The sequence below is a fragment of the Chlamydotis macqueenii genome, chromosome 3 (assembly GCF_036417535.1).
Source record: "Chlamydotis macqueenii isolate bChlMac1 chromosome 3, bChlMac1.mat, whole genome shotgun sequence".
Taxonomy (NCBI): domain Eukaryota; kingdom Metazoa; phylum Chordata; class Aves; order Otidiformes; family Otididae; genus Chlamydotis; species Chlamydotis macqueenii.
In genome coordinates, this window is record NC_141558.1 from 39498036 (window position 1) to 39570124 (window position 72089).

At 44.4% G+C, this 72089-nt stretch overlaps 1 protein-coding gene across 3 annotated transcripts; it reads right to left on the reverse strand.

Annotated features, from left to right (window-relative positions):
* Nucleotides 1-13843: 13843 nt before the first annotated feature.
* CNR1 (cannabinoid receptor 1) lies at nt 13844-32305 on the reverse strand. 3 transcript variants are annotated; one of them, XM_086745788.1, is made up of 3 exons: nt 32173-32277; nt 31297-31400; nt 13844-19333 (listed from the first exon to the last, which is right to left on the reverse strand). In XM_086745788.1, exon 3 carries the CDS (start codon nt 19270-19272, stop codon nt 17851-17853), a length of 1422 nt encoding a protein of 473 aa, XP_086601914.1. In that variant the 5' UTR covers nt 19273-19333; nt 31297-31400; nt 32173-32277; the 3' UTR covers nt 13844-17850. The 3 variants fall into 3 exon arrangements, with proteins under 3 accessions (XP_086601914.1, XP_086601913.1, XP_086601915.1); XM_086745787.1 differs by lacking the exon at nt 31297-31400 and having other exon boundaries at nt 32173-32305; XM_086745789.1 differs by lacking the exons at nt 31297-31400; nt 32173-32277 and adding an exon at nt 31877-31924.
* Nucleotides 32306-72089: the final 39784 nt, after the last annotated feature.

The following is a 72089-nucleotide window of genomic DNA, read 5'->3' on the forward strand; positions in this document are numbered from 1 at the left end:
TTTGTATTTTCCTTTTCACTCTTCTCTCTTTGTCACCAAAGATGGCTGTTCTCCAACAGGGCACATCAGCAGACCTTACGCAGGGTGTGTTTGATCTACGTGTCCAATATGCTCTGCAAGAGCAAGAAATCCTCTTTCTAGAGGCCAAAAATAAACCCCATCTTGCCATTGCACTTTGAGACCGATGGGCATAAGCACAGATGCTTTCCTGTGATGTGACTGAGCTCACTGGTATCATTTGCAGCTGCTGCCATCTCGGCAGAGGAGGAACCGCTGTCAGGATTTCGGCCACAGTTGTGTCCTTGCTGCACTTGCTATCCAGGGGCTGACAGCTGTCCATGGGCCAGGGAGCTCACTTCCCATCTCACAGTTGTTTCTCCATAAAGAAAGACCAGCAAAGTCAGAGGGATTCTGGCAAGGGACATGGTCGCCCCATGCAGGGCTCTTTGAAGGTCTGGAATTTACCGTTGCTTGGTTAAAATACAGGGTCCACAGATAGAAGTGTCTGCTGTCCTCACACATTTCTCTCATAGTCTGTGCTTTTTTGTGCTGACTCCTTCAATGACTTGAACTTGCACCATGTTTCCCATTCTTATTTTTTTTTTTATATGAGCCATTGTTTTTCTCGATGCTAAAAGGGCATCACCTGTTCTTTTAGTGTGGCCTGGCAAGCAGCACTGCAGAGAAGAAAACAAAACCATATTTTCATAACAGAGGGTCTTTTGTTAATTCTAGCCAGATACACTACTTCCCACTTAAAATATAAAACAAATTAAAGTAAATGGCTTGGTATAAGTGGAAATTATTTTCTAATAATGGGTAGATAGTTTTGTTTATTATTTATGTGCATATAACTCTGGTAGCAATTAGCATCTTAATGAAATCTTTATATAGAATCATTTTTTTAATGAAAACACAATTGTCACTATGATTTTCTGCTCCTAGCAAACCAAGCATGATTAGATCCAGTTTAATGATGTGCAAAACTATTAACATATGAAGAATGTACTCTAAAAACATTCCTGTGATGACACAGGGTCATCAGAAGGAGCTGAACTTACTTTTCTCAAGGTCCTGCAACACAGATGAGGCTGAGATGCTGTTGCAGTTGCATCATGCTGATCCCATTGGTGAGACACTCAGCTGTTTATTTGCAGAAAGCCTGTGCCCTGTCAACCTTTATTTGCCCTTTTCTTGCCAGAGGATTTTACTCCTTGAGCAAGGGATGAAACCTCTTTCAAGTTTAGGTTTCAGGAAACGCAAAACTCAATGAGAAATTAAGGTCTTGTTTGGTTTGGGGATTTTGCCATATTATATCCACTGGTGACAGCCTCTGATGGGGCTTTGTCAGCCTTGTCCCCAAGTGCATACAGGCAAAGCTGCTATTTGCACTAGAGGAGATTAGCTGGCCCCCAAACAGGAGTAAATTGCACAAATGCAAATGGCAGCTTGCCGTGCCTTGCTGACTTGCATAAAGGGTTTTGCCAGTGTCAATAAGTTGGCTCTGCAAGTGGAGCAGCTCTCCAGGGCAACTGAAGGCAAGTGGCTAGCAGGTATTTGGATGTGACACATCACACCTAAAGCAGAGCAGCGGAGAGGACAGGCAAGCCATGAAACGTGCTTCAGGGTGGGTTGATGCACACGTGGGCCAGGTGACTCACAGCCCAGCAGCTTCCCTTCCAGAGTACACACAAGCCTCTGCAAAACTTCTGATAAGCCCAAGATCTGAGCTTAGAGCAAAGCTTTCATGACTTCTGTACAGGTTTTTATTAGATTTTTTTTTTAAATGAAATAATCATCCTGTTCTGCTCAAATTCACACTGGCCAGACCAAGAAAGGACTGAGGTGAGAATCCTCTCTGGATGCCTTAAGAGCTTAGAGGCCATTCGAGGCACTTTGGCCAAAGTTAAATCCAGATGATCTTTCTCTTGCTGAGATCCATTTTGCCATGGCCTCACAATTACTTATACATCAGGACTCACATTTTCCAGTGTGTCTGTGTACAGCCGTTCCTACACACCTAATTAAGCCCAGAAATGCATGTTTAGTGTTCTAGCGATGACAGAACCACCCAATAATCTTTAGCACTTATGTACATATGAAATGGTGCATACAACATCAAAGCTGTGTACACACATTAAATAATTCATCCTTGTAATAACTGCCGGAGGCGGAGGGGAGAGGCATCAGCTAAATAGCTCATCCTCGTTCTCGCAGCCAGTCACTGGCGGCGTCAGGGTTAAGCACTGCGAGGGTTCAGTGCCGAACTCCGTGCCTCATCCATTAGCTCTCCCATCTCTGTGGTGGATGTATGTAGCAGCTCATATGTTATTTGGAACATTTCCTACTCCAAGACATTCTCCTGTGGGAAGCAGCGAGAAGTCCACATGAACAAATTATTCCATAAAAACAAACTAACGATGCCTGGGTTGGAGTGGCTGGTGCTGTTGAGGAGAGGCAAACAGATTAGTGATGCTGCTTGAGTCGCTTTCGGTACGAACACCCATGAATGTGTTGTGACACTGGGAGGCCACGCACCCACCTGCTCCAGCGGTGGGCACCTGGGTGCAGGAACATCAGGGAGTGCAGTGCGGAAGAGGGTTGGGTGCTGGGCAGTGGAGAAAAACCCAAACCAAGGTGAGCGTGGCAGCTGCGTCAGTGGCTTTCTGCTCTGCTGTGTTAATGACCAAAGAGTACAACCCTACTTTGTTTGCCCTCCTACTCACTGTCATGATCAAATTAAATCAGGTGTTACCAAAAACGACATTTAAAATGACCCAAAAATCCCTTTCAAAACATGAGGATTTTGAGATTAGTGAGGGGCTCCCTTACCCCCTGCCTCAGCCCCCAGCCGAAGTGAGCAAACGGAGCACTATGGGAAAACCCAATTTCTCGGTGGGCATCCTGTAGCTTTATGATCAGGATGCATCCTCTTGCACGGTATTATTCGCATGGTTCAGTTCTGTGTCACATGCGTTGGCTTTTGTTTGTCTATTCCCCTGAGCGGTGAGGTGTACGACACCTCTGAAAAAGCCCATCTGCAGAAGGCAGCTTTCCGAGGCTGCTAGAGACGTCATCCAATGCTCTGGGAAAGAGCCAGCTCGGATGCAATAATAATTTGATGTTTCACTTGCCGAGGATGGTAACTCCTGCTATTCTGCCGGCGATTTGCAGGGGTATAGTTCTCCACATCATGCGTTTCTGATAGACACAGCTATTTTTCTAAGAAGCCTTTGGACTTCAGACATGATAAATGTGTTGCTGGTTTATTTTAATCTAGGTTGGCATTTGCTGTAGTTATCTTTCTGCTCAATACAAGTTTACTTGTGAAGTTTATATTGCCCCTTTGGGATGTTAGCACTGAGTTCACATATTCTTTAAAAAGCCACTTTATCTTCAAAGATAACACCTTAAAATTCCTGTACATATTCCAGAGCTTTGCACAACATAGGAGAGGCTCTGGAGAGACCTCGATAACAAGACCCATTTTCTATCTAGATATGTTTGGACATTCCTCTATAGAGCATGTGGAAGTATATTCCATTTTCAAATAGCTACACCCTCCTCCTGTAACATGAGTCAAGAGGAGAAAGCCCACACAGTTGTTTTGGTTACTTAGGAACTTCCATGCCTGATTAATCAGTTTCTCTCCTCTGCTTCGAGGAACCTAATTGAAGTTGTCATTTTATTCCTCTGAAATGTACTCACAGATTCAAAAAAATTCTGGCATTTCTAGTATTTATTTTCCACACTGCAGTTGCCAAACGTACCTCCTTTGGGGATAACACAGATTGGCTTCCATATTAGCGAAGATCATCCTGTACATTTTTTGGTCCTCGCAAATGGGGAATGGAGCCTCTTCTGCTCTTTTGGTGCAGTTTGGCAGGAACTGAGCCCATTCCTATAGCATGAGGTCTTCAGTATCAGCAGTGCACCTCCTTCTTTTTCTCCCACCATATCTTTTCCCTCCAGCATCTTCCAATTACAGTATTCCTTCCATTACCATTAAATTTAATATAATCCATCACGTAGTCCCAGAGGGGATATCTTTCACTTTGGATTTATCTGCTAATAGACACATGGTAGCAGATGATCTTTCTCTCTCTCTCTTTTCTGGGAGATTATTAATTACTAACGCAATTTTATCGTGGAAACCTGACAGTCTCCAAACACAGTCTCGTATCTTCCCATTTCATTTTAATTTCTCCAGTGTAAATTACTGCCTGGCAGTCCTGGTTTCCATAGGTGCTCATTGCATTCCAGCATAATTCATAAAAACCAGAAATAAAATATTTCATGGCTATGTTTCTTCGTCCTTAGCTCCCCACCCATAGTTTGATTCTATTCTCTGTGGTGCATTTATACACTCATTTTTCACAGGTTTAGTAATGTTGTAGTGAGGGCCGTGGATCAAATTCTCAGCTATAGGCACAGGTCTCCCATCTAGATGAATAGCTTCTTAGGTTTAAGGCCAGAAAGAAACATTAGATCATCTGTTCTTACTTCCTGTATATCACAGGCCATTACATTTCACACAATTACCCATGTATTGAACCTAATAGCTTCTTTGGCTAAAGTACATCTTCTAGAAAGGCATCCAGCCATGATTTGAAACTCTCCTGAGATAAGAATCCACAGCTTCCCTTGAGGATTTGTTCCAGTGGTTAATTACTCTCACTCTTAAAATATATGCCTTATTTCCCATTTTAATTTGTCTGGCTTCAGCTTCCAGCCACTGGCTCTTGTTACGCATTTTTCTGCTGGTTAAAGAGCCTTTTAGTAGCTGGTATTTCCTCCCATGGAAGTACTTCACATGCTACAAGAGAGTAATCTTTCATTCTTCACTTTGATAAAAAAAAAAAACAAGTGTTACAAGCTAGGTCTCTCACTGAAAAAAATGGTTTCTCAAGCCATTAAATAATTTCTATGGCTTTTTTTTTTGGCACCATTTTCTGATTTTCCCTCACCAGAAATGACATTAATGTGTCTGGCTGTGATTTGCAGGAGGAAGCCCTGCTGCCTTCTCCTCTGTCTGTTTAGGATATAGTCCAGGTGCCATCGAGACATGATCACACATAAATGCAACACTTGGGCCCAGTCCTGGGAGGTGATGAGTTTTCTCCATCAGTTCAGCACAGCCTGAAAACTAAGTCTTATCCTTCCCAGGACAAGGAGGCTCAGGACAGTAGCACAGTCTTTATCCAGATGCGTATCCTCCCTCCTACTCTCCCAGCTCATCATGAGGTTGGCAAGAAGGGACATGGCACTGTGTGTTCCCTTCTCCAACCTGGCTGAAAAACCTGCTGCACCCGGCGGTGTGTTTCTCTAGGGTCGGGTATGCATCAGGAGACTCTCCTGGTGTCTTCTGCTCTTCTTCTGAAGCAAACCTCCCGCAACAGGGTACAAAGCATGGGGTGATTGGTGAACAACCACACTGTGGCATGGTAGATGGGTTTCCTGGGCGTGGTCCCTCAGGGATCCACCATGTAAAATGTATTTTGGTTTTTTGTGTCGTGCATTGCTCCTGTAAGGGTTGGCAACTTCTCTGTAAATCGCGGTACTTCCAGAGAAGAAGTTCTTGAGCAGGCATTCCTGTCTGGTGCTCAGACAAGGAAGAAGCAGCTATTGAACAAGTGCATGGATGCACCTAGCCTGTCCAGGCCTAATGTTTGTTTTTATTAGCAATAAGTAGCTGTGAGTGTCTCTGAAGGTGTCTTCCAAATAATGAAAGAAAAAATAAACAACAGATAGCTTTAAGGAAGTTTTATGACCAAATTGGGAAGCACTGTTGTTTTTGCAGCTTGCAGACCCCAAGGGGAAGCAAGGACTGGAAGCACTTTGCATCAGGCTCAGGCTGCCTCAGTTCCATCTGTGTTCAATTAAATCCTGGCCAGCTAGCGATACCCATCGTTGTGCCTGCTGCCGAACCTGGCACTGCTGCTGCAAGAGGTTAGATGTTGCTGGAGACGAAGGCAAAGGGTAGGCGACTGAGGCAACCAACCCTTGCCCATCTATTTAGGCTAGGACCAGGGTGCCACCCCAGAAGTGCATCTAAACCTTTATTCTCCAAAATGGAGGCGCTAATGGTGGTCGCTAAAGATTTTAAGTGCCTTTAGATATTAGATGCTGCCAATGCGTGCTGAATTAATGAGGCTTAGGGTGCCTGAAGCTGGCATATGGTGGGATTTAGATCTGCTTATGGCTGGTGGCAGTGCAGGAGAGGGAAGGCATCAAGCAGAGCTGCCTGTGTGGGGATGCATGGCCCCAGCCCTGTGCCTGTCCTTGCTGTGCGATGTCTCATGGAGTTGTCTTCTAGCGAGCATGCCGGGATGGTCACTGGTGCCAGGCAGCTTCCTTCCACCTGTGCCTGCCAGCATGAAGAAAGTACTTCGACTCCGCTCTCTGAGCTTCATCAGCAGGCTCCAAGCACGCATCCCTAGCCAGGAAATCAAAGGCAGTAAATACAGTCAGACTTTCAAAGCAGTTAGGTACTGTGAGGCACACTGGAAAAGATTGTGTTTGCAGGCTGCTGAAGGCAGCGGGGAAGGAAGAGGCAATGCTGAGTGCTCTGCGGGACCTGCCCCGGGCTGGCAAGCCATCAGCCTCGAGGTTTTTTTTTTTTTGTCCTGGAGATGCACCAGAGGGGTTGTAATGTGGTTTGCTGTGTCACTCACAAGTTCCTCTCTGGATCCCTGATCTTGTGGATATATTAGAGAAAATATCAATGGATAGTTCTTAGATCTTGGTCTTCTGCAAACCTCGTTTCCATGCTGTAAGGTTCTCTCTTTGGGCATTTGGAGAAGGGAAAGATGAGGCCGGAAATAAGCTTTCTTTGATGTTGAGACATATTCTTTTTCAGGGAGGGGGGATAGCTATTTATTTACTTTTGATTGAGCCAGGGCAAACCATTTGTTTGATGGATTAGGCAGTTAGTTTTAATTTGTCAGGTTGCCTAGGGTACAGGACAGGCAGGTTAGGTGGAGCAGTTGTCTCTGTACAAATGGAAAGAATAATGCCCAGAAAAGACAGCATGAAGGGAACCACTATCTCTTCTGCAGACCATTCCACAATACTTACCCTTTAAATCCCAGTCAAGTCTCTTGAGGAGATCTGAGTTAGCAGTTAGAGGTAAAGTCTTGTGTGGCCTTTTAGCTGCAGACTAAATACCACTCTAATAATGCAGCCTTTGACATACGCAATGCTGGTGTTTTTTCCCCTCATAGGAATGGTTTGATAAAGGCTGGGGTGTTTTTTTTTTTGTTTTGGGGTTTTTTTTGTGCTGTTGCTAGTACCTCAAGCCTCTATTATTATGAGCTGCCAGGTGTAACAGCAATAGATGTAAAAATAGGCCATTAACTCAGTGACTTGCAAAGGAGAATATTATGAGTCTACTCCTCTTTTGCCAGAGAACTTACACATTACTGGTAACGTCTGGCTCATTTGGTCCCACTTTAGGTTAGGATGGCTTAAGGGTGCATGAGGTACACACGTATGCCACTGTGAGGAGAGGTACAGTCTGGACTGCCAGGGGTGATGATGACTACCAGCTTCCCGTGTGCATTTTTGCACCACAGGGAAAATACGGGGTACTTTGCCCTCCTGTGAAAGGATATGGTTGCAATTAGTTTTGTGGAGTAAACAGAGCCACACTCAGCAGTGTGACTGACTGATGTATGACTGGCCTCTATCGCTCTGCTTGCTAATGTGGTAGAGCTCTCCTAATTTACAGCAGCTTCTCCTCCTGATGTATTTACCAACCCAGCCTCCAGAGAAGATTGATTTTTTTTTTTGATACAGAAATAGACAGTTTGTTTTTTTAACAATACAGGCCTGTAAAATCAAAGTTTCGCTCATTTTTTTCCTAAGACTGAACATTTCCCAAGTGCTCATGTTGTCATTGGTAAGGATTCAAATAAAATTTGAGGAGCAAAAAGGCACCGAGTGCTGATGCTGCTAAAGAGGTTGTAGTGGCTGTCCTGCCTCAGTGCTGCGGATGCCCCTGAGACGTAGTTTGCTTCCACAATTGCCCTCCAATTGTCAGCAGCTCCTTCTGCAGAGGATCTCTATGCCTCTCTGCAGTGATGAGAAACTAACTGCCTCAGTTCCCAGTAACTTGCCATTTTGATTTCCAGAGTAGTAACAATGCAGAAACAGCTACAGCAATACAGAGAGGGGCAACGTGAAGCAGGCAGTGAGAGGAGTTTGCCCCACAGGTGATGGGCACCTGTACCAAGGGGTGCTCACACTGCGATACGAGGGCTGCTGCAGCACCGAGCATGTCCTGCCTGCCCTAGGACTTTGTGTACCAGTGCAGAGAGGTGTCCATCGTGGCATGCCCAGTGAAAGGTGTGCCCACAGCAAGTCAGCCCTGTGGTGATAGGCAGAGGGATGACCTGCATGTTCTGCCCATCCACCTGAACATGGCCATTTCCAAAGATGCAACATGAGTGTAGGTATCTTTCAAGAGAAGGAAAAGACAAAGGGAATTTCCAACCCAACAGTTACTTTTGTTGTTAAAAAAAAAACCCTATGGATTCATGCCAGCAAAGTCTCTTGCACTGAGAATGGGGACAATTTTCTTAGCTCTGGTGAGGACCTCGCCTTTGAAGGACGTAGATGCCGCCTCTGCAGTTTTGCTGCCTCAACGGGCTCTGAAACTCAAGTTTCCCTCAGCGCTCCCTGTTTGGAAGTGCAGAACACTTTTAGACTGTTCTGATAATGAACAACATGACCCATTACAGGCTTGGCACAGCAGGAACCTGGTTTGATGGAGCTGTTGAGTTGCCCGGGTGACAAATCCTGCGCCAGTTCCCAGCTCTGAAACCCAGGTCACGCAGTCTGGAAATGATATGGCAGGCATAACATGTCCAAAAAGAAGAAAAAAAAAAGATTTTTTTTTTAACTTAATCAATTCAGATGGATCTGACTCACCAGGCAGCCATGCAAGTGCTTGTGTTGGCACTATGGAGGAGGCAGCGTAGAGAGGAGAAGGGGACCACAGAAAATGTACATCAGCCCATGTTCTCATGCTTTGCCATTGTTCACTTTCCTACAAGAAACACTTTCCTATTCATTCCCACCTCCGCACTCTGCTCTCTAGAAAGCAAGAGCCCTGCTCCTTTTCGAGACTTCAGTCTACACTTTTATAGTCAGCAGAAGGACTTAAGCCTCGGCAGGGTCCAGCTGACACAGCAGCTAAGATTAGATCCCAAACAACTGCTTAGAAACCTCATGTAATCAGCAAGAAAGGGCAGAGAGCAAAAGCATAAGAATAGAGCAGCACCAGGTTTGAAGGCCCCCTCTGTCCTTTCTTATGATAGCCAGTAGCTTCATCATGTCTGCAATAATAAAATAAAGCACCTGCAGGGCCCAGTGGTATTTTGAATCGGATTAAACATAAATGAAATGATGGACACCTTCATTTCAAATCAGCACTGAATGTCTGGAATTAGAACCCAAAAGGTCTCAGCTTAGATATCTGTTTAGCAGGTGAGCTGTCAGTCACCGTAGGAGTGGTCCTTTCCAGCACCAGATGCAATCACTGCCTGCATTGCCATCAAGTGAGAAAGCTCAGTCCTTTAACTAAGCTAAACTAGATCCTCAGCTTTCCCAGGGGAAAATGAGGTTAAATGGTTTACCTGCAGATATGTCTTGCATAGAAAACTATTTGGGCTAAATGCCCAATTTGTAGGTGCATAATATGGTCTTTTTTGAGTCTTTTATGACATTTTGTTGTTAAGCTGTTCTTCCTGTAATCTATCTTCAAGACCAGGTTGGACAGGGCTCTGAGCAACCTGATCTGGTTGGAGATGTCCCTGCTCCTTGCAGGGGGGGTTCAACTAGATGACCTGTAAAGGTCCCTTCCAATCCAAACTGTTCTATGATTGTAGACGTGTGGGGTTTTTATCATACACACATAGCCACATGTCGTAGTTCAGCCCCAACGGGGACCAGACTACACAGTCTCTCTCTCTCACTCCCCCCCCACTCTCCGAGAGAATAGGAGGAGATTTGACAAACAAAAGAAAACCAGGAAAAAAAAAAAAAACCAAACACACGGGTTGAGATTGAACAAAAAGTAAATTTAACAGTAATGACAGAAGAAAACAATAGAGTGATGGAACACAAATACAGTATAATAGCTCACAACAGATCTCCACATCCAGTCTCTTCCAACTAGGAGGGCCTCCCTTCAGCACCCTCCTCACTTATATACTGAGCATGATGTCAGATGGGATGGAATAGCCCTTTGGCTAATTTGGGTAAATTAACCCCAGCTGTTAGCTAATTAGTTAACTATCCCAGCCATAGGGGCTACCAGCTTCAGTTCTCCACCCAGCTCAGGTAAATATTAACTCTATCCTGGCCAGAACCAGGATTTTGGTCAGCTCCAGGTTCCTGAGTGAGGAACATCAAAGCTGAAAGTGGAAGCTTTTCTTAAAGAACAATTTGAGATAAAAGCAAACATTCCAGCTATGCAAAACCCACCCTCATGGCTCATGAAGCACAGGCAGGAAGAAACCAGCTCCCTTTGCAAGTGCCCACAATGAGCGCTAACCCCTGGGTGCAGCAATTTTTGCTGCGTCCCTGCCAAGGAGCCCACCATCCACTGCCAAAGTGGGAGCTGGGGGAGTTTGACCCGGCAGCTTTCCTTCCTCAGTGGCACCATCCACCCAGCACCTCCCAAGCTGTAAGGGGATGCAGGACGGGTCTGGGGAAGGAGCTGCGCCCCGGAAGGCTTTGCTCTTTATCTCATCTCCTACTAGGCTTGCCATGAATTGGCAAATCCTCTCTCTTCACCTCTTTGTCCAGATCAGCGTTTTACAGCACCCAGGCACCCCGGCCCCGCTTGCTGCAGGCGACTCAGCGACACCACCAGCCGCATGCAGAGAGATGGTCCTTCCCTCTGCCAGTGCTGTCAGGTTTGGCTAGTGCTATAAGAATAAATAAAAGCCCTCAAATAAATAGGAAAAGATAAGGAGGCAGATAATTGTAATTCTCATGACTGATAGTATTACTCAATTTAGACATTAACATTCTAGCTAAAGCTTTAAACCTTGGATTTACTGAGCATGCCTGTTATTAATTTTGCCTACTCAGACTGCATTGGTAGCACGTAGGTGTATAATTTAAAAATCACTTTGAATTAGGTTACAAGTTAAGCATGGCAGAGACAATGATTATATTTTTTTTTTCCCAGGCTGCTGATGAAAGGCCTTACAGGTTTTATTATTACCCTTGTGAAGGTCTGGGAGGAGTGTTTACTAGATGCATCCATAGCCTGTATAATTCCCCACGTTCCTCTATTAAAATGATACCCCTTGTTCAATAGCTAAGAAATTATGCATAGCAGGTCCCCACCTCTGCATCATTACCCTGCTATGTTTTAAATCCTTTATTTTCAGAGTTTCTATCAGAGAATGATCATTCTTCACCCTTCTTGATAAGGTTTCTGCTCTCGGCCAGGTTACAGCAACCGCCACTCCCTGCCCTGGAGGACAGGGACACAGTGAGGGGGTCCCCAGAGACCCTTGCAGCATTACACACGCAGCGGCTCCAGGAACAGCTGGCCACAAACAAGAACTGGGGAGTTTCCAGCTCTCTTCTCTTCTCCCTCTCTTCAGCTCAGTGCAAAGTGGGGTGTCCCTGTGGTGCTGAGCCCTGGAGGGAGTTCCAGTGAGATCCATGGGGAAAAAGAATAAGTGGGTCAGATAGCAATGGTAGGGCTTGATCCATCCAGATGGATGCTGTGAAGTTGTTTCACATTATTAATTGTTATTATTAATTTTACATGTAGAGATACTTCTTTATTTTGGGGCAGGATTTTTTAATATGTGTGTGGACCCCTTTTACCATGCACACACATAGATGCGTATATATGGAGAGAGGGGGAGAAAGCAGTATCAGAATGGCATCAGTGCACGTGGTCAGGAAGCGACTCTGTCAGCGTTACTGTGAGAGCAGTTTTGTTCATGATGTTCTCTCCCCCATCTGCACACATATGGATAAATAAATTGCTTCACTCCCATGACAAGTCCATTGAACTCCTGCCAGACTTTATGATTCTGCATTGACCCACCAGAATTCAAAATAGATTATCTTGGAGGTGAAAAAAACCAGCAACCCAATGAATATAGAAGCTGTTATTTATTCTGTCTCATCTTTGTTTTAATGTCAGTGAAAATGCAAATACAATGGAATATAAAATTGCACTTTCCAAATGCAAACTCATAGTTTGAAAATCTAGGGTAAGATATCATTTCTGCTGAAGCCAATAAAAAATTATTAGTGACTTTATTGAGATAGGATTACATACCTTAGTATGCTTTAACATTAAACTGAGTGCTGCTCTGAATATCAAAGCTGATTTATTGGAAAGCAATACCAAAGGACATGTCATGCCCAGTCATTAAGATTACCTTGAGATTATCACTCTTCCTGTTAACTGAATTTTAAAGATCAGTATTAGCTGGCCGTTCATATTAAGGAGCCCTGTTACAGGCAATCACGTGCTTCATACGTTGTGCTGCTATTTAAAGACAACTCTGTTGATACTCTTTGTATCCATCACCCAAAAAGACCAATGGACAAAGGCAGAGTGGAGGAAGTCACCTATTCTAGACTGTCAAATAAAACTCCTCACCCTAGGCTTTCTTCAGCACAGCCAAAATAATTTTTTTTCTTTTCTTTTATACTCTATTCCCAGATATTATTATTTAATTTTTAAATGAAGCCAAAGCTGGACTTTCTCTGAAGACAAAATGCATTGTTTTTAAAAAAAAAACAACAAAATGCAGATGTTTTATTGATGATGTGTGTGCATGAGGATATTGTGACTTCTTAAAACAACTGTCAGAAGAGTGGAAATAATAATGGATGTTAATGTGAAAGGCTGAAATGACACTGTATTTGCCTGCACACTTCCTGAGCTAGTATAGCGTGGGAAAGCAGTTGCTTCAAAAGTTGTCATTATTTCCTCTTGTGTTGTTTAGAATAGACTTAGGTGTTACCATCAAGAGGAACTGTCGGTTCGTGGCAGTAGAGACCTTATTTTCTAGTGAACATGCAAACACAGTGGGAATTGTCTCCTGGCTGCTTTGGAAGTGACAGCTTTCAGCAGAAATACTCAGACTTCTTCATTGAAATGTAGTATGCAGCTCAAGATTAAGAGCTAATCTTTCATTTCTGGTTGCTTTTGTTTTGCCAAGACTTTCTCAATTCATCAGTGACCTAATCTTTAAAAGGCAAGGACCGTGGCACAACCATGATCCAAGGCCCCAGGATATGCTCACTTCGTCCCCTCACGACCTCCACTATTTTCCAGCCACAAATGTGGAGAGGGAAAATTGCCCAAGTAAAAAGAATCTGTGATTAGGTCATATGAAAAACTGATCCTTTGAAATGGGCAGGGACCTTTCTACAGCACTTAGTGGGCTTCGGATCAGGCATGTGGGACCACAAACAGATTATAAGTGTTTTTTTTCAAATCTTTCAGTTGTGGATGAGCAGCGGTGGGAGCACTTTAGTGTGCCCCGTAGGCAGTGGCACGGCAGAGCTTGCTCACCCTGCCCAGCTTTTGCGCATCCCTTTTGGGACCACTTCATCATCCCCCCACCCCCCACACCCTTAACTCTGTCCCCACTGGCACTGGCCAAAATCAGAGTAACTTTTTGTTTGTCTCAAGTCTTTGATTACATTTATGACTACCAATAATTAATGTAGGTCGTTGTTGCTGTTGGCAGCACCGTTTTAGTTTGTATGCCTTTCTTCTGCTCTTTTGTGTTTTGTTTTTCTGAAGTATATGGGTTTGTCTTAATGTGACATCTATGTGCAAACATATGCATCTGAGGAAGGCAAAAGAGATTTATTGCATTTTGGCTAATACAGAGGAAAGGGGAAATTGCCTACATAACGAAAACAGGAGATTCAGTTTTAACTATGTCATTTCTCTCTTGTCTCCATAGTACTGAATACACAAATATAAAATATATAATCTACCTCCTCCTTCAAACATATCAACGTACAATTAAAACCCACAAGGCTTGACAACCTGTTGTCAAGTTGTTTAAGCAGTTGTTTCAGAATCTGACAGACAAACTTATAAACAAAACGTAGAGCACCAGATTGTGGGATGAGGCAGCATCATCACGTGGCTTCCTCGGTTATCTGAAAATTCGGAAAACAAAAAGAGTAGAGGAATACTTTTTCTCCTTGAATAAATAACAGTTTAATTACATTATAGAAATAAAATATGATATGGTAGGAATACACTGGAAACCTTACAGAAATACTATTCTGCTACTGGTAAGTAAATGGTCAAAGCTACTTTTCATGACAATCTGAACAGTACTTGTGTACAAACTATTATACAGGTTGCTAATGAAAAATATTGCAGCAGTTGCAAGGATGTTACCAGCTCAAACAAACATCTAATGATACAATATTCTTCTAAGAGGAAGTAATAATGTTAGATTTACAGACAATAAAGAGTTATGTTCTCCACTTTGAAACACTGGAAGTAAAAAGCTCAGGTAATCCAATTTCTTTACCTCATATTATCACAAGGAAAGATTTCCCTTTCACTATGAAACACAGCATCCCAAGAGACCCTGTAAACAGCTTATTCAAAGGTAGTATTTGAGATGTCACAGCAACGTCAACAATTGTCCTGGTCTACAATTACAGACTTTTTAGGCCACTGCTTGTACAGACGACTTTTTTTTTTTTTAAATTTTTCACGTATTTACATACATTCAGCCCAACAACAGCAGGTAAAATGCGCTGTCTGTCTCACAACAGACACACTAAAATTTTCATCGAAAGGCCAGTGCAAGAAGATGTGGATAGTGATTGCACAGCATCAAGGAGATTATACTATACAAATATACAATTAGACTGTTGAGAATCTAACTCTGCACACATGTGACATAGATGGTCTTCTCGGTAGATACGTGACACTTGGAGTCGGTACGTATACATAACTGCAACTATTGTTGGTTGGTTGATGATGACGGTGCGGGTGGCCGTGGAACACAGTGTTGTTTGGCTGTGCTATGACTAGGTGAAGGTAGGCAACTGCAAATTAGGCATACCTAAAGCTGAAGTTTAAGTACAGCTTATCTTGGAACGGCAGCAGGTTTTTCTAATGAAAAGAGTAGTTCTACTTAGTGCGCAATGTGTAGGGAAATTGTTGCCACCTCTTTAATAAATGGTTCTAAGTGAACCGACACAGTTCCCAGAGCTTTAGAAAAACTCATTATGCAAATGAAGATACTGATGATAGACGTTTCACAGGATGCGATTTCTTATTATATCAGTAAGCACCAAGTTAAGTGCCAAGACAGCCCCATTGTCCCATGATTTATCACGTAAAATTTAGAACTTGAATGCACAACACAAGTCCACGAAGTTTGCATTTAATTCACAAGAAGACAGTTTCAAAAATGGCTCTTAAAATACCTTTACACTTCAAATGAGCTTTCTCCCCCTCCCTGCTCCAAGAGGACTGCTCTACGATGGACTAGACCTAGCTATGAGAAAGATCTTTCAGAAAGAGGACTCGTCCCCTCCAGAGCCTGGTGCCCTGTCCTATCACCCAGGTAAGCTGCAGGTGAGGAAGGTGGAGGACAAAAGTACTCCAGACTCTTCCAGCTGCTGCTCAGCACCTCACATGATGAGATCTTTAAAATGTGCTGTCCCTCGCCAAGGGGGCCTCTTAATGCTTCCGCAGAGCCACTGGCTGAAATTGGCCAAGCCGTTTGCACTACTGGCTGCTCTGGCCTGCTCTGAGGTATGAGAAACAGCACAGGGACACCACAGCAGACAGAAACCCTGGGCTGCCATCCCCTTCTCTCTCCCTACCAAACCCCAAGGCGGCAGGGCAGCATGGACCTGGCTCTGCTCGGCCAGGGCCACCAAAGGAGTCACCTCTGTTGCGACAAACATCAGGCAGCTAACAGGCGAAGCCGCCTTTGCAGCTATTTTGGCAGAAATCAGCCAGAAGAAGGGTGAGGAAACGGTCCAAAAAACCAAGGCAGCAGAGAAGAGGACCCTGTACCGTCTGATTCAGAACAGAATTCCAGAAAATCCATGCCTCAAAGACTATCTGGTAATGTGCTCCTTATGAAAGTCCCAGGCTGCAGAAACCATCCCACCAGGGAACAGAGGTGTCATTTTCCTTCAGTATTCTTTCCTTCAATATTCTTCCTCAAAGCCGATAGTGTCAAACCATGTCATCTGTATCCTGGTTTCACAGTGAGCAATCAGATTTGAATACTGACGGTCTTAAAACAAGCTATCATATATTTCTGGCTTTCTCATTTTTCAGGAACACCATCGACCGCTGCAGTTGTCAGTGCGGGCTCATGCCACGCTCTACCTCTCGTTTCCCCTTATCCTCAAGTACAGCCGAAAGGTGGCTTTTCTCTAGCACATGGATACACCTCTCGAGTGGATCTGGATGTTCTTAATACGGTACTTTCATCAGTAATCAGTTGGAAGAACTCAATTTTAGAAACAGAATTCGTGTGCAAAGCGTGCAACAAGAAATACAGTTTACATTTGGTCATAGTGTCCTATCTTAGTTATGCTACCATGACTCACACAGATTAGTACGCTTACACACGCACACGCGCACACACACGTACGCACACAGAGATATTTATTTATATACACGCTCACACAATAAGAAAATGTCTAAGTCTGACAATATTTCCTCCTCTTTTAGTGAAGACGGGAGTTTGGCATCTCAGGCTCTGAATCTGCTTAAACCTGGGATACAGGAACGCGACACAGTTCAAGTATACATCGACTGCACAGTGATAACATCGCACATGGAGTCTGACACATGCTGTCTTCAGTGGTCCAGCACCAGCACGTGGCTTAAAACCAGCTGCCCATTAAAGGAGCCAATATCCGGGACCTTCGCTTTTCAGTGTTTGTATTCACGCCAACGCCCCAGAGCAGGGCGACAGTCTGTACAACTATAAACGTCCTTCTGGATAAACGCAGTGGTATTTAAAAGTCTGAACCAGTGCATTCCTCTCTTACACTCCTCCTCTATTCCTTTGTTGCTGTTACTCTCGTATGCATGTGAAAGTAAAAGGTAGTGGGGAAATAATTTTAGTAGAAGAACACAAAGCCTCTCCTCTAAGTCCACAGAAGACCACTAAAGTGTAAAATTTCCAAAATAGCTCATAGGAATTCTTCAAATACAGTAAGTGTTTTCAATGGGGTTTACATATCACGTTTCACATTATTTCCACGGAAGTCTACCTTATCACTTTGTTTAATCAGACAAATATCAATAACACATAATAAAACAGCGTACAAATCACAGGACACGACACGTTTTACAAAACCTCTAAAATTCAGCACTGCCGCTTTTGGAAAAAATCAAAAACTCCTATTACTTACAGACATGAAATACACTTCACATTTAAATGAACAGCATGATTACAAGGTTTTCTTTTTCTTATTTGATGGTACTGGTTTAGGATGCATTAGTTTTCAATTAGGTTTCACAATTTTTCTTCACACCCTTAAAAGGAACCATTGCTAACCTGCTATTTTCTCTGTGCTCTTTCAGGAAATTTAGTATTATTCAGTAAACACTTTCTGAGAAAAAAACTTTTGAAAATTTAGCTTGAATCCCTAATTGTAAAACCTGAAGAACTGGCTGATGGTAATGCTCTTAACACAATAATTGCTCAGCTTACAGTGACAAACCAAAAAAGTATTACAGGAGGGTACAAACACGTTAAGTCACGGGTTTGGTTTTCTGTTTTTTTTTTTTTATTTATTTTTTTTTTAAACTAACTCCTTCTCTCACAACGCTGAGAAGTCTCTGACTTACAACGCTTCAGCAGTCGTGTCTGTGGAGACAGACATGGTAACTTTGGCAATCTTAACTGTGCTCTTAATGCAGCTCTCGGCAGCCCTGTGCACGTTCCCCGCGTTGTTGGCGTGTTTGTGCTGGCAGTCAGACTCCATGCTGTTATCGAGGGGCTGCGCGGTTCCTTCGCAGGTGGGGAACATGCTGCGGAAGGCGTGTCGCAAGTCCTTGCTCCTCAGAGCGTAGATGATGGGATTCACTGTTGAATTGAGCAAACAGAGCATGCTACAGAAGGCAAAGATAGTCTTGATGAGCTTATTCATTTTTCCAAAGACATCATACACCATGATGGCGAGGAGAGGACCCCAGCATATGATTAAAACGACTAGGATTAGGACCAAGGTTTTGGCTAACCTGATATCCATACGAGTTTGATCAGGCCTAGTGATCTGTACCTTACCATCCTCCGTAGACTGAATGATTATGCTTTTCTGCGTGCCCCGCTGAATCATGCGAACAGCGTGGCTGTGAGCCTTCCACAGTATGTACATGTAGGCATAGACAATGAACAGCAAGAGGACGCTGGTGACCCCGATCCAGAACATCAGGTATGTCTCGTCGATGAGAGGGAATATGTCTGAACAGACAGAGTTGAGCTTTTTGCAGTTCCAGCCGAGCAGAGGCAGAACAGCTATTACAATAGCGATGGTCCACATGACACAAAACGCTACGACAGCCTTTGGTCGGGTAACAATCCTTTTGTAAGCTAACGGCCTGTGTATAGATATGTACCGGTCTATTGCCGTGAGGAAAAGGCTGCCTACAGAGGCGGTGAAGGAGGCTGTAACTCCACCCAGTTTGAACAAGAAGACATTGGGACTGTCCTTCCGGTGGAAAACATGGAAATCCACAAAACTGTAGACAAAAATTACGCTGCCCAGGAGGTCTGCCACAGCCAGGCTGCCGATGAAATGGTAAGAAGGTCTACACCGGAGGCTTCGGGAGTGGAGGATGACACACAGGACGAGGAGGTTCTCTAGGACTGTGAAGGTGCCCAGGGTGAGCGACAACACCGCGATGGCCAGCTGCTGGCTGGGGTTCAAGATCATAAAGCACTCCATATCCATGAAGTTCTCCCCACACTGTATGTTCTCCTCATTCTCCTTAAAAGTGGACAGAGACTTGTTGTAAAACTCTGTGATGTTGACCTGATCTGAGGGAATAATGCTCAACAGGGGATCATCTCCTGCAGTCATTTTTTCTTGGAAAGGATCACCCCTGAAGGAAGAGAGAGGGAACTTCTGGGGGTAGTATCCCAGCTTGGATGCCATGTCGCCTTTCATGTTTTCGTACTGGATATCATTGGAGCCCACAAAAAGGAGATCTGTTGTGATTGTTCTGAAAGTTGTATCTGCGAGGCCATCTAGGATTGACTTCATAACCCCAGGCTTGTTGGTTTCAGAGAAACTTGGGGGAGGGAAAAACGCATCGGAGGAAATCCTAGAAGGGGAAAAGATCAGACTTCATTAAGATAAACAGGGAGACAAACTCCATAAACAACTTAGTTGAACTGTGTCAAACAAAATTGACCTTTCTCTTGTGTTCAGTGCAGGTCTAGCCTTTGTCACCTGTGGGACTCAGGGTGAGTCTAGCACTTCGAAAGAAATCACCTAGATTTCACTAAAACTGAATTACACTAAGAAGTGACGAAAAACCAGAGGCGCAACAAATTGAGTGATCCACAGAAAAGTAATTTTAATTTCTCATCAAAACTTTCCAAGCTGCTCCACCAGAAAGATATTTCTCTTGAGATCTGAACTTGGTTTCTGATTGCAAAGCACCTTGCAGACCAATATTCCTCGGGCTTGCTTCATTTAGATAATACCAACTGCCACTGCAGGAGCAGCACTAAACTGAATCATCACCTTCATTGCTTTTCTTTCAAAAGGCACCGAGGGTTTTGAAAACCTGACAATAGAGAGGGAATGGGGAAAGAGCCATGCACTATACATTTCACAGTTTGCTCAGTATGCCTGTACATTCACATTACCCTGTTACAGCAATCTGAGGTCTACTAACATCCTGAATTTGTTATTAGCAAGGTTTTTCATCTACAAATGTAGGGATCTGGAAGTAGCTTCATTACTTTGTTCCTTCCTTCTGCTAAGCAAACCAAGGCAATTGGGATGTTTGGAGTCCAGGGGGGAGCTGGGTTGTTACCCAGCCCTGTCCACAGTTTCAGGAAAGGTGACCAGCACTTCTGAGTTAGTGAGTTCATCAGTGATCAGTGCATCTATGTAGATCAGAAGCCTCAATCAGGGCAGTTCACGCTTGCCTAGAAAAACATGGCACCAAGTTTGGGTCAGAGTGCAGCTCTGGCCAAAACTCCAGGCAGAAGGGACCAGGGAGCCACTGCTCCTGTAAGAAGCATGGAAATGTAACTTGTCCCACTAAGGACAAGTCAAAAACATTCTGTTCTCTCATAAATGGGAAGCCCAGCAGAAGGTCCCCAGGTAGCAAGTGGTGTCTGAGTTCTATTATGCCTTTGCTTTTGGATGGTGATTAATTGCAGAGTGTAACTCCTGGTCAGGATACCCTTGGGACAGCACCTCCATGAGCATCTTACATGCATCAACATGTAAGACAGGTCTTACAGCTCTTCTTATGCTGTGCTCCTTTACAGAACTTTGCCTGTATAACTTGCCTTGAACATGCACTGAATATCTGTTTTAGGGTCCCCTTCCACTACCAGAGTGGCTGAGAGTGATCTGAAAATGAACAAGAGCCAGAATCACAGCTTCGGTGTGCTACAGCTATTCCACATCTGCTACGGGACATCTCGATCATTACATCAGCAACAGGAGCAAAATTGAGCTTTTTCATGCATTTAGAATGGAGAAAATTGTTTGTGACACCCTAGAAATCCCAGATGCCATATATAGGCTTGTACCAACTTAACCTGTTCATGTTACACAACTGACAACAAACAGCCAGAAAGGCCACGAGACATGATCTGCCAAAACCCAGAGCATGGATCACCTCAACTCCTAAAGAGGCGACTTGTGCAGTAGATACCACAGCTCAGTTTTCCCATGAAAATGAAAAGAAAGAAGAAAAGGATTCCTTTCTGCAACAATACTAGCACTTAAAACCAGCACTTTCAAAAGCAGCAGAGATCACTTAGCTGGTATTTATACCACACTTACACATGGCATCTGAACACTCAAGACTTTTTCCACGGTTCAAAGTTTTCAGTTTGATTCAGCAGGTCTGAACGCCGAGTGTTAAAGGAAATATATGGACCCAGACCTCCAGAAGGCACTGCAACTTCAGTGCGGCAAACAAGGAGTATAAACAATCCTTACTGGGATAAGTTTAACTCACTTGCTGTGTCAGCTTTTACAGACATTGTTGCTCAGCAAATAACAGCATATTAGACAAACGATCTTAAAATACATTAATGAATTTAGAGAGTTTGAGCAGTGAGGTAGGGAAATGTCACTGAAGCACACATTAAAAATGAACAGCAATAATCTAATACATAAGGTACTTTTCTTCCAGAAGGTGCTTTACAGCTGTTCCTAGCAGAATTTGCAGATGTTAACACATTGCAAAGATGACCCTGTTGACAACTGACAAATCTGTTTTGGGTGAAGTGTGGCAACTTTAAACTTGGCATTGTATCATCAGTTTAAAACCAGAAGTGAAGAACGTGTTATTCATTTGAAAACTACCTCTCAAAAATTTAAATAAATCAAGTAGTTCTGTAAACATGTAAAGATGGCTGTGGTATTGTTATTCCAGCTTATTGCTGACAGAAGACAGACAACCACTTTAACAATTAAAGCCACAGCCCCATGTCAAGATGATTACATTTCAGGAAAGGTTCAAAAATCGTATGCAACTGAGCACTTCTGCTAGACAAGACAAACAAATTGTTACCAGGTAGCTAGTCCCTGCTGGAGTCACGTTAGACGTAGGCTTCCTCGGAATAAGGTGCAAGCCACCGTGCAACTCCTACCTTTGTTTGAAATACAAATGAAAGAACACGAAGTCCTGCGTGCTCCTTTGAAGGTGGCAGTGAGTTCTGCAACAATATCACTATGCATGCATGTGCTGTGCTAACAACATGGTTAATGGGATCAGGACAGGCAAGCCTTACTCTGAATTTCAATGATTTTTTTTTCCCTCTGTATTTTTACATTGAGATTATTACAGTAATTTCCACCTTATTGTCTCTGCAAAGAGAGTTTTCTTTGAGAGTACTTGGGAGTTCATTAGCAGTGTAGTTTAGGCTTTGGGGGATGCAGCTGACATTAATTTTGTTTTTGTTTGCTGCTGGGAATATCATAATTGGAAATTTCTAGCAGTATGTGTGCACGTACCTATTCAAGTAGCAGTTGATTTTTATTAAAGTTGCAGTAAAACAGCCATTTGCCTGATCTGGAATTGCACTTTACTGAAATTTTGTTTATTTTAATTTAGATACTAGCTTGCCCTGGCATAAGCTACAATACTGAAATGTGCTGAAAGTTTTCCATGGCTGCCTAGTGAAAACAAGACTGGACCATTGGCACTGAGGTTATCAGAAGAGTCCACAACACAGTCGGAAGTGTTGCATGATTTGACATCATCTGAAAAGCTGATGGCAGAAGCAGTGGTCTGGTTCCTGGTCTTTTCCTTTGGTCAGGTGGATGTGCCAGTGTCACATAAATTTTAGCCCTGAGCTCTTCTGGCTAGACCTGGAACAGTGAGGAGGCACTGCTCATAAGAACAGGATGCTGCTCTTTGCAGTTGGCTTCACCGCAACCCAAACCCATATTGCCTGAGACCCATTAATATCTCTACGTGAAATACTCTGGGAGTCTTCTCACAGCCTCTCTACTGGGCAAGGGTCCTCTGCACAGATCCCTCCTCTCCAGACGGGGCTGGGGTGATGGCAGTGTGCCACAGCAAGGTCCCCTCATGTGCAGGGTGGCACTGAGGGAGAGCATCCCTGTCCTGCCGAAAGCTGCTCTTCCAACGGAGCCTTTGAATCACCAAAGCTCTCAGCTTCATCCCTTCCTAAAATGAGTGAGCTCTACTACCTCAAACAGAACCGAAACATTGATTAAAGATGAGGAAGAGCCCGCATTGACACCAGCACTCAAAAGTTTTGGTGTATTTCCATGACTGCATGCAGCAATTCACAGTAAGTAATGAATTATGATTATGGATAAGGGTTAAACAACAGATAAAAATTTTCAGCATCTTTTATCTTGAAGACCAAAACCAGAAGACCCATAACAACACCATTTTAGACTTTTCTCCCATCAACTGTCAGTTGTTGATGGGCACTGGCCAGACCAGCCGTGCAAAGCAACTGCCACTAGATGGAGTGGCTTTTACAAACACACCGCTCAGCTGTCTGCAGAGCCCTGGCTTTAATTTCCTCCATCCCCTTTTTTTTCCCAGTCTGTTTTACCGGGGTTCAAACATATCAAGTGTTAATCAGTTGAAGTTGAAGACGCAGCTTCACATGGCTTTGCCCTCAAAGTGAAAGAATTAGTGAAAAGTTGAGGAGGCAAGTCTGCTCTCCACGGTGTGGTTACATATAGCCTTAGGAGAAGCTTGGATGCTATCAGAACATAAAGAGCCGTTAGGTAAAATATAAAATGTATAATATGTAAAAGGTAGGTAACTCATCTTGGACAACAGGGAGAATTATACCTCCTCTGGACTTCTCATTGGTCCATAGGACCAGTTCACTTGGGGAGCAAGAATGGGACTTCATTAAAATGCCATTACCTATCTTTTCCTGGTGTCCTAGGGGAGGAAGAGGGCTGGAAAGTTGTTATCATTGTCTAAAAAAAGGGCTGAATTTATTATAATTTTCAAACCAGGATGATTGATAGAGCAATTTTAATAGCCTGAATAGAAACAGTGAATATTTGCGTTCTTCCTTGGAAAGTAATTATGAGCAATACAATGATACTACTGATAACTGCAAAAATGTTGATGTGGCAAGAAAAGGAATCAAAAACAAGAAAGGGAAATCCACAATCAAACCTTCCCAGCTTCTATTTTAGAAAATATTTTGATCTCCATGTCTATACATTTCTTCTATGATACCCACAGCTAATTAAGAACAGGCTAAAGGACAAGTAGGTATAATTGAAACATAGTTTTTGAATGCACAAAAATATGGAAATGCATTCTCCTTGCTTACGCTTTGTAAGGCTTGTAAGCCCTTCAGAGGGCTTTATCCTCCAATAAGTTTGCATAGCATCCAGTACACTGGGACTCCTACCAAACCGGATCCAAAAGTACTACCACAAGAGAAACAGCAATAATTTATACGTGTGTGTAGTCAGCTGAAAAAGTGTGAGAAATGAGATCTACCATAGTAACTGTTGGCCTCCAGGAATTAGAACTGTCCTATAAAATGAAAATTTATATGGCTAATCATTACCTTATCCCATATAGCGATGAACAATACTGCTTCGAGGACAGAACAAGGTTTCTAAGCCTTGGAGAAAGAAATGCACAGTCTGAGGAATGGCACTCTAAGACTCAGTAACACCAAGAAAGAAAAAAAAAACATGTTGATGAGAATGTGAAAGCAATGTTACCCCTATCCTATTTACTGTTTTACTACTCCATCTCCAACACTGCTACTCCTAGGCTATAAATGGCAAATATGCTGTCATTCCTAATTCGAGAAAACTTGTATTCACTTCAGTGGGAATTTTCTCTGCGTGAGGGATGGGGAAGGAGCACTGAAGCCAGGAGAGGAACAAATGAGGGATGCTATCTTCTAGTTACAGCAAGGCACTATCAGCTATGGGGTAAACTAGGGCATGCATACTGAACCCGGTTTTGTTCTTAAGTAACATGATGATACCTGCTGCAAGTTGAACCTTAATTAGCAAGAAACCACAAGCTACATGGTTCTCTATGTTAATTAACATACTGTTTGCACACTAGCAGGCTTGGGGCTGGATTGTTCTAAGTTCGGGACAAACTGCCCCAACATGACACCCCTCAGTGTCCAGCAGCTGACAATCTGAATGACAAAAACAAAACACGGGGGGAAATGGAGCGTTAATCAGTGACTGACGATGTTTTGAAAAGAAATAACATTATTTCCTCCCTCCAAAGTTTTGTTGATGAGATGCGTGTACCAGTTTTAGCACAGGTGGCTTGCAGGCACAGGGAAAAAGCGGCTGTGCCATATCCCCCAAACAGCCAGGGCACACAGATGCATCTAAGATTAGAGAGTTTCAAAAGTGGAGTTGGAATCCTGCTCTGCCTGGTGCAGGCAAAGGACTCGAACTTTCCACACCTACGAGCCGGGTGAGCATGCTGGCAACCTCTCTGTTCTGCTGCCCGCCTCTAAACTGCTCGATTTGTTCCACGTCGTATCATCAGGAAATAAGAGGCAGTAACTGATATTCCAGCAGGCCGGGTGCACGCCTGGCAGGTGAGAGGCTTAGCTTGAAGCCCTTCCTCTGAATTCAGCAAACCAACAACGTGTCTCCCACATCCCACCCAGGCGCAGGGAGAAGAGCGGGGACAGCTGCCCCATCTGCCTCTGAAAAACCTCCAGAGCTCCTCAGGTCACCTGAAACCCCTCAGCTGGTGAAATACAGCCTCCTACACACACATTTCCCACCAAGTCGGAGACAAGGCGAAGTACTGAGGTCACCAACCTGCAAGGGGATCTTCAGGGTGACATTAATGGGAAACTACAGCTACCTGGTCCGCCTGGCTTTTGGGAGAAAGGAGGGAAGGCGGAGGTGCCTATCTTAACACAATGTGAGATTTTAAGACTTTACATATCTTAGTTTCACCTAAAGACAGAGTTTTGGGAAAGAATGAAGGGGCTTGCTGAAGAATGAAAGGCTCAGATGAGAGGGAAACAGTGAAGCAAGGGTGATCTGGTACTTGCTTAAAACCAGCTTCAGTTTAGGGACCCATCTCCCAGTAAAGCAGAATGAATAGGTGATACGAAGAGTTTGATACAATGCCGTGGTATTTACATTTTAAAGAAAATGGAAAAGAATTCATTAAGCTGCTCAGTTTTGAACTCCCAAACTACTTCTTTTTCACAGAAGGGTTTATCTTGGATTTCAATATTCCAACAGAAATTGCTTCATTTCCAGCCTCTTTTCTATCCATTCTCTAATGCCAAAAGGTGCAGGCACTTATTACCACTGAGCAGAATTGACATAAATGTTAAATGGAGACAGAGAAGCCCAGCCAGGTGCAAAAGAGACGGGGGCTGAACACTACCTAAAAAAGACAGCAGCTTCGCACACAACGTGTAGCTGGAGTTATCTGAAAGAGCAGAGGAGGACATAAAAGACCCAAGCTCCACTGGATGCTAAATGCTAAAGGTCTTCAGAAGAACGTAACATCTAGAGGATGAAACTGGGGAAAAATCGTATTTGTTAGGAAAAAAAAAAACATTACCACTCCAAGAAAACAGCTTCCATGTAATGGCCAGAGCAGAAAAAAAAAAAACCAAGAATTTGTTGCAGCAGAAAATATTACTGAACTTTATTAAAAGAATAAGGATTAGAGACAGAAAGATAGCAGAAACATCAGGCTCCAGGGAGAACTCTCATAAACCGCACAGGGTGCGTGCGTGCCTCCTCCTTCCCCTGCCACAAACTCCGGCAGTAACAAGTTTCAATCAAAGACTTTGTGAGATAGTGCGGAGATGCTGAGAGCAAAGGTAATGCAGGTCAAGTGATGGGCGTGAAGGGGACTGGGAGGAGGGATAACTACTGTCCTCATAGAGGGAAAAGGACGTCTCCAGGTGAGATGGGAGCAAACTAGGGAAAGGTAAAAGAAGATCCAAGTGGAAGGAGCCCGTGGGAGGCAAGGATGCAGATTTTAGGGGAAGAGAAGAATTGCCTTCATGATTAGCTTGGAGAAAGCAGATCTGGTGAAGGAGAAAACTCACGAGATAAAACCTCTCTCCTTTTCTGAGCTACGCGAACTTCAGAGACATCTCCATAAGCTGAAGGATATAGCTAGTGGGGTTTTCAGATCTCACCATAAAGAAAGAACAGATCCACTGCTCTGCAGGCAATGACTTGCTCTTTCTAAAGTCCATTTCTGATCTGTATTCAAACGGCAAAGGAAGACAGAAAGGGCTCTGAGAAGCCATCCTTGGTAAGGTCACAGAAAAGAACAGCACTGACACATGGGACCGAACTGGGGACACCCAGGAGAGATCAGTTGAGCAAACCTAGCCAGGGACTTTAATAAAAATCACACTGCTTAAGGAAAATGAAATACAGGATACGGACCTCAGAGGTGGAAAGGAAGAGAGAGCGCTCACATGGAGCCAGTGAGTGACCCATACAGCGGATGAACACATCGAAAGGGGAAAAGGGAAGAGGGGTTTACAGGCAATGGCAGAAAGTTAGTGCACAGAATGTCAGCGACACACTACAAATATCCCTTCTACCTCAGTCCCCAGGAGTCTGCTTCTCCCAAAAATGGTTACTACGCCACCAAGTATTGGCAGTGCTCAGAAGCTAGGACAGAAAGGCTTTTGTTAAATGTGATGTCCCACACCATCAGCATTAGCGAAGGATGAAAATATGCACTCCAATTAAAAAATGTAAAACATTCTTTCATTTCTGGAGCTGTCTGGCCTTTCATAAAATTTAAATAAGCTCAGATAACTCTCTTCATAGCTACATCCAGAATATAATGATATTCAAATATACTGCCTTCACACACACAAACAACTTGTGAAATTATTTGCCAGCATATTAAGCTACTACACCAGATTGCTTGGCAATGGCGCATGTCTTCGAAATATGCAGATGCTTTTCTTTTTTAAAAGAAGGAGAGAGGGAGAGAAGAGAAGTGCGAAAGGATTACAGTAGAATCTGATACCCAAGTAGCCAGAACAACAAATTGCCGAGAGACTCCAACCAATACTGCATCAGATTTGGAGAAATAGTTAAAAAGATACTGAGGGATGAGTTATGACTTTCTATTTGTGTATGTGTGTATATACATTTCTACGCATAAACTTACAGATAGACATAAACAAGACACATACACATGCCCAAAGGAACAACTAAAGTCTCACAAATGCTGCAGTAGTATCTGTCACACGTAAACTCAAATTCCCGGTGCCAGAGGACAAGCAGGCAGGCTAGAAATGTAGGTACAAAAAAATATAGACAAGATGAGTGCTAAGTATCTTTTTGAACTCCCCCATACACAGCCTTCCTGGGGAAAAACAAGAACTCAAAATAAGTACATCTATCACGGAGATCCTGTAAAAATTATTTTGCATGTATATATACATATAGGTACCTATATACACACTCCAAACCTATTCCACCTTATTTTCCAGGCACAGGCATAGTCTGGACTCCAGTATTGTACTGTTTTAAACAGAGGCAGAATTGGCTAAAACAATAATTTCTAAGAGCAGTTTTCATACATTCACCACAATAGGAGGGTGGGAGACCCCGAAGCACAAACTTTGGAAGGTTTCAGGGGGTAGATGCCCCATCCCTGGAAATATTCAAGGCCAGGTTGGATGGGGCTCTGAGCAACCTGATCTGGTTGGAGATGTCCCTGCTCCTTGCAGGGCGGTTGGACGAAGTGACCATTAAAGGTCCCTTCCAACCCAACCTATTCTATGATTCTATGATTCTGTTCCTAAAATGCAGCAATATGAAAATGATTCCAGTGAGGGCTGAAAAGGAACAGACAGTATTTCCTACAGAACTCAGTACTTTGTAGTGACTAAACACGCCTTTCTTAAGAAGAACGTACAACTGCCATAAAACAGGTTAACACAGGATGAGGTACAATTTGATCCCATCTAGCCTTCATCTACACAAACAAGACAGCATCTGAAACATATAAAACATACAGTTTCACCAACAGTCCAGCCAAAGTGTCAGGAGTGACGTTATATTAACACACACAGAGTAATGAAATATCTATTTCATCTGTGATTTGGATACTGGTAGCTTGATCAAAAAAGGATGTTCCTACCGAAGAGAGGCAGAACTGGGCTTGGTGTGTGCATCACCATAATGCCCTTGCATGAGGCACAAATGGCAGAATAAAATGTGCTCCAACCTTATGTTGCAAACCCAATCATTTTTCATGGGCAACAACAGCATCTTCGGGAAAAAGGAAAAAAAAAAAAAAGAAAAGTTCTTTCTAACGAGAAATTGATTTATAAGTCATTATAACCATTTCAAAAGGACAGGTTGTGGCTGGTTTCAGCGATCATTAACAAAGCCATGCACTTTCAAAGAGCCTGAGTTCTGGGGGTAAATCCTTATCCCTCCGTCAGCAATGGGATGTGCACTGCTTGCGGCAGTACGGCATCAGCCTAGAAATGGAGATGTAAAGAGCAGTACTGAGAAGACAGGTTGTCACATTTTTAACTTTGCATTAATAACAAATGCTGTTGCTGTCTATTCTGGCACATTTGCAAGCTTGCTTTTGAGTATAAGGGGCTGGCATGCATTTCCACTATAGATAGGAAAACAAGAGCAGCCTTGTTATGATTAAAAGGGTCTATTTCCCTCTGCCTTCTGTCTTCTGTGTCCATCTGCACAGCTGCTTTGAACTTGGCCAAACCCCAGCGTTAGGGTCGCCCGCAGTACATATTTTAAATCAGCAGCAGACTGTGTGAATTTGCTCCTACAGAAAATAAAAATCTCCAAATTCTCACTTAAGTGGTTGATGAGTGGTTTTGTAGAACATTCAGCGTTTTACATAGCCTAAACTATTAGGGAAATTCTAGTGAAACATCTAAAACCATTTACTGTTTCAGGAGAAGGCTCGGATAAAGCCAACATAGACATCTGCACAGAAATGAAGAGCAATCACCATCGAGAAAAATTAATTCTGCAGATGCCTAGGTAGCTGACTGCATGACTAGAGAGAGGTCACAAAGTTTGCATCGGAGAAGTTACGGTAATTTCTCTTACAACATGCAGAAGTGGAGAAAGTAAGTGAGTAGAAGGCAGTGCACGAGACCTGGAAAATCATGAATGGCAACGTATCTGTAAAAATCCTGGGCAATACTAAATGAATATATTGGTTTGTGTTCTCCCTTGCCTCTTAATCTCCTCATCTACCCTCTACTCAATAGAAATGGAAAGCCATCGCAGCTCTCCCTCTCTAGCGGGAGAGCACTGTCAGCACCAAAATTCCCAGCGGGATGACAGTCTGCAAGTATTTTGGGACATCCACATTAAAGGTTGAAAGTCAGAAATAACTTAAAAAGAAAAAATAGTTATTTCATTTCTAACCTTCTGTTGGCCAGTCAGAAACCTGTGAACAGAGAAAGGGAACAAGGCTTGCATGGGCTAAGACCTGCCATTCCTTCAGCAGAGCGTGAAAGCCCTTAATGGGCTCCTTTATGCAACCGAGCTGTCATAATTCACCAAAGAACAACAGCCAAGATCAAAGGCGCCCACCAGCTCATCCTCACGATACTATAACCTGCTTTCACCTGCACCTTAAGTTTTTTAGGTATTGTGATTTGATTACTGCGCATTTTGGTGGCAGCGAATGGTCCACCAGGTAAATTCACAGCAAACAGTCGATTTCTTTACCTAGCCAACTTTTCTTTCCCTCAGCAATAGATGCCTGCTGGCTCCGTCAAACAATTATTGCTTTTATCAATTTTGCTTTAAAATATTTTTATTGAAATGGTTCTGCCTCTCATTCCAACAACCAATAGATAATAAAGCAAAGCTGTTTCTCGTTGCTACACAACTAATTTTAACCCCAAGCAAATCAGTAATTACATATTCATCTTCTAAACTGTTTAAAGATGTTACTTTCATTTCTTTTACAGCTGATTTAATAAACTCTGCCTGCATAATAAATATTCCTACTACAGTCACAAGGTTTTCTTCCTTTCTTGAGAAAAGAAAACCCACGCTGGCAGTTGACAGGAGGTGTAATCCGAAAAGAATTAAGCACACCCAAGTAATTTTTGCAATGTTGCACATTTTGTTATTAAATATCATATTAAATATCAGTCTGATCCTTCCCATGATTTTGGTACATGTGAACAGCAATGCCACCCCCAGCAGAGAAGGCTATATTCCTTTAAGAAAAGGTGAACAATAACAATGAAAACAAGATGATACATCTAAGGAGAGAAAAAAAAAAGAAACATTACTACACCTTTAACAGGTTAAAAAAGCCACGCTAGGGTTTTTTTTTTAAAAAAAAACCAAACTTGTAGAGACTCAAGAAGGAGTATTTTGCTATCTGGCTCTATGTTATATATGTCCCTTTATCTTCTGAAAGAAGACAACATATGCCAAAACTGTTAATATGATCGTTTGCTGCTATACAGAAAACAACACGGATGATAATTTCAGAGAAAGAAGGAAAACTATGGAGTTCATCTTCTGACACCATTTTACTTAAAACTGAAATCACAGTAACACACAGCTCTCTCCTACCTCGTCCAGGGGTGTTCTCAATGGAGATGTGCAGGCGTCTTTGAGACAAAAAGATGCCCATTTAAAACAAGCCCATCTGGTTACCCAGAATTATTTCTCAACAGCTGAAGATTTCACATGACAAACACTGCGTGAAGTTCAAAAAGCTCACTCTTTTGGCTGCTCTTTCCCCCCCAGACCTGCGAATTTCAAGACAAAAAACAAACCCACCGACCGAAGAACCTACTGGGATACCGCAAAGATGCTGGATGCCGAAGTGACCCCCTTCAGCGGAACACCATCGCGCACAAAATCACGCACCGATTTTTCGCTTTACAGCCTCAACGGCAGAGTTTTTGGGAGGAAAAGCGCAAGGGGGAAGGCGGGCTGGACGCCACCCGCAGTCAAATTACCCGTGGGTTCGGGCGAGCGGAGACGCCTCCAGTGTCAGGCGAGGTCCTGCGGGAAGGCGCCGGCCCGGCGCACGGCAGCACCGACGCGTGTTCACCGTAACGCCCCCAGCCCCCGCACCTCCGCCCGCTGCCGGGCTCCCGTGTCCCCGCTCATCCTCCGGCCACGATCACGAAAGGAAAACACGCACCTAGGGGCACCAACTCTCCCCAGCCGCCCGAAACGACGCCGCGGGGCCGTGCCCGGGGCAGGGGCGAAACCCTCGCTGCCCCCGGCCCCCTCCGCAGCCCTGGATCGCAGCGAGGGACGCTCCCGCGGGCTGCCGGCTCCCCTCCGGCCGTTCCGCCGTCGGGGCAGGCGATGTCATCCCCCCTGGGACCCTCCTCCCCCCCCCCCGCCGCCAACAAACTTTGAGGGGGACGACGGTCGGGGGAGGGGGGACGGGACCCCCTGCAGCCTCCCGCCCCCGCCCCGCGCTGTCCTTACCCTCCGCACGGCACTGGCCGCGTCCCCCGCCTGCTCCGGCCGCGCCGACCCCCGGCAGGGAGCGGGAGCGCCGCCCCGCCCGGGCACCCCAGCACTGGGGAGCGCCGAGGAGGCGGTGCCGGCGAGGGGAAGGAGGAGGTGGGAGACTTCTCCCCCTACCCCTCCCCAGCCCCAGCTTCTTCCCTCCCCTCGGCGCCTCCTCTCCGACCACCGCCGCCTTCGCTCGCCCGGCTCAGGCGGCTCACCGGGCTCCGCCGCCCCGCTGCTGCCGCCGCCTCTCCATGTGCCACCCGCCCGACCGCCCACCCCAGGCCACCGCCCCCGGCCCTCCTCCTCCTCCGCCTCCTCCTCCGCTACCGCCACCACCGCCTCGTCGCGGGGAGGCAGCGCGGGAGCTGCCGGGCGCCCGGCCCGGCTCCGGCACACGCCGCCGCCGCGTCCCCCCCCACCATCCGCCCCTCTCCGGTTCCATTTATGAAGCCCGGCTCCCATCACGTGTCACCGTTGCCTTTTGTCCCGGCCTTGGCAGCGGCGGAGGCGCCCAGCACGGGGGAGACGGGCGGCGGTGACCGCCGCCAAACTTCGCCCCGGGGGAGGGGACATGGGGACACCGGGGGACACCGAAGGGGGCGGGCGGCGGAGAGCGGGCCCCGTCCAGCTCGAGCCGTGCCCCGCCACCCCCGCGATGGGGCCGTGGGCGATGGACGCTGACCGGTCCCGTCGTGCCGGCGCCCCGCCGGGCGCGGGGGAGCAGCGGCGGGGGCGGCGGCGGCTGCGGGGCCTCGAGCCAATGCGGGAGGCAGCGCCTCCTCCGGCCCGCGGGGGCGGACGGCGCCTCCCCGCCGCGGGGCCCGGCCCGGTTTCCCGTCCTCTCCGCCCCGCCAGGGCCTGAGGCGTGCGACTGGCGTGGCGTGGCGTGGGGACCGGGGGGACAGGCCCAACACTCGCCCCCTGGCTTCGGGGTTGGTGCCGCCCGGGGGGCCGGCTGGGTTGGCAGGCGTTGGGCCTTAGGCCGTGGCTGCGCACCTTCAAGGCCCAGCCCCTTCCCTGTGCCAGTATTTCCAGTGAAACACCGGAGTTGGTTGCCATCATTCATTTCCTTTTTTTTTTTTTTTTTTTCCCCCCCACTATCCTTGATTCCTGCCTTGGGCATTTTGGGGCATACACCAGAGCCGTCATGGTGGCCCTCAGAAGTACTGGGGAATCCCTCACCTCCCTGAGGGGCAGACAGGCAACAGGCAAAACTGGAAAGCTGGGCTTTGTTCAACAGCCGGTTTCTAAAGACAGTGATATCCATCCAGCTTTGCTCCACGTGCCTCTGCCTCTGCCGTGTCATAAATATGTATTTGCCTTCACATGTATTAATACAGGAACACGATAAATATTTATCATTTGACATAGTGTCTAAAGATGTTAACTGGTCCATCTACCACATCCACCTGTGGAGGAGGAAGATGCCCCATTCCTTTTTTCTCAAGAAAAAAAAAAGCACTCAGCTCTTCATGAGTGAGGGTTAAAGATTTTGGATGGCTGTATTTTTTAGGAGTGCCCAACCTGAGATGTGCCTGCTCTCTGAGAGTGAGTCTTCCTCTTGAAGGTTTCTTAAGGCCTGAGACACTCAAAATCTCAGGACTCCATCCAGGGAAATGCACCTGCTGAGGAGCGCAGACCCATTCTCACAATCCGGTGTTTTCCTTGCATCTAGTCACACAGCGAGTCTGTGAGATCATAATTACTGCCTGTATTTTTCCACCGCTGGCTCCTTACGATGGTAATCGTTAAATTAACAAGAAATGAGATAATTTCAAAAGGCATTCCTGTGAGAAAAGTGGAAAAGAAAAAAAAAAGACTAACTCATTTGTGCCCAGCTTGAGTTCCTGATACTAGTCAGTCGGTCTGTTTCGTCATTCGAAAGTAGTGGTGTGTAAAAAGAACTTTATTTAACGCTGCAGTAAATTAGATTTCTCTTTGGCTATGCATTTTGGAAAGTACTGACTTCTCCTTCTCAGAGGACTAAGACTTTTCATTTAATTATTTGAAAGAATTGCATGCTTTTGCTTTTAGTGTGAACCTACCAGGTTAAGCTGCTCTTCCACATTCACGAAGGGCCACATCCTCTCAGCAAAGGCAAGTCACATCCAGTGGACATCGCCGGACTAAAATCAGCCCACAGAGGGAATTTAAGGGCACACGTTACCGCTCATTCCACCTCCACATCCATGGCTTGCTGAAGATCCCCATCCTGAACTGGGAGTTAAGGATAATCCTTATTTCTGTCGCTTCTAAGCTCGGATGGTAGAGAGGGAAATTGCAGCATTGAGCATGTAGCCATGCCCACACACTGAGGGTTTTTTTTTTCCCCCTAAAATCCCCCACTGTTGCTACTGCCAGTTCAGCCCACAGGCGTAGCAGTTCCACAGGAGACAAGATGTATGGGTAGACAGAGGTGATTCAAGCACCAGGTTCTCAACCTTCTTCACAATGGGGCGTCCTGTGACCCCTCATGCCTTGCACACCCCAGTCGCTTTTCCAGGATCTCGTTTTTAATTTAGCAGTTTGGCAAAGGGAAGGTCGTTGCGATCCTGTGACACCTGTTCCTAGCGGAGCTGGTTGGAAAACCTCTGAAAGAACAGCTTTCCACTGGAAAATGCAGCCCTGTCAAGATTGAAACGCTTTGCAAACTTGTGTCGGTTGCGCTGAAAATGTCATTTAAAAAAGAGTAAGTGGTGGAGGGATGTTCCAACAGTGTGGGAACATCTCATTTTGACATTTCCAAGCTAAATGTTTCAGTTTCTTCCTTCAAAATGAGTTTTGGTTTCAAAATATTTCATTTTATATTATATCTTATAAAATAATACAAAATTTGAAAAGCTGAATCATGTACTTCCATTGATGTGAAATTAATGTTCTCCACTACTCTCTTGAGGTAAAGAATTCAGCTATTCTGAATTGAAGCAAAATTTCAAACCCTAAACACCTAAGGAAACTAGAATAGCAAATTTTGTTGGGCTCTCGGCCATATGATGGAATTCCAGAACACATTGACGGCCGCCTTTTAAAAGTGTATAATTATAAAATACTTCAAATAGTGAAGGGCTAGTTGCAGTCTTGTCTTTACTCGCACTTTAAGCCTTGCTGCCACTGGAGAGAAAACCATTCAATAACAAAGACGTGATCTGAGGGAAAAGATGGGCGTGGACATGGACCCCCTGAGCAGAAGTTCTCTTCTTTTGGTTGCTCCCAGTTAACACATTTCAAAACAGTGCATCAGTAAGGTGTTTGCTGGCCACCCTCAGTACAATTGCAAATGGAATTTCCTTCAGTTCTTATTTCTGGAAGAAAAGGAAAGGGGGTGACAGATGGGATAATCCAGCTAATTCTATGCTTTTTCTAAATCACACATTCTACTAATTCTTTGCCCTCTCAGATTTTTTTTCCAAATACTTGTATTTGTGTATATTTATGAAAAGTCAACTTTGTCCATCACTTTATGAATGTTGTGTTCCATCCATGATGCGCTTTATCTATTTAGGCTGATAAGAGGTGCCTTATGAGTGAACTTGATGATTTACTTAGCAAGAATCCATACAATGGTCAGGTTAGGTGCTTGGGTCACCTCAGTACTTGCTTTGCTTGCTTTCTGGAGTCCCTTGGCTGCTTTCAAGATTTCCCCATTGCTTTCAAGAGTATTTCCTGCTGCCACCTCATGCTACAGGCTTGGAAGTTTTGCACACTTTTATCCCTTCATCCATCTATAGATACAACTATCAAACAAGACAGAAATGATCACCCAAGAGGCACTTGGGAGTACACTGGCTTCTAACACTCTCATCCCGTGTCCTGCCCACAGGCAAATGGGTCTTTGCAGGGTTTATATGGCAGTTTATTAAATAATTTTAAAATGAGAAACAAGATTTGGTCCTATGCCCATTCCTAATTTAGAAGACTCTCTGCTTGTCCCGAAGGCTCATCTTTATCTGCCTGATTTAGGAGACTTTGCTGCTTGGATAGCAGTGAGCACCGTGAGTGCACACAAGCCCTTCCACTGTTTCACAGTCATCAAATCTCTGGAAAAAGCTGAAGGTCTTCACCGTAAATGCAGTTCTGCTCCTGCATGTCTTGAGGGCCATGATAGAAATTCCTCTGGACAAGGAAAAGAAAAGGCTGAAAAACAAGACCTTAAACCTTGACCATTTCCTGCACTAGCTTTCTCTTCCTAAACCACAGAGCCTGAGAACCTGACATGTTCAGGTGCTGCTGCAGCAGACATGAGGTCAAGTGCTCTTAAGGCAAGATGTTTTTTCAGCTTTTCTACATTTTCCCTGCAAGCTCTCAAACAAGCAAGGTCGAGTTGGGACCCACCAAGTCCCTATTCTGCCCGTCACTTGTTACGTGACGTTGGCCTCTTTTTTTCAGTTGTGTTGAACACCCACAACGTTCACCAAGTTCAGCAAGAGCTCCAGGAGCTCAGCACCTCAGGTCTTTCTGATGTTCATCTTTCTGTGCTGGTGCTCCCCAACTGTAAAATGAGGATAATAGTATCTCATTTATTTCACCACTGTTGGGCTTTTCTATTTAAACTATAAGGTCATTCAAATGAGAACCATCTCTTACTGGTGGTTTGTGAGCACCTATCACAACAAAGTCATAATCCTGGCTATGACCTGCAGGCACTAACACATTGCAAATAATAACAATAAAAACCCAATCAGAAATGTTATTGTCCAGGAGAAGCTTTACTGCCACCCAGCAAATTAAAGGAAAAACAATCCAGGGAATGACAGAATCCATGAAAGTGAGTGGGTTACCCAGGGGCTTTGCTAATTATCCATCTCTGTATTTAGTCAAATGTTGGTCTCTTGTGAAAGTGTTGAGCTGCCGGCAGGCAGCCGCTTTTGTGTCACTGGCGAGGCATGGCAGTGTCCTCCTTTTGGGCTGTCCTTTTAGCACCCTTCAGCCTGTTGCTCAGGCGGGGCAGTAGCTCTGCCCCTTCCCCAAGCCCGACCTTGGCTTTTCAACACCGCCAGCCGCTGAGAATGGGAGATACGCTGCTGGCTTTTGTAACACAGATGTCCACCAGCTAGGAACAGCCCGAGACCACTGGCTCATCTCACGCAGGAAAACGAGCAGCTCTCATGCGGTAATGACTTTGTGTCACTACTGCCCCAGAACCAAATTAAAACCGGTGATGCAGGCGTTCAGGTCTCTCTATCCTGTCATTAACTATCCCCTGAAGCTATCCAGTTCCCCAAATATTATTCTTTTCAGCGTCTTGCTTTGTCCTTTTAAATTGGTGTTGAGCAATGATGAACCAATTTAGCCACTGTTCTGTGTAATTTAGGTTATGAACTCAGTGAATTAACAAGAGGAGAGAGACATGTAACAGTTAAGAATGCATACATTTTTTAAAAAATTCTCCATTTACTACTGAGGGGTGATAGTAGCCATACCAGACAGAACGCATTTGAGCTTCGTCTTCTACTAGATTGACTTTTTGTAATATTTTGCCTAATCTGTTGTGGGTGGGACTGCATGATGCTAACAAGGTTTTTTTCTTTTGCTCAGGTGGCAGCGATACTGTGCTGTATCATGTCCCTTCCACCAACTCCTGACAAAGATGACAGAAAAGAAGAAGAGCCAGAAGATTGGTGAGCACTCGCTATGGAGAAACCTCTGTTTTAAAACAAAGGCTTCCTCAGATTCAGAGGCGGGGAATTGCTTATCTGACATCTGTTGCCTGTCACACATTTGCTGATATCTGGGGAAGGACTCTTAGAAACGCTTCTTTGGGCTGAAGTCCACTGTCCCCTCCTCCTTCCTTTCTCCTTCTCTCTCTGATGTTCAAGTCTCAGCTCCAGCGCACTGGAAAAGAAGCCGCTGTGTTCAGTGTGAAGCCGTGACACTGTGCCCCCGTTCGGAGCGGCGCCTTCTGGCTTCAGCGACTGTAATTGGCTCTGTGCTTTGAACCATTCGGCACTGTGTGCTCTGCTCAGCGTGGCTTGGTATTGACTCACTCTTCATCCCAAGTCTCCGGAGCAAATGGCAGTAATCTCATGAGCTTAGAGATCATCATTCTGGAGTCTCTTTTTCTGGGGAGTTTGAATCTGGGGCCGTAGCTCTAGGTAAGGAAGGGTTCATGAGCTGCTCTGTTAATGCTCTCTTAATGGTGCATGCAGCATCAGGTGCCTGCTACTGCATTTTTGCATGTTCCTTCAAAGCGGAAAGCTGGCTGAGGCACATGAGTTTCTTTTCTCTCCACCATCTGAAAATTACAAAATGCTGGTCCAGGTGGAAAAAGGAGGTTGTCGGGGAGGAGAGTGAGTATACTGTGTTAGAGAGGATGGGCCTCTTTGACCTTGGGGATGCTGCTTTTGAACCCTATTTTTATATTTCTTTAACACAAAGGAAATCACTGCTGCTCCTAAGTAATCTTTCAATGCAGAGAAACACTCTCATTAGTTTTTTTTTTTTCACCTTCTCACCTTCTTTCATTAAACCATACTCTTTACAGTCCCAGTTGAACAGCAGGGAACATTATGAACTGACTGAAAAGCATTTTCCTTTGTTAACACGTTTTTTCATCGTTGAGCAATAGAGCAGTAATGAGGACACATCATCTTTTCATTAGAAATATGCATAGCAAAATATATATAAAAAAGTAAGTCCCTAAAATAAATAAATAAACAAAACAACTGTGTGGTGAAGGGAAGGAATTGAGAAAAACAAGATGACAAAGCTTTTTCCTCATACTCTACCTTTGCTAGTATACAGAGACATCTAAGTCAGGAAAGTCTCCAAGTGACGTTGGGTGCTCTGAATGTTGCATTTAATGGAAATAGGCATAAGATTGTATCTGCAACTTCTGTGCGATGCAAATCGATACCATTCATCAGTATGGCAAAGAAACCAACAAATAAACAAACAAAGCCCAACTGAAAACACAGCCTAAGATGACTCTAAAATAGATTGGTTCTTTCATGGAAATATACAGATTTGTTTTCTCTTTTGACTTTTGTTCGCATTTTCCTTGTTCCTGCTAGATACAAAAACAACCCATCATGTCAGTTTTTTAAATAGGGACAGTATATATCAGCCTGCGTGGCATACACGTTCAGTTCCAGAAAAGAGAAACAATTACGAGTTTGGATGAGAACTACACATTTTCTAGCTCAAGTTCCTTCAGAGATGTAGCTGTGCGGAGGAGGCACTGTTTCTGTGTATGTGTTTGTATGGCACTTAATAAAATGAGGCCGTTACTGGAGGGTGAGGGAAAGAGCTCAACTGCTGTCATAAAGACTATAAAACCCAGCTATGATAAAATGCACTCAAAGCAGCAGCGCATAAGTGCTGTCCCAGGGAAAGGTGCACCGCTGCGGGGGGAAAAGGGACTTGGTAGCTCATCATCTACCCTCCTCATCCCTCCCCACAGGCTGCAGAGGACTGCAGTGGGTCTTTTCCCTGTCATAGCAGCCTCTGCTCGGTGCGCTGGTGCAGCTGTGCTCATGGGTAGCACAGGTCTTAAGCCTCCGCTCTCTCCCCAGGCTGGGTCTTCCCATCAGCTTGCCTGGCACGAGGAAGTGTAGGGACTCTGGAGAACCTGCTTCCCTTTGCATTTCAGGAGAAACATGCAGTGACTCCAAAGGAGTAAGAAACACAAACTTCCCTCTCTTCTTTTGTGCCAGCCCTCGGGCCGTATCACAGTCTGGTCCTCAAGGGACAGTCTGACTATTCCTTGTGCTTCTGCCAACTTTTCATGCCTTTTCCACAATTATTACAATTATTGTGGCTACATTTGCTCCTGTGTTCGAAGATTGCTAATGCCATCCCTTCCTGTCCCAAAAATTATTCATTATATTATCGTATAGTCCCAGCATAAAATGTACACTTGTGTGCTTGTTTTCATTTAATAAAACACTTTGGTCATGGAAGCACTGTCAGCTCAGATTTTGTTATATTCACCTTTAATCTTGTGGCTGACAGGTCATCTAACATTTTCAGCTCTGTAAAGCAGAGGGCGGGGGGTGTGTGTGTGCTTTGCAACTGCAGGTTTAAACAAAAGAACACAAATCACAGATCTCAAGCCCACTGAAACTTTTCTTTACTAGGGCAAGGAGGAACTGGATGCCAACAGCTGATCACTTCACAGCCCCACACCATCCCTGGATCCACTGGAAAATAAATCCACCTTAATGGCAGAGATTCTGGACATGGATCAGCCTGGGATCAGCACATGCAGCTCACTTTGCAGTGTTAACTTCAGGAAGAGAGCAGGACAAGCAGCCAGTGGGACAGGGGTTCTTCAGAGGAAACCCTCCTGTGATTGTGTTTTGGCACAACTCCACCTTGAAGCTCTGATGAGAATAGTTAGATTTTCTTGCATCATTTTGTGGTTTGGAAGGGCTTTTTGGCTTCCAGAATCAATTCACTTTATGAAGAAAACACTAAAAAAATTAAGGGCCAGAAGATGTGTTTTATCTCAAGGAAAATAAACAACATGACGTCTCCCTGAGAGAGCACTGTCTTGGAAGCATCCTTTATGGTTGGCTAGGGAAAGCTGACTCCCAAACTCCAACCAGGGGAGGAGATTCAGAAATAAAATGTGCTCTTTTCATATCTACTTCCCTACAATATTTAGATTCACAGCTCATGTTGCAGAATATGAAAAACCAACAGGATCATTTAAGGACTAGAAGATGGACTAGATTATTTTAATATCTACATTCCAATGCCCTTTTTGTATTTCTGAGGCTTGAACTTACCTCTGCTCATCTGTATTGGCTCTGGCTCAGGGGGTCATGTAACCGGTCAATAGCAGAGCTTTTAGCACCAGCTCTAGGAGCCATCTTGGACAAATGGAATCACGGATAAATTCTTCAATTTCCCCCCCTCCTTCAGTCATTAATGAAAGCTATTTTTATTTAAACCTCCTTGGGTACTTCTCCTGCTGCAGCTGGGAGACCATGTGATGAGCATTTTCTATTAAACCATAGAAGAAAGAGGCAGAAGTGCTTTGTTTACTTCAATGTTGGCTTTTCCTTTGTTTCTGCAATGCCTGTTTTCTTTAGGATGACCAAGAATGCTAGAATGCGGCAGGAAAGCCCTGACAGATGCTGCAGCAGCAGAATTTCTCTATTCAGAGGATATGTTCAGATGAAAAGGTGTAAGACACCTTTAGCCTGTTTGCCAGGAAATTGTTATTTGGTTAACTCTTTATAAGAGCAACGCAGAGTGACCATCTATTTCAGATCATTAGGTTATTTAGGAGGCCAGCCTGATGGAGCACACTTGTCTATTGTACTGAGGAGGAAATGAAATAGTATGGCGAGGTGTACTGTTCTGTCACCACAAACTAGGGATGTCTTCTCTCATTAACGGTGGTGCAGTTGTGGTTAAGTTATTCAAGACAGAAGACATAAAGCTCTCCCAGGTATTTACATTGTGAAAGTCTTACCCTGCACATGTGCTCAAGTCAAATTTTTGCCGGATTCAGTGCAATCGGATGACCTTAAAAGAGGAATTTCTGTAGCAAGGATAGCAGAATCAAATTCCATTGTGCCTGATTTTTGTCCTTTATGCAAGTCTCTGTAACCTGTGCCTCCCACTTGCTTTGTACTCTCCCCCCAACACACACACCTTCACCCCTTTGGAATGGGTATTACTATGGAAACAATTGTGTCCTTGCTATTGTTAAGGGCAGCTGAGTGACATCCAGAAATCCCATATACCCGCAGAAAATTGTAATAGTAAATCATCTGACCAGCTATTCTTAGCCATTCTCTTTCTCATGTAAGAGAAGGATGATATATAAAGGGAGATTATATGAAGGAGCTTTTTTTTTCCTCGTAGAAATTTATGACCGCTCAGCTGAACTGTAAGAGTAAAGGTAAAAAAACTAAAGCATTTCAAGAGCAGCAGAACTAATGAAGCCTAGTTCCCTCTGGATTTGTATCCCATGGTTGGATTCTCTGATGACTAATACAGTGCTAGCGGTCTGATCAAATCTTTTCTTTTGGCTGGGGCATTCAGAATGCCTTTGTGCCATGTGGATCCTCGGGTATCTAATAACAGTTGAGTTGAAATTGCAGCTTTTTGTCAATGAGGGTACTGACAATGGTCTGTCTCATCTACCCACGCACTGGTTTTCATTAAACTTATAGAAATCTAACATCTGAGATTGCTACACTTCCATCAGACTTGGTTGGAACAAACTATTAAATTCAGAAAGTATTAGTGGGGAACAGACAGACACAAACACATTGAATAGGTGAACCTCTTGTCCTTGGGAAATAAGTCTAAAATTTTGAATTCTTGGTCCTTGTAATAATGTTTCTGTGCCCAGATTCTTCAGGCTAGCAGGCAGATAGTCCTCCTCTACTTCATAAGAGGTGATGTAAAGACTTTTCAGTCTTTTGGAGCAAATGGTTAAAAAAGGCAAAGTTGCAGCAAGGGAAATTCACATTAAATATTAGGATTTTTGTTTTCTTTTCCACAGGGAAGGTGGTGAAGCTGTGGACCAGGGTGCCCAGAGATTGTGGAGGGTCTCTTGTCTTTGGAGATACTTGGAAGTTGGCTGGGGAAAGCCCTGAGCTACCTTCTGTGACTTCTGCTTTGAATGGAGACTGGACCAGGTGACCTCCAGAGATCCCTTTTGATCTAGAGTTTCTGTGCTTCTATATTACTTGTTACTTTATATTTCATTTCTGTAGGCCTCTGTTACCTAGGAGGAACCACAGTCAAGGCCAAATTCTTCAGGAATGTGATGTTCTGATAAATACTGTGGGCATGCTGGCATGAACAAACCCTCATGGAAAAGTTTGGATTTTTACTGTCTGAGAAAAACTAGAGCTTGTATATTGAGTCTTTAGTATTTTCTGAATATTAGTTTCCTCATCAGTTCATTTTAGCTGTGTGTAAAATCACTGTGAAGCTTCATATTACATAAAAAGCTCCAGCTTTTGCCACCTCCTCTGAGAAACTGAAGAATGCAATGCAGGCAGCAAGACTACTGGAGTCAGTGTCCCTTGCAGATAACAGATACTTTGTAAATTCACTACTTTTCTTGTATAGTTTTGGATAGTATGCTCTCGAAAACTTGGCTGAAGTGGGAGAAAAAAAAGGGAAGTATTATTTTTGTGAAACACAACACTTTTTGTAATGTGATTGCCTGTCCTAAGTGCAATCAATCTGTCCATTGAGCTGGAAGTGTATAGAAGCAGATTAAAGTCTCTACAGATCTCATGACTCCAAATGTTCCAGAGCCCCATATTGGGAATAAATGGACACAGGAACATAAAAAAAAATACATACAAAACCACCATAATTTTTTTTGTTACTATTTTTTTCTTTCCATTGACGTTAGTGCGGTGAGATATGATGAAATAGTACATTAGTAATGAGCCAAATGGCCATCATAAAACATATCCAGTGATAACACCAGCCTTAATTCTTTCTCCATTTCCAGCCCCTGCAAATTTATCCATGCCTTCTCCCATGACACCCCATATGCTTGAAGCAAATTGCCAGATCTTTCCACCAGCCAACTTTGCTTAGCTTAAACCTTTTCACCAGCTCCTGCAGCACTGTTACTTAAATAAATGGGTGCTTTGTTATTTATTGCTCACCTTCTGAAGGCACACAGGGGCCGGTGGCAGGGTTGGAGAGAGGGCACTGGAAAGCAGCAGCCCTTGTTAACACGGGGTTTAGGAGCTCAGACCAAAGACGACAGGTGGACACAACAAACAGCCAGAGGCAACTCAAGGTATCAATGGGGCAATTATGAATGGCGTGACAAGCAGCTGTCACAGCACACCAGCTGCCTAGCCACCACGTCTCACATTGAAGAGAGGAAAGAAAGAAACCAAGCCACCAATAACTGGCCCCCCTCCCTGTGCCTCCCTGACAAAGACAAGTCTAATTGGAGCTGCTACGTCATTGTTTTTCGGTTACTCACGTCCTTTTTCACCTCTACCCACTTCCCAGTGGATGTTACCCTCATCTGTCTATTATCTCCTATCTTTATGGCTAGGGTCTTCCACATGAAAGGCATGAAGCAAAATTTTCCTGACCTCATCAGGAAGGAAGGAGAGATTTTAGATATTGGGTGGTGGAGGATGGGACATGACACGTTAAGGGCAGGAATAGGGGAGTAATTTTTTTCTGCAGTATATCCTGGAACTACGTGAGCATTTGCAGAGATGAGGTTGATGAAGATCTTGGGGACCTGAGGAGGAAGGAAGGGAGAAGAGTGGAGTACCCTTATTTGTGTACTGAGACACTGCTGTGTGTCAGAATGGGAAGTCACTGTGGTCTGGTCCCTCAGTACAGGCTGAAGCCTACATCCATCCTTTAGGGTCATCACAGCAGCAAACTTGCTCATCAGTATGCTGTACTCCATAATCACACACAGGGAGTGGCGGCCACCTGCGTATTAAGACACCTGAACGTAACTTTGTCTGCATGTGGGGTGTCTGAGCTCCGTAGTAGTTTGTGAAGACCCAGTCAATGCAGTCAAGAGATCACGGCAAGTGACTCGGGCAACCCACTGCTGAACATAGATAACTACACACCTCAAGTGCAATCCAGTCCTCTTTAGAGCATCCAATTTTGGCTACAGCTGCCCTTACAGAAGTGCATGGATCTCCTCTAAGTCCTGATCATACCTACTGTTCCACAGTAGACATCTCGGATAGCCAGGCACTTCAGATGCACCTAGTTTTGGAAACTTCATCAAGTTCTAGCTTTGTAAGTTGGAGCTAATTGAATTACTCTGCAAATTCCACTGACTGCAGTGACTAGCTCTCTGCTGACTTACCTTGGGGACTTGGACCTCTATGGTTAACACCTAAACACCTGCACGTACATACCAAAATGTGGGGGTCTTAATCTAGAGTTGATTCCCCTTTGGCCTCTCTTGTAGTGAGACTCTGGAAAACATCAGATAAAAGTCACAGCAATTACTGCAAGGACACAGCTGTTAATTGAGAAGCAACTGAAATTAGCACATGTAGAGCTCTGTGCCACTGCAGTAAATCAGCTTCCAGCACCTGAGCTAATCTGTTTAAACCCGTTTGATATCCTCATGCTGCATTGCTGCCTGCAAGGGAAGTGCACTTCAAGATTTCTGGTTCTTAGGCCAATGTTGTCATTGAAGCACCAGTTCCAGGATCATCTCCTGCCCTTTGCAGGAGAAGTGAAGTTTAACTTCGTGATGTAACTTTGTGGTTTTTGAACTGGTACTGAAGCTATCAAACATGTAAGTCAAGATTCAAAACAAAATGTCCTGTGTTTTTCCTGCAGTTTCTCTTGGGGAGAAGGAAGCGGGGGAAAAAAAGGAAAAGCGCCAGATTAATAATGTTGGCAATCACTTGACCAGCACTGCTACTAGCATGGAAGGTGTCCCCAGCCAGAAGCTGGTATCAAGCTTAAACTAGCTTCAAAAATATATGCAAAAAGAGAGAAGATAAGCATTTGATGATTCTTTGCCAGTGGAGAGGTTAGTTCAGAACTGAAGAGTTGGAGGAAGGTGTAAACCTACGTCTTTAATATTGTCCTTTTTAATAAGACTTATGGTTCTCTTGCTTTTTCTTGTGGCAGAAATAAGATAGCAAATCCTTCAACACTGACTGTAGAATAAAGAAGGACAAGCCTGCCCCTGCAAAGGACTGTGGTGTGAGGCTACCCATACTTATATTTGCACTAGATTAAGAAGCAAAGCGTTATATCAATAAAGCATGGAGCTAGAACTCAGCACACATGGGCCTTTTTAGGCACAGTGCTGCACAGTATTTGTTTTTGACCCCAGCTGGTGTCTTTGCTGTATAGGAAGACAAAGCAGGAAGTAGGAAGTGGGAAGAATTTGCCTGGTGGAAAACGATCTGGGAGTGCTGTTTGACAGCCAGCTGAACATGAGCCAGCAGTGTGCCCAGGTGGCCAAGAAGGCCAACAGCATCCTGGCTTGTATCAGTAACAGTGTGGCCAGCAGGAGTAGGGAAGTGATCATGCCTCTGTACTCAGCACTGGTGAGGCTGCACCTCGAATACTGTGTGCAGTTTTGGGCCCCTCAGTACAAGAAGGATGTTGAGTTGCTGGAGCGTGTCCAGACAAGGGCAACGAACCTGGCAAAGGGTCTGGAGCACAGACTGTGGGACTGTGTTATGAGGGTCTGTGTTATGAGGAGTGGCTGAGGGAACTGGGATTGTCTAGTCTGGAGAAGAGGAGACTGAGGGGAGACCTCATTGCTCTCTACAACTACCTGAAAGGAGGTTGTAGGGAGGCCGGTGTTGGTCTCTTCTCCCAAGTAACTAGTGATAAGACAAAAGGAGATGGCCTCAAGTTGCATCAGGGGAGGTTTAGATTGGATATTATGAAAAACTTCTTTACTGAAAGAGTGATCAGGCACTGGAATAGGCTGCCCAGGGAAGTGGTGGAGTCACCATCCCTGGAGGTGTTCAAAGAACATGTGGATGTGGCACTTCGGGACATGATTTAGTAGGCATGGTGGTGGTGTGTTGATGGTTGGACTTAATGATCTTAGAGGTCTTTTCGAACCATAATGATTCTATGATTCTATTCTATGATTCTAAGAACTTCTTCAGGTATCTTCATCATTCATTTTGAAGGACTCCACTGCTGTGAGCTCCAATGTAGACATAGCCAAAACTCTTACGTGTGAATAATAATTAATATGTGGCACACATACTGACCAGCAGCAATGTATCATGTTTTCCTGATGTATCTCAAAGTGTATACCCAACACACAATCAATCACACAGAAACATGAGTAAATATGGTTTTGGAAGAGGAAAGAGTAGTGATTGCAGGCTAGAAGGGCATTTGCAAATGACTTGCAAATGTCAGCCAGGATATTAGCATTAACTAATTTTCAAATCATAAATAAATGGATTTTTGATTGGTTAAATTAAACAAAACTTGGGAAAGGAATAAGAGAAAGGAGAAATATTTGAAAAATGTAATTGCACACTGCAAAATCCATGAACATTATGTAAGGATTTACAAATCAGCCTTGAATTACTGGGTAGTGGAGACAAGCATTTTGGATTTTTTTTCTGAAACCCTCATAAAGCTTGAAAATAATTTAAGAAGGATAAAGGTGGTCTCAAAAATGGTGTTAGGAATGCACCTTCGTATTTCAGATTATAAGGAGCCTCTTAAAAATGATTCCCTCTCCTTATTGTTATTTGAAGTAGAAGAAACAGAAGGAAATCTCTCTTAGAATTCAGGCAGATAAATTACAAGGTGAACTTTACAGTTTGAAGATCAGGCCCTCAAAATGTCTGTCTTTGCAACTGAACTCTCATCAAAGCTCATACTATCTGCTGAAGGAGGTTTGGCTGATGGAAAAAACCCACCCAACTCTGAGGAATTTCTGTTTTGTAGTTAAAGGTCGAGATTACCTTCTGATTGTCTGAAATCGATGCAGTCTCAAAAATTATACTCTCTTCTTAAGCCATGGGTCTTTTACTTTGAAACACAGGCTCTTTGTATTCAGTTCATAGCTTTCCTTTGGCTGCTTCCTCCATTCTCCTTTTGTACGTATCACATTGAAATCTCCCTTCTTGTAACTGGATGTAATCCCAGTCCCAGTTAATAATAACAGTGGTCACTGGTGGTGTGCGATTTTCCAGAGGGACTCCATTATCCGAGGCATTTATAACTGGGCTGGACAGAACAGTCAAAAATATATAGGAGGGAGAGGAACAATTCTGCAGTGCCAAGGGTTGGACTGGATGACTGAAGGGGTCTTTTCTATCTTGGATTTGTATGCCAATCATGGAGACACACAGTCTAATGAGCCAGATATTCAAACATCTTCAGGCAAACCATTTTGGCCAGGAAGAATGTACGTTGGATGCTCAACTTGATGCATCTGAAAGAAAATCAATAGTTTTCCAAAGGCCATAATAGGACAGAAATAGTTCTGGCAGTTCTGGATATTTCTCTGTGAAAATTTGTACCATCAGTTATATAAGCAACCAAGTATTTTTTGCATCAAAGGCTGTAGTGAGCAATTTTGGTTACTTTTCCCTTCAGATCTTAGTCTTGCTGTCTTTATATGGATGTCATTAGCATATCTCAGCACTCCAAAATTTTTTTTTTTTGTTAAAGTCACATGGTTTCTCACCCAGTGGACTGCACTATGAGTTCCCTGTATTGCGGAATGTCAAGAAAAGGACCCCTGGTACTGGAAACGATCATCACATGTATATGGGAAACGAGGAACAATCTGTTTGATGGGCTGACCCAGCTTCTTTTACCGTATCTGACTTTATACAGCATTAAAAAATACCTGTTGAAGAGCAATATTGGGGAAAATTCTACCTGATCTGTAGGTATTCAGATGATAGTTCAGGAGGGGATGTTTCAAAGCAGGTCCTCTGCTGGGGACCATGCCTAGGAGGTGTGCAAGTGGGTACTGTGAGGGTTGGGTTTCAGTGGGACCAGCTCAGCCATGGGGCTAATCTCTTGCCGTGTCATCCAGTGCATGCCAAGTCATCTTAATAGGAGGAGAGAAAACCCCCTCACCCATGGCCTCTGTAAACTCACCCTTGGTTCAGTAACATTTGGGATTTTCTTCAGAGGCAGGGAGGAATCCCAACTATGCTGATGCCATGGGGATGCAACTGATGTAAGTGGCTACAAAGCTGCCTACGTATCTGCAGAGATGCTTCACCCTTATGTGCTATCCCACAGGAGTAGCAGGTGAATGACAGATCGGCTCTGTAGCAGATTTGGATGTTGATCCCATAGGATCGTACAATTAAGCCAACCAAAAATTCTCTAGGAGAATACTTATTTAATGGAAAATAACTATTTGCTGAAATAGAAACATTAAAAGGATCTTGTTAATGTCCATGATTTTCCATTTTTGAAAAGTCCTTAGAATTAGTAATTTTTCTTAAAATTAGACATTTTAGTAAGATTTTTTTTTGCTTGGAAACATTTGATTGTCAGTTTCATAAACCAGCTTTCATTTCAAAATGTTATATATTTGATATTATTAATAAATTAATGTGTTTTGATCACTTATTTTGTACTGACTACAATGCCCATTGCTAAATCAATTACCAAACCAATTATTTATTACAAATGACCACTTAGCTCTGTTACCAATGGGAAAACCAAATATGAATTACCAAACCAATTAGAATACCAATTAACGATTTCCATTGTAATTGTCAGTCACTAGTAAGAATTACCCCCATGGCCATTTGGAATAGCAATTGCCAATTAAAATACCAATTACCAAAGCAAATTCCAGTTACAGTAACACTTACCAATTAGAATACTAATGAATTATTGCATTACCATATCTGATATTGTTTATAATTAAAATAATTATTATGCTGTATTCATATATAAAATTAAATTACAAAATTGAAAAACCTCTCCAAAACAGAAGGAAAACCTTTCAGCTGACGGCAATTATATTTCCTCATAAAAATCTGCAGTATGGGAAGTTTAAACCTGGGGGCTTTTTATGACAACGATGACTGAAAAATGTTGGAATTCCCCATTCAGTGGACATTTAAGGTTGCCATTTGTAGCAGCAAACTCTGGATCCATCAAAAAGCCCACCTGCTTCCAGGTGCTACAGCGTTGGATCTTTGCCTTCCTTGTCCTGAATCCCTGGGGTAGGAACCAGGGCTGCTTACTCTTGCTCCATGGGAGATCCAGACAGGTCACAATTCTCACAGCTGTCACTCTGTCCATGTGTGACACAGTGGTGGGTGTCTTCTCCTCAGCATGAACAACCCACAGAGAAACACTCCCCCTTCTAGAAAAATGACTGATGAAGACACTGCTGCTTACTGTCCCTGCTTTTCTCTACCAAGATGGGGCTGCAGATCGGGGCTAGGCCAGATTTAGCTGGTGTTGTGTGTGTCTGAGCCCAGAAATCCCCTGTTCAAGGAGAATTTTGTAGCCAGCATGATGTTAAGGAGGTGAGGCAATGCAGTTTTTGGTTCAGGCACCTCATGAAGCTGGGATTTAGCACTGCCATTTCTTGAGTGGGCTCAGGGACTTGATGCACATAGACCTAAAACTGGTGGTTTCTTTCAGATGTCCATTTCTGACCGGTCTCATATCCAGCAGCATCACTGCAGGGCTGCGGCAGCTCCTCTATTTTCGTGGAGACATAACCCACTCCCCAAGCTGTATGAAAGCCCAGCAACACACAGACTATTGCTCATTACATAGAATCTGCAAGTCCATATGTTCAAATGATGATGTGTGATATATTATTCACCATGCAGTTGCTTTATAATTACGTATATTTGACTTGCTGGGGCACATAACAGCTCCTAGGTACCAGTCAGTGTGTTGGAGGCTTCTCTGAGAAATCCAAAATATTGCAGACTAGTGTTTCTTTACATAGCCAAAATGCTCCTGTGGGATATTCAGTAAAGAACTTAAGCCGTGGCCAAAGTCTGTTGGTGATCCAGTCTCAGGAGGACTTTTTGGCACATGCCAGAACTGACGATTATAAACATCCATGGCAGAGCTTAGGAAATTACAGACAAGTGTGACTTGGGGATCCAGGTATTCAAAAAGTGCCTGTGCATAATATCACTTTGCCTGAACACAGATCGCAGCAGGGTCTGTGTGTGTGGGAGGTGAGAGGACAGCATGGGAGGAAAAGGACCAATATGGTTAGGGATTACACTTGTGCCCTCTGGGTTCTCGCTGCTCTGGAGGGTGTTAAGGTCCTTGGCAGTGTTTTAGCACTCCTGAGGAGAAATGTAGCATCTCCTCCAGGGTCTGTGGTGGCCTCAGCCCTGCCCTGAATGCCCACAGCATCCCAGCAGAGGCCTTCAGTGCTTGGCACAGGCACCTTCTGGTGTCCTCTGCAGTGCTTGAACTTGGGGATTGCTCCAAGAGGAGGCTAAGCGACTTCTGGAGCCTTATAGCACCTCTGTAAAAAAAGTGGGAAAGGGCAGGAACAGAGCAGACAACTTTCCTCAAAGTGTCACAACATTCAGTAACTCCTGAGGGAAAAGTATCTGAGAAGGGAAATATTTATTTGGATTAGAGGTGAATATGTGGCACAAACAAATAAAACCCAAAACAAAACAAAACAAAAAACCACCCCAATGTTCTACTGCAGTCCTGGCTTCCCAACAAGTACTTAATCTCTTTCCCAGACAGAGTTTAAATTATCTTTGTGTCTTTCCAAAAATGCAAGTGTTACTCTCTTTTTTTCGCATTTCCTCCTACAAAATCTGAAGTTTAAGACTAAATGCTGGAACTCCTGAAGTTCAGCAGAACTTTGGTTTTCCCTGTGTGAGGTCTATTTTTGACCAGCAAGCCAGCAAAGGATTTTCCTGTAAGGATTTGATCAGGGAGAAACATACCATCATTATTTGCTCTTTTATCCAACACTGACAACTTACAGTAGTAAGCTGGCAATATTATCCGCACCTTCATCGTTAAAGACAGATATTAATTGTCTGGTCCAAACACTTATTAAAGATTAAAATGTGTCCCTATGCAATATCTCTTCAAGAGAGCTAAACCAGAATGGACTTTCCCTGAACTCCTTAAATTGAGGGATGAATGATCACATTTTACCTTTGCAATATTGGATCATGGTCAATTAATAGACGCGCTTGCAGTGTTCTATTTCCTCTCTTCTATTTGGGAACTACAGAGCAGCTGGCCAGCTCAACACAGTCATTCCACAGGATCTTTTGGTCTCTATTGGTCTGCTTCCACTCCCAGTTCTTTTAGAAATATTTAGGCAAATATTTAGCATGGATTCATGCTGCTAATGGGTCCATTCTGGTCTACTTATTGTTACCCCATTTCTGAAAGATTGATCTTTTTTTGTCATATTTGCAACCACAGTGCTACCTAAGTTCTTTCTGAGGTCTGTAATTAAGCATCCTTTTTCATCAGAGTACCAAAAAATACCCCGTTGTTCATCTCCTGTCTGGGGAAATATGGGATTGCCCTCTATATTTATAGACTTTCAGATGAATAATCAGACTGAAAAGAAAATATTTTGCTATTGGAAGGACCATACACTGTGGGCTTACCAGCCTACAACATAAGCATTCATAGAATCATAGAATCATAGAATCATAGAATGGTTAGGGTTGGAAGGGACCTTCAGAGGTTGTCTAGTCCAACCCCCCTGCAAGGAGCAGGGACATCTCTGACTAGATCAGGTTGTTCAGAGCCTCATCCAGCCTGGCCTTGAATATTTCCAGGGATGGGGCCTCCACCACCTTTCTGGGCAACCTGTTCCAGTGTTCTATAACTCGCATCGTAAAAATTTTTTTCCTAATTTCTAATCTAAATCTACCCCCCTCTATTTTAAAACCACTACCTCTCGTCCTATTGTAACAGGCCCTACTAAACAGCCTTTCCCCATCTTTCTTGTAGGCCCCCTTGAGGTACTGGAAGACCGCTATCAGGTCTCCCTGGAGCCTCCTTTTCTCCAGGCTGAACAGCCCCAACTCTCTCAGCCTGTCCTCTTAAGAGAGGTGCTCCAGCCCTTTTATCATCTTCGTGGCCCTCCTCTGGACCTTCTCCAACTGGTCCATGTCCTTCTTGTGTTGGGGGCTCCAGAACTGGACACAGTACTCCAGGTGGGGTCTCACCAGGGCAGAGTAGAGGGGCAGAATCACCTCCCTCCACCTGCTGGCCACGCTCCTCTTGATGCAGCCCAGGATGCGGTTGGCCTTCTGGGCCGCAAGGGCGCATTGCCTGCTCATGTTAAGCTTCTTGTCCACCAGCACTCCCAAGTCCTTCTCCTCAGGGCTGCTCTCAATCCATTCCCCGCCCAGCCTGTATTTGTGCCTGGGATTGCCATGACCCAGGTGCAGGACCTTGCACTTGGCCTGGTTGAACTTCATGAGGTTGGCACGGGCCCACCTTTCCAGCCTGTCAAGATCCCTCTGGATGGCATCCCTCCCTTCCAGTGTGTCGACGGCACCACACAACTTGGTGTCGTCGGTGAACTTGCTGAGGGTGCACTCTACCCCACTGTCCATGTCGCCGACAAAGATGTTGAACAGGGCCGGGCCCAACACGGACCCCTGAGGGATGCCACTCGTAACCGGTCTCCACTTGGACATCAAGCCGTTGACCACCACTCTCTGAGTGCGGCCATCCAGCCAACTCCTTATCCACCGAGTGGTCAGTCCATCAAAGGAGAAGGATGTCATGCGGGACAGTGTCAAAAGCTTTGCACAAGTCCAGGTAGATGATATCCATTGCTCGTCCCTTGTCCACCGATGCTGTGACCCCGTCACAGAAGGCCACCAAATTGGTCAGGCACGATCTGCCCTTGGTGAAGCCATGTTGGCTGTCACCAACCACCTCCTTGCTCTCCATGTGCCTTAGCATGGTTTCCAGGAGAATCTGCTCCATGACCTTGCCAGGCACAGAGGTGAGGCTGACCAGCCTGTAGTTACCCGGGTCTTCCTTATTTCCCTTTTTAAAAATTGGGGTTATGTTCCCTCTCTTCCAGTCATCGGGGACCTCACCAGACCGCCACGACTTCTCAAATACGATAGCCAGTGGCTTGGCAACTTCATCCGCCAGTTGCCTCAGGACCTGCGGATGGATCTCATCAGGTCCCATGGACTTGTGCACCTTCAGGTTCCTCAGATGATCCCAAACCTGCTCTTCGAGTACAATGGGCAGTTCTTCATTCTCGCAGTCCCTGCTTGCACCTTCTACAGCTTGGGTGGTGGGACAGGAACTCTTGTCGGTGAAGACTGAGGCAAAAAAGTCATTGAGAACCTCAGCCTTCTCCATGTCCTGGGTAACCAGGACACCAGTTCCCTTCTGGAGGGGGCCTACATTTTCCCTGGACTTTCTTTTGTCCCCTTCGTACCTATAAAAGCTCTTCTTGTTGCATTTTATATCCCTGGCCAGATTCAGTTCTGCCAGGGCTTTGGCCTTCCTTACCTTATCCCTGGCCACTCGCACAGCCTCTTTGTAGTCCTCCCAGGCTACCTGTCTCTGCTTCCACCCTCTATAGGCTTCCTTTTTTACTTTCAGTTGGTCCAGGAGCTCCTTGCTCATCCACACAGGCCTCCTGGCCTTTTTGCCCGACTTGTTCTTCATCGGGATGCACCTCTGCTGAGCTTGGAGGAGGTGCTCCTTGAATATAGACCAACTTTCCTGGGCCCCTCTTCCCTCCAGGGCCGCCTCCCCTGGCACTTTGCCCATCAAGTCCCTGAAGAGGCCGAAGTCTGCCTTCCTGAAGTCTAGGGCAGAGAGCTTGCCATGTAGTTTCCTTGCTGCCCCATGGATCTTGAACTCCACCATGTCATGGTCACTGCAGCCAAGGCTGTCCTTTAGTTTCACATCCCCCACCAGCCCCTCCCTGTTGGTGAGCACAAGGTCCAGCATGGCACCCCTCCTTGTCAGCTTCTCTATCGCCTGCAGGAGGAAGTTGTCATCCACGCATTCCAGGAACCTCCTGGACTGCCTGTGCCCTGCCGTGTTGTCTCTCCAACAGATGTCAGGGTGGTTGAAGTCCCCCATGAGAACCAGGGCCTGTGACCATGAGGCTGCTCCTATCTGCCTATAGAGCACCTCGTCTGCTCTGTCCTCCTGGCCAGGCGGCCTGTAACAGACCCCCACCGTAACGTCCCCTGTCCGTCCCCATCCTCTAATCTTGACCTATAAGCTCTCTGTCAGCTCCTCCTCCATCCCCAGGCGGAGGTCCACGCACTCCAGCCAGTTGCTGACATAGAGAGCAACACCCCCTCCTCGTCTCCCCTTCCTGTCTTTTCTAAAAAGCCTATACCCTTCCATGTTGACGCTCCAGTCGTACAAGTCGTCCCACCACATCTCTGTGATGCCAACAGGGTCATAGCCCTGCTCGTGTGCAAGCATCTCCAGCTCTTTCTGTTTATTCCCCATGCTGCGTGCATTGGTATAGAGACACTTCAGCTGGGCCCCCGACAAAGCTGACTTGCTGGCTGGAGCGACAGGTGTGCTATTGGACTGCAGTTTAGGTTTATTTGCACTTATCTGTGATCCTTCCTCAGCTTCTGGACCCTCGGTGCTGGCACTGGCTCCATGCTGACAGCAGTGGGCTGAACTGTGCTCCCCCTCCCCCAGCAACACTAGTTTAAAGCCCTCCGGACGAGCCTGGCAAGTCTTTGTCCAAGCACACTCTTCCCCCTCATCATTCATATACATATATATATATACATGTATATATATATATATACATATATATTCATCATACTATAGCAGCTTTGGAGGCAAAATTTAATTCAGCAACTTTGTGAGGCTTAATAAAACTGATCGGTGGTGGAACCCTATTATTGTGTTATGAGCAGGGCAAGGCTCAAGTCTGGAATAAGATATGGGCAAATTTTGGTCACCCAGTACAGGAGTAAGAGCCTCGAAACCTGTGGTTGCTCCTGAGGATGCCTCAAATCTTTGGCTACGTTTCTGACAGCTCTGTTCTCTAGGATCCTTAAGTATCTGACTACTTTATCACAGCTTAGCAACTCAGCCTTTATCACATGCTTAAGCCCAGTGACATCCACAAACTATGTATTTTACAGGTGGTCCAGACTGGAAAATGGATTCTTAGCACAAAATGAGGGTAGAGAAAACAGGGACCTATTATTTACCTCCTAGCAGTGTGGTGGAGGCAGTCACCCTAGCTGTGGAAAATACAGGTTCAGTTTCCTCTCCTGCCTGCAAAAGTTCAAATCCACATTTTCCCACCTCGCTGGGGATTAGCCTGCTCTTGAATCTTGCAGGAAAAAAAAACGCCTATTGGAGCAAGGACTGGCACTCACATGTCCCCGTGCTAGAAGAAAGTAAAATTCAACAAATTTCATATCTACTTCTGAAGAATGACCAGTTTCAAGAGGAGAGAGTGAAGATTCAGAGAAAAGGGATTTTTACTTGGGATCTCCACCATCCCAAATCCTTGTCACAAAGATACTATGTGAAAGGGGAGGAGCGAGGAAGAAGGGGACCCCAATTGCATTCAGCCCTGTGAGCATCAATTGGAAATCAGCTCTTTCTTGCAGTGCGCATGAATCCACATCCTATGAGGCATGGGAAGTGGTGGTATTACATTATACAGCCAGTGTCAGCATTTCATGTGGTGTAGAATCATAGAATGATAGAATGTTTTGGGTTGGAAGGGATCTTTAAAGGCCATCTAGTCCAACCCCTCTGCAAGGAGCAGGGACATCTCCAGCCAGATGAGATTGCTCGGAGCCTCATCCAACCTGGCCTTGAATGTTTCCAGGGATGGGGCATCCACCACCTCTCTGGGCAACCTGTTCCAGTGTTCTACCACCCTCAGTGTAAAAAATTTTTTCCTAATGTCTAATCTAAATCTACCTCCCTCGCTCTATTTTGAAATCATTACCCCTTGGTAACCTACACTGAGCTGTATACACAGCCCACCGGCTCTTCTGGCTTTTATTTGGAGGTGCAGGGAACTCAGCACCCACTCTATGGCTCCAGATGGCACCTCAAGGACCAGACGCCTCAGAATCCAGCATCAGGATTTGTCAGTCATCTCCAGCCCTAAATCCTTGCCCTGTTTCTAGCAGAGTACACAGTCTTTGCATCAGCACCTGGGTTCATGCCTGTGAGGGGCTTTGGCTTGCAGGAGCCACAGCAGAAGAGAAACCATACACAGGGCTCAGCCCTAGCACCTCCAGGAACCTGGCTGTCATTTACGTTTTCCTCCCCTGCTCCTAGCACCTGCTTCTCCTCCCAGATAACTAATTCTGCTTCCCCAGCTACCCAGGGAGGATTTAACAAGCTGAACCTGAAGCAGCTGCTGTCAGGGTTTGAACCTGTGCTAAGAATATGGGTCAGCAGAAAAGCATGATTGCACAAATGCTATTTGAGGCGTTTCACTAAAATGTGAAGGCCACGGAAGAAAGGCAAGAGTCAAGAGTTGTCTGTCCATCCATGGAATAAAAAAAAATCTGTTAGAGTTCGCAGCCGGTGTCAGTAGCCGAAAGGCAAGATACCAGGTGGGAGTGGTGTGTGTGGCCCAGGCCTGTGTGGGTCTGAGCACTTCCCGGGAGGTGACAAGAGCTGTCAGCACCCTCGAGCACCCGCAGAGCTTCGCAGGTTTGGGTGTGGGGTGCTTGGTGCCATAAACTCCCACTGATGGCAGCTGCAATTGAGGAACTGTGAAGTGTAGGACTGGCTGTGCCACACATCCACCCCCTCATTTCGCCACTACCCACCAGGCACCCTGCAGCCAAACCTGCAGAGCACTGCAGGATCACAGGCAGGATCTCCAGGATCGGGCCCTGCATCAGCAGGCTGCTTCTCCCTCTGCCTGCCTTTGCCTTCGTGGCTGACAGCCTGTCAGAACAACAAATACCACTAATTTTGTACTAATTTCTTACAGGGACCCTGCCAAGGTCAACAGGCCTAGAATTTCACACACGTGTGCTACCCTAAAAACATTTAATTTGGTGTTGGTTCTTTTTTTCACATTTCTATTATTAAGGGGGAAAAATACCACTTTCCAAAAGGAGGGATGTAGCTGTATTAAAAATCCCAGCTGGGTGAACTGCTTACAACAGATTCAGCAGATGCAGGCATGCTGATGGCAGGGTTTTGCATGCCAGCTGTGCCCTCTCTTGCCTCTCCGTGTCAGCTCTGTCACTAATAGCTGGCAAGGGACACGGGCCGTTAGGATCCTGTGCAGAGTTCGAGAGACTCATCTCCAGGCAAGCTGCTGCTGGCTTGCATTGGGTACCAGGGAGGAGAGGATGCGGAGGCTTGTGACAGCATCACCCTGCTAACAGCAAACCCTGTGTGCTGAGTTAACTCTTTGGCACCAAGCTGAGGAGGTGGGGTGTTTTATCCTCCTGCAGCCTTGGTCTTGCTACATCCTTCAGCCCAAAAGGGGATTCTTTCTCCTGCTGCCTCTGCATGCACATAGAAAAACCCAGCTGGTTGAAGGAGGATCAAATTTTGGTCTTGTCAACCTTGAAAATGTTCCTTTAGCTTCTCACCACCCACACGTGCTGCATGTATTCATACACGTATGCAAATAAGAAAATATAGTCATGTGTGAGTGCATACACACAGAAACACATACACTTGCACCTGCATTGGTTTTGCATAGTAAGCATAACATTAAAATATAAAGGACCAGAAGGATGTATCAAACAATAATGTCTTTAGGATCAATGCAGGAGGTTTCAGCCCACCAGCCTGCTTTTTGTCATCTTAATCCTCCAAATCTTGTCAGAAACTGGGCTGCCATCTTCATTCTTTTTTTTTTTTTTCCAGAAGTCCTGCGATTGCCTGTGGGATGGACAGATAATTACAAATATTGACTGACTTAAAGGCAGAGAACAATAAAACATTGCCTAGGGGATAAAAAAAACCCTGCTCCTCAAGTTGTCATACATTGCCTGAAGGCAAAGAGCCATCAGAAAATACACAATCAAAAGGAACTATTTTTATCCAAAGACAATTTCATTTCCCGCTCTTATCCTCAGAGACAGTCACTGTTTGTTGTTATTACCTGTAGGTCTGGTGTGCCCAAAGGCCCAGTCACATCAGGGATACACTGTGCAAGGCACTGTACAAAATATAGTATAGCTGTTGATTTTCTTTTCTCCAAAGATTACTTCCCAGAGCAGACTCCAGGGGTGAGGGCAAGCCACGAGGTCTCATCCGCTGCCAGGAGCATCCTATGAGGGGGAGAGGAATAGCTGCATTTATCTAACGCTGTCCTCTCACTCCTCTCCCATGTGCGTGAAGAGCCTTTGAGGTTGCAAGTTTCCCTGAGGAAGAGGGGCTCAGAATTTTTGGATGAGTCTCAGAAGGGGCAGTTCCATCTCTCCTGCCACTGCGGCTCTGTGCTCTGACTGCAGGATGAAGAACACGATGAGATGGCAAGGAAAACACTTCTTCAGTCGTTAGCGGCTCTTTCTGTTCCCAGTTCTGGTCTCCCCAGACGGCTGATACTTTGCAGTCCCGGAGAGCTGGTATTTCTTAGCAGCCTCTTCTTGCTGCTGGCACCTGCACTTTATGTTCTGAGTCAGACATCCATGCTATATTGGCACACACAGTACCATTCTCTATGGCCAATAAAAATGTGTTTTCGCCTGTGTTCTTGCAAATAAGTCCCCGTCTCTCCTTGACAGCGTTTAGCTTCTGAGTTAGTGTTCAGAAGGGAGGTAATTAGGTCCTACCAGGGGTCTGGATTTACTGCTAGCTCTGAAACCAAACAAATGCATGACACATAACTCACGTTCTCAGTTCCTGAAAGCTGTCTCTGGCGTTTACCTCTTTGGTCTCAGTTCTTCTCCCCTTGGAGCAGGTACCACCAGCCCTTTGTGTCTCCACTGTAGTTAAGACACCTGGGAGAGGGAGTCAGGAGAATGCTGGCATAAACCTAACGTATGTTGTTGGCACAACACACAAGCGTATCCCTCAGGCTACTTCACTGCTATCTCTAACGCAAGCAGTGAGGTCTTTTTATAACAGAAACATTGTGCTCCTTCCCTTAGCCAGACAGAGTGCAGGTGCATTAGCAAGATTTGCTCTTTCATCTCCCTGCACAGGTTAAACAGAGACCTTACCATATGCCTGTGGTCCCAGAGCATGGTCTTGGGGATCAGAAAAGTAAAAATATTGTGGTAAACATTCAGGGGCTGTAAACCATACTACTGAGACATCAGTGGATGTCTGACGTGAGTTCCCAGGTACCTCAGTGGTGAGTTTAAACAGCATAAGTGCTAGAGATCACCATCCAGTCAGCTAAACAATTAAAATCGAATGCAGAGTTATTATGGTGAGCATGTGAGAACATTATTAGGAGTACTGGATTGAAAAGAGCACTCTGGTGCACTTTAATTCCTCTTACACTCGCAGTACGTGCCTGTCCTAACTCCCGCAATAAATTCTCGTCAGTTGGTGCTCAATAGGTTGTGCTGCCCCAATGATGCACATTAACATTTTTAACCTTTCTGAATCTACTTTTGTAGTTAACCCGATGTTTTGAAAGCTCATTTGCCGATTCTGTGTGAGATGTTGATGAAATAAATCTAGAGGGCTTCCAATGTGAATCCGCAGAAAATGGCAGTCAGAACAAACATAATTTCAGCTCCATGTACAGAGATATTCTTTTTAATTGTATCCTTGCCAATATTCACATATATATTTGTACACGTTTGTGCACACACACATACTTACACATACATGTGTACATTTCTTACGGCGAATGCTGAGGGACAGATAGGTGCTTGGCATATACAGAAGCTACTATCCTAAGAAACCCAACAGGGATATTAATTTCCTTGCTAGGGGAGACAGCTTATCAAGACCTGTATTTTTGGAAGTACAGAAACTCCTGGCTGGATAACAAGCCCGTAATCTCCCTCACTGAAAGAGCCATGATAGAGCTCTGACATAAATACACAAAAGCAGAAAAATTTGAAGTTAAAGCTTCCGTTCTCTGAATGTGTGCGATATATCATGCTTTAACCTAAAGATTGCTCCAGTATCTAGACATGACTAACAGAATTAAGGTCAGAACAGAAGATGAATCTCAGAGGATTTTTGTACTGGGCTTAACACAAAAGAGTATTACTGACTTTTCAAAAGCAGAACAAGTGGGGAAAGACATTTCTATGTAGATGTCAAAGAGAAAGGGATGCCCGATGCTTCACAGCTCCATACGTGTGTGCACAGACGTGTGCTCACACATACAGACACAGACACACATGTGGTTACACACTGTAAACTGAGAACATATATCTGTATTTTTTAGCCTATTGCATTTATATCTCTATTTTTTGTTACTATCGTGCATGTATTGAAAATTTGTTAGCCTATTTTTTAGCCTATTATATTTGTGTCTGTATTTTTTAGCGCTATTGCACATGCATTGGAAATGTGTTCTTAATGGTCATTCACAGACTTTTTTCCCCAATCCTACCATTCAAACAACTTCATCTACTTCTGAAATTTTTCCTATGAGAATACAAGTTTTTATCACTAAATTATTGCTTGTATGGTATATTCCAGTGCTATACTTTAGTGTTCAGTTTGATGCCAGAATATTTAAGAACAGGGCAGACATGATGATAAAGAATTGGCTCTCTGCACCCTAAATCTGTCAGGGAGTTCTCATGGGAGCAATACTGTCCCATACATTATGAAATATAGCATTTCTTATTCATTTCAATCATTTCACCTTGCACCAGTTGATAGCGATGCTCAATATCACATTCAAACCATTAGCCAGCTAACCAGGAATGAAAATAAACATCTTGGGCTATTTTGTTTAAATTTGAGAAACTGTCCACATTTCAGGAATTAAGAGAGTCTCATTTGACTGACTGTTCAGCTCGTACAGTGTTGACAAACTGGATGACTACTGCTGAAAAAAAAAAATCCTCTGTAATCTCCATCTTGCTAAAAATGCAAATATCTTGATGCTTTTTTAATACTGCAGTGAGACAGAAAGTTTCCCCTGGAATGTGTTGATGGAGAAATATGAAAGGTTAACCTTCCCCGTGCTGCAGAAGGTCAAATGTACCCCCTTCCTGGGGATTAGCGCTCTGGTAATTCAAGCTACAACAAAACATATGCCTTTGCCTCGCTTCTCCCCCAACCCTGGCTCTTCTTAGGGTTTCCTGCAGGACTCCCATCTGTTAGACCAGTCATTTTCCTGGTGTGTATATAGCAAGAGCTATAATTATCCAGGTATAGATATGTAAAAGATAGATGATACACATAAATGATACAGATACCTGTATTCATACACGCGTACCTAGACATTTGTAATTCTGGACTCTCTGAAGCCTCTGACAGAATTACCACTGATTTCAGCAGAGCCCAGATGTGTGAGTTTATTTGCAGGTGCGATTGAGTAGTGCGTTAACAGTAGCATCGATCCGGAATTTTCTAACAGAATATTTTCCCGTTAGCAAATGCTAGCTTGTCCAAAGGGAAATATTTCATGAATATGTACTAATTACAATGACATTTCTCTTGCAGACAGAAATTTTAAAAAAAGCATATTGATTGGGTCAAGATGTCACCCATTTTGGACATTTTTGGAACGGAAAATAGTGGTAATTTTTCCAAACTATTTTGCATTTAGAAAAGTTTATGCAGCATTGAATACTTTTTTAAAAATTAATTAAAATAGCAGAAGAAAATATTGTGAGTTTATAAAAATAAAACTCCTTAGTCAACATAAAATATTTTTTTTTTGTGGAGAAATGTTTTTGTGAGAAATTTGAGAAAGTTTTTTAGATTCTCCTGCAGCTTAAGAGATTTTTCTCTTTTTTTAATGGTGCAATTTCTAGTGAAGCTCAGTCCCAAAGGAAATAGTTCAATCAGGACCACATCTTGTGTGGCTTTTCCACAGAGGCAGACTTGAAACGTCTGATCTGAAATGGAAAGCCAAAGAGAGAGCTGTAGTCATGTTTTCATTAGTCCTGCCCAGGGCACTGTAGAGACATCCTGGCTTTACGTTCCACACAGCCCCTGGATGCTCTCTCCAGAAGACCGCTGACACCAAAGGGAGCTGGCTTAGGGCCTCCCACCTAAACATGTTGTTCTCAGAGTTCCTCTCCGCCTGTGTCTTATGAAACCCTCAGCATATTTTCAGTGCTTAGCCAATACCAATATCATATCAACAAGGGGGAAAGAAGCTGCTCGCAGTGCTTTTTTTGAGCATGGCGTCATAAAGCAATGGTCTTCTTTTCTGAGACACTTACCAGCAAGAGGCTATTAGATTTTTTCTTTTATCCTTTAGAAACCTTGTGAATAGATTTATTAAATCTCATTTGCTATTAAATATGCTACATGGCACTTTGTAAATGGGTTGCGTTCGGTGCTGAATGAAAGTGCAGTATGTCATGAAACTCTCATTATTTTAATACTTATATCTATAGTTGGCACTTCAAAGCAATGAAAGGCACGTACTATTCACAACAAAATGGTACTGTTTTACTTCATTTTGAAACATTTTCACAGTGAAAAGAATGACCATATTTGAGTCCTCAATTTTCCATCACAGATAGACGATTTTATTGTCAAGCTGATCGTTATGGGATTATGTCTTTCCTGGAAATGTGGAAAAACCTGTCACAATGTAGATAAATTTCAATTTCACTAGCAGTGAAATTCCAAAATACACTTCAGGTGATGCTGTTAAGAACAGCAGAATCAATCCAGTAGTTCAGAAGGAGGCAGGATTAGGGAAAAAGTGAAAAAAAAAGAGCACTGCTCACATATGGAAATTAAAACAGTCACTGATGACTCCACAAAGAGACAGCTCAAATTATCCTCACAATTATCAGGTAGAAGACTGCAAATTATACTCCCAGTTCACAAAGAAAAAGCAATCTAGAGGAGAAGTGCTGATTTACATAATCAATATAATACAAATTCAGGGAGGCCACTTTTCAGCACACACAAAAAAAGAAAGCAGAGCAGGAGACGGGATTTGCAGGAGGCAGATAATGGAAGAAGAATCCTGCCGAGAGAAAACTGAGATAAAAGAAAAAGGACTTTAGAGAGAGGAGGCAGGACAGCACCACCTTGCCTGCGTGCCAGCCCAAGTTCTGGCTCTAAGAAAGCTGCAGTGGGGGAGATGATTTAAGGCATCTTTTAAGTTTCATGATGCTGTCTGAAATGGAGGGTAAGCCCTGGGACTGGCTTCTTATGGTTTAAAATGTTCTTTGCTGCTAGAAGTCATAAGCATCTGGTGGTTTACAGGAGTTACAGGCAGATCCTGAACACATCTTTTAATAGCAATATTCAAATTCTAAATTATAGTTATAATATTCTATTATGATTATAATATTCCAAGTGCCTTTGAACTGTGATGATCCAATGAATCAAAACTCTTTGTTCCCCACCCTACACCACCTCTTTTTACGGTGTACAGGCTCCAGGAAATAGGTTAACTGCTCAAGAAATTGAGAAGTATGTCAAAAACTCCATCACATGGAAAGAGTCCTTCTCCTGAGCATTAGATAGGCCTGAAGGAGCAAATGTCTCACAGTTACTGTCATAGAGATATTTCTACCTACAGCTTCTTGCTGCTGGGGAGGAGCTGAGCATTCCTAGACACTGAAGCCAACACCTGCTTTGCAGATGTGACCTAAAAAGTTGATTAAAGCATTTGTTTGGACTTGTAGCTTAAACTGCAAAACCTATAAATGAGAATGGACTCAGTTATATGGGTCTCGATTTTGCCACGTTACGCTTGGCTTGATCGAAGAGCAGGAGGCGATTCCCATGGGATTGTGAGCATTGATTATCAGGGAGCTGGTCCTGCAAGATAGACTTTGGACTCTGTCCATGGTCTATAAAGGGCTTGGACACATTTGTAGCTTTAAGCATATTTCCATGGCTCAGTGGAGTCATTGGGGCTCAGTGGAGTCATTGGGACTCAGCGATCTCAAAGTTGGGACCAGACCAGATAAATTTGGGGAAAGGAGAAGTGATGAGAAAGGGTGCATTAGAGAGGTGTACAAGCCCTGGGGCTTATTGCTGTGTGTGGCCAGCCAGGCTTTCACCCTTGCATGGTCCTCCCTGAGAAGATGTCACAGGACATTTGGAAGTGTGTGCATGTGTAAATAGGTCACTGCAGACAGAGCACGGAAATGCAAATGGTCGAGCACAGGTCACCCCACTCTGCACAAACACAAGGACATCATTCTCATTAGGCTTCTTCCTTTGCTGAAAAGCAGCTGAAATGCGGTATTACGGTCAATATTCTGGGCTGTGAAAGCATATTTCAGTGCCGTGGCAGAAACTTCCTCCTGCTTCCATTGGTAAAACTCTCTCTGATTCCCGCCAGGGAGGTCCCAGACCAAGCGCAGTGTGGTGCATCCTCTAAATTGCCAAAGCGGGACTGAGGTGGGCCAAAATGAGACACCGGAAAGCTGACCACAGCTCTCTGCCACTCTAGACCATGGCGATAGCACAATGTTCACAACCTTGGAAGGAATCTAAAAATAAATTTACAGGGAAATAATACATTCTTTCTAATCTGAGTCAAACCTAAAAATTAAACAGCTATAATTATCAAACCTAATTTAATTAAAACTAGCTACTCACCATCTGGTGTTATTTGTATAAATTTGGAAATCTACTATTTCATATAAAATTCCTCCATTTAACAAATTATGTTAGAGAATGTATTTCTCCACTATAATCATTATGTAATTGATCATTTTACACATTATATTTCCTTCCACTTCATAGAAATATATTTTGTATAATAACAGGGCAGATGATCAGCCACTTTTTCCATCAAAACTGGATTTAAAATTAAGACTTGCAACATCAATAAAAAATAATTCACTGGAGTAGAAAGATGTATGATGAGGCAAGATTTTTTTATTTCTCAGCTTGGTCATTGAGAGTATAAATGAGAACTCGATGGAATTTTTTCTGCCTGTGTAAGTGCATATGCAGCTATATAGTACTATATATATGTCTATTATGTATATATCACAGATTCTATAATAGCTAGTGAAGGACAAGAGTTTGACTTGAAGAACGCTGTGTACTTTCCTGATTCAGTGTGGAAATGTACAGTTGTAGACATTTAAAAATGTATTGTCAAAAATATATTTCTCTTTCTCTCCAAAGACATGTAATGATCATTTATACAGTGATATGTAAAACTGATGCTAAAATAATGAAGAGAACATAATGAGAAGACTGCAAATTGATTAACACCAAAATATGAATGTTTGACACAGCTAGCATGGAAGTAATGGGTTTCTCAGTGACTTCTTTAAAAAAAATTCCATAATTTTTGACATGTAGGTATTTCTGTAAGAAAGCAGAGCAATGTGTAAGAATCATTAAAAAAAAAATTCATTGCAACAGGCTCAACTGGATGTGTTTGCAGAAGGATATGCACTGTGGGGATCTGTAGGAGGCTGCAGGATGGAGAGCGATCACAGCAAAGTGTTGAGACAGCAGAATGGGGACAGTTTAGGGTGTAGGCTACCTCAACCAGACTTGAAGACATGGAGTTTTTCCCAACTTGCCTGCTGATCAGCTGTACGAATTTGAGTTAATCTCTTTGTGTGTTCCCAATCGATGCAGACTGTAAGCACTTCAGAGCAGCGGATGGTTTTCCACTTGCACTGGCTCAGCACTTGGGTTAAGAGACAGGAGCTCTTAGTGGTGGCCTCAAGGCCAAATAACAACAGAATACGAAAGATCAAATATGTGATTCAGAGTGGATGGTGAGAGAAAGGAAAGGAAGCAATGTAAAGAAAGTAGAGGAAAAAAAATCCTCCCTAAATCTTAAAAAGACACATTTTTCAAAAATACGTTTTCACCCACAGTTTTGGCATGCCATCACCTGTTGCTGCAAACATATGAGTTAGTCCATAAGTGACCTGTTTGCAATTCCCTAAAAATAAATGCAGGGAATTCCCTAAAAATAAACACAAAGCCACTGCCAAGCCATCCACATTGACTTGAGACCTTCCTGAGAGTGAAGCATTCATTGGTAACAACAGCATTTGGAAACGACAAGGGAAAGAGTGCTCATGTTTAGCTTGTTTGATACACAGTTATCTTCCACATAGGAATCTTGGCTGCACTAAGTTTTCTGGGGCTCCCTAGCAAGCAAGATGCTTCCATCCCTCTTTCCCTTATGCAGCGCCTGGGTTTTTCTCTCGCCAGCCCAGGCTCTGCCCCGGAGCTCCCTCGTTGCAGCGGGCCGCTCCGTTCTACAGTAGCTCTGTTTCACTGACAAAATGACTTGCAGAGATTCACTGCCTTCTTACTCATTGGTGTTTATAACACAGATGAGTTTTGTTGTTCGGCTGTGTCTAAAACCCCCGATGCTCTTTGGGCACGGGCTTCTTTGCAGCAGAAGGGGCCGAGCAGAGGAGCACGAAGGAGCCCGAACGCAAGATACTCAGATGTGTGCAGAGAATGCAACATGACAAACTGCTAGGTTTGGTTAAATTGGGACTTTTAATTATAGCAGTTTAAATTGGGTTCTGACTCAGATTTTGAATTCATAGTGGCAAGATGACAGCCTGGAGAAGGTGTTTGCAAATGGCTGACTCAGAGGATGATGATCAGCACGATGGTGCCTTCTGCCTGTGCTCGTACTATGTGTTTGTAGGAATGATGTTATGAGGTGACAGTTGCCAGTTCAGCTCCACCCCTTGGTCTGTTCACCAGAGATTGGGAAGCCTGGAAGGACAAAGTGAGCAAATGGAGGAAGGAGCATATTAATTGGGTGAGTACCAAATGGCAATCTGCTATCTCTCTTAGAGCTCTGTCCTCTTCTTTCCACACCTAATGCTGGTTTTCCAGACTTTTCTGTAGACATCCAGTTGCTTCTGACTTGAGTCGATGAAATGGCTTCTGAGGGAAGAACGACTCTTTCCTAAATCCTCGCTCTGAGGTTGAGCTGCACAATTTCCACCCGGTTCTCCAAAATGTAAGACTGCAGATGGGGGAGGCCGCAGCCCCTGGTCCCCACTGGGAGCCCCCACTAGCCCAGCACCCGTGGTGGGGCTGCAGAGGCCAGGGTTCCCGGGACCCCTCCGGCAACCGAGGGTGCCAGAACCCAGGAGCCTGGCGACTTCCCGCAGGGGCTGCCGAAGGGGAAAGGTTGCCTGATGGGAGGGTTGCAAAACCTGCCTTAATGCCTGACGAAGTTCAGCAAAAATTGGGCATTGATCATGGAAGTACTGGCTGCTGACAGATCTCCAGTGTTGTCTCTCCTCTCCCTTGCTTTTTTTTTTCTACCAGTCATCCCTGAAGTCCTTTCATTCATGCTTTCATGCAAAATGAAAATGTCCAAGGTTCCCTTCCCTGTGTACTCACCACGCAGATTAGCTCAACTGTTTGAATGGTGGCTGAAATTCATTTGCAAGTGTCGGTGACTAGGTTTCGTAACTGTAATTTGTGAGTTACAAGCAGGGGTCAAAAACCTAATGCCACATGAATAGTGTAGCTAACTCTTGCTTTGATCTTAGAAATCCTTATACGTGCGCTTGGCTGGGTGCCCTGTCAGCCAGCCACTGAACGGCGAGTGGGGAGGATTTGTTACCAACTACTTGTGACTGAGCCAGAAGCCAAGAAGTACCTACACTGACATTGCTTAGCAGTTGCTCATAGAAATAATGTATAGCTCCCGAAATTATTGTTTTAAAATCTCGACCTCTGCTCTAATAATTACGAGAATCGAGAGTCTAATATATTCAATGAATTACTGGTTTTCGTCCATTGAATAGCTGAGAACAGATTGTAATTCCCCGGTCTATTTGTTATTCAAATTAATTCAACAGATACCTTTTCTAGTCTTTAACTCTGTGGATTGAAAGCAAATATCCACGGTATGGAGTTGCTGGTGCTCTGAAAAACATCATATGCATCGTTTCTGTTTCCTGACAGGAACACTGTGCAGATACCTAGCCTGAATCCTTGTTTATGGGTTTTCACAAGGACTTACATATGTCGCTTTAAAACCTCTTTCCTCATGTTTTTTTTTTTTTTTTTTTGTTTTGTTACCGAAGGTCTATTCCCCAAAGTGTCACAGAAAATGAACACAAAAGGATTTTAGGTGGGGCCAAAGCAAACTTATTTACTTTTTTTCCCCCACAGAATATCTATGAACAGACTGTGATTGAGGCCCTGATCATAGAATGGTTAGAGTTGGAAGGGACCTTTAAAGGTCATCTAGTCCAACCCCCTCTGCAAGGAGCAGAGACGTCCCTGACTAGATCAGGTTGCTCAGAGCCCTATCCAGCCTGCCCTTGAACGTTTCCAGGGATGATGCAGAAAGGTGATTTATGATAGGCTTATCTTTAAACGTACTGCCCTGCTCCCATTGAATTCAGTATGATTGTGCAAGCAAAAAAAAATGAAATATGAGCATTGTCTTGGGAAGACCAGGGCCTAAACTAAGATTATCTGAAAACTTTCTGAATTATTTAGCTCTAATAATCACTGTTTGGACACTACTCCTGAAAGACCAAAGTCTACAGTCACTACTTCCCCGTCCTCTAGACAACCTGAAACATGGAATATTGACACTGTTCCTCTGTGCAAATAAAACAACAAAGATAACAGTGAGCATCCACAAACGTATGCAATCTGTAAGGGAACATGCCTGAGAGACACAAACCCTAGACAAAGGAACAGTCATTGTGGATTTCCTGGAGGTGGCCAACGGTGTTTTTCACAGTGTAATTTATTTCATCACCAAATTATTCTTTTTGTTGTTTCAGAATAAATTTTGTGTTTCTTTGGAAGTAAGCAAGGACCTTTCTGAAGGGCTCCCTGCAGGATTTCACAGTTTTGACTGTGTGTAGCTGAGCGGAGGAGGATGGGCAGAGGCATACCTATCTGAGATCATGTCATCCTATTTATTAATCCACAGCAGAATTCCTGCAGGTGACAACAGGGAGCCTGACCACTGGCAAAGAGAAGAAACTGATCTTCATATGTTAACTGAACTGTAATTATAAACTCCACAGCAACAACCTACAATCTCCTGGAAACTGTTCTTGTGTTGGGAGGACTCTTCCTGGTGACTTTCATGCCACTGCTTTCCAGTCTGGGAGGCCATCCTTACAACCACACAAACGATGCAGTGCTTTCAGAGTTATTTCTATAGAGAAGCCATATAGACCCATCACGCAAACTCACTCCAATTCTCAGTCCCTGTTGTGAAATAAATGTTCTGAAGGTGGGGAGATATCATCTAGCAAAAACATAAAATCAAAATAGAATGTCTTTCCCCAGGTACAAACTTATGCTTAGACATATGAGAAATGTTCTAACATACATTTGTACCTGAAATGCCTGAAACAACTCAGTCAACGGAAGGAACAAAGCGCAGTTATGGAGATTTACAGGTTTTTATGTTCTCCAGTGCAGACATGTAGTGATGGATTTACCAGTTGGGGAGAAGGCTGGGAGAGAAGAGGAGACAAGACAGCGTGTTAACGTCTCAAGATCAGCTTGCAGTCTGGATGAGCAGCTCTGTTACTGTCTATGGCCATCTTTTTTTTTCTCCTACTCGTATTAGCTATCTGACTGTGATATATCCCAATGTGTATTATGATGTATCACCTTTGTCTTTCCCCTCCCTCCTCTGAGCTATGCATTTGTGGCTACATTTGCACCACAGAAGACACTTATAGAGTATTTAAACCAGGGATAGCCAGGCTCTTCCTTGGGGAGTCAACATTGTCAAACTCCAAACCAAAATGTTACCACCACACTCAGCCGGCAGCAGCCTGAGAAACATCAAAAGGGATTTCAGGACCCTGGGTACAACAGTCAAAGACTCTGGGGCACAGGTGGTATTCCTCCTGGTCAATCCTCCCGGTCAAAGGGCAGGGGCCTGAAAGGGCCAGACGTATCTGGCAGGTTAACTCATGGCTCAGGGAGTGGTGCTACAGCCAGGGCTTTGGGTATCTAGACCATGGGGTGTGCTTTGAGAAGCCTAGGCTGCTAGGGGCGGATGGTGTGCACCTAACCAAGAAAGGGAAGAGTGTGTTTGGACGAAGACTTGCCAGACTTGTCCGGAGGGCTTTAAACTAGTGTTGCTGGGGGAGGGGGAGGACAGTTCAGCCCACTGCTGTCAGCATGGAGCCAGTGCCAGCACCGAGGGTCCAGAAGCTGAGGAAGGATCTCGGGTATGTGCAAATGAACTTAAACTGCGGACCAAAAGAACTCCTGTCGCTCCAGCCAGCAAGTTGGCTTTGTCAGGGGCCAAGCCGAGGTGTTTCTATACCAATGCACGCAGCATGGGGAATAAACAGGAAGAGCTGGAGATGCTTGCACACGAGCAGGGCTATGACCCTGTTGGCATCACAGAGATGTGGTGGGACGACTTGTACGACTGGAGCGTCAACATGGAGGGGTATAGGCTTTTTAGAAAGGACAGGAAGGGGAGACGAGGAGGGGGTGTTGCTCTCTATGCCAGCAACTGGCTGGAGTGCGTGGACCTCTGCCTGGGGATGGAGGAGGAGCTGACAGAGAGCTTATGGGTCAAGATTAGAGGATGGGGACGGACAGGGGACGTTACGGTGGGGGTCTGTTACAGGCCGCCTGGCCAGGAGGACAGAGCAGACGAGGCGCTCTATAGGCAGATAGGAGCAGCCTCATGGTCACAGGCCCTGGTTCTCATGGGGGACTTCAATCACCCTGACATCCTTTGGAGAGACAACACGGCAGGGCACAGGCAGTCCAGGAGGTTCCTGGAATGCGTGGATGACAACTTCCTCCTGCAGGCGATAGAGAAGCCGACAAGGAGGGGTGCCATGCTCCACCTTGTGCTCACCAACAGGGAGGGGCTGGTGGGGGATGTGAAACTAAAGGACAGCCTTGGCTGTAGCAACCACGACACGGTGGAGTTCAAGATCCACAGGGCAGTGAGGAAACTACACGGCAAGCTCTCTGCCCTAGACTTCAAGAAGGCGGACTTCGGCCTCTTCAGGGACTTGATGGGCAAAGTGCCATGAGAGGTGGCCCTGGAGGGAAGAGGGGCCCAGGAAAGTTGGTCCACATTCAAGGAGCACCTCCTCCAAGCTCAGCAGAGGTGCATCCCGATGAAGAACAAGTCGGGCAAAAAGGCCAGGAGGCCTGTGTGGATGAGCAAGGAGCTCCTGGACCAACTGAAAGTGAGGAGGAAAGCCTATAGAGGGTGGAAGCGGAGACAGGTAGCCTGGGAGGACTACAAAGAGGCTGTGCGAGTGGCCAGGGATCGGGTGAGGAAGGCTAAAGCCCTGATGAAATTGAATCTGGCCAGAGATATAAAAAGCAACAAGAAAGGCTTCTATAGGTATGTAGGGGACAAAAGAAAGTCCAAGGAGAATGTAGGCCTCCTCCGGAAGGAAACCGGTGTCCTGGTTACCCAGGACATGGAGAAGGCTGAGGTACTCAATGACGTTTTTGCC

Excerpts from the sequence above, each read along its gene's own strand:
- CNR1 (XM_086745787.1), bottom strand. The coding sequence starts at position 19,272 with ATGAAGTCAATCCTAGATGGCCTCGCAGATACAACTTTCAGAACAATC.